Consider the following 72,089-nt stretch of genomic DNA (forward strand, 5'->3'; position numbering starts at 1 on the left):
GTGGGAAATTTCATTCATGCTACGCACATACGGCAAACCTTACCGTGGGCGCACGTCTCAAACTTCCTTTGAGCAGCATTATTACCGTCTTGCTGGTCGAGACGGCAACGCCAACTTCCGCTTCCCACGTTTCTACGGTGGACATAAATTGCGTTCCTTTTTCCTTTAACACGACTCTGGAGTTGCCCTCGACGAGCAGAAGCAGATCATCCGCGTATGCACTCAGCAGGTAATACGGCTCGAGGCGCTGTTGTTGTTAAATGCTCCTTTGAAGTCCACGAATGTGCCGGGCACGTATTGCGCCGGGCATCCTCCAAACATCGTCCTCGCCTTCCGGAAGAACTTTTCTCACACGATTCACCATATTGCCTCGAGCTCCTTGTCCTTCGCGGCACCATTGATGCCGTCCAAGCCGGGTGAGTTCCTGCTCGAGCGATTCGGCATAGACGCGCCCCAATGGGTCATCGGCGTTTTCTCCCACGAAGCGTTTCCAGTCATTCATCTTAGCCCTCCTTAGTCGACCACTAAGAGCTCTGCAGCGGCATCTTTATCATGACGCCGTGCATCCTGGAGTCGGCGACGAAGCCTCCGGACTTCGCGTCTCGCAGCGCAGAGGTCGGGAGTCCACCAACGTGCTCTTCTGCTGGGCGATCGAATGGACTTTCTTCCCAGCGCAATATCGCATGCTGATCCAACGGCGACTCGGAAAAGTTTTCCGGAAGTTCGGCTGCTGTACTCACCATTTCCTCTTTGAACAATCGCCAACGAGCATTGGAGAAGTTCCAGGACGGCACAGGAGCTATGTTCTCAACTGCGCTCGTGGTACTTGGTTCGGCCACAACAGTAATGATATGTGGCCTCGTTGACAATTGTCACGTCGATATCACTACGAGCCAGAGCTCGAACGTGTACACCTGTGTTGGCTGGCTTAGGGCGGCGGCTCTTGCCTCCAGCAGCTCACCCCGACTGTAGTTAGCTTGCCCCTCGGCATGTCGAGAGAGTTTGCTGGCCTGCAGCAGGACCGCATCCATGTACCGAAGGTACGGTTCCAAAGGTGCATCCTTTAACGACCAGACATACGCCATAATCCGTGGTGAGGGTCTCCTCTGGCATACAGATGGCATCCTGAAGATCCACTAGGATGGCTGCCTTCCCTCGCCGGTCGGTGAAGATCCTCATTCCTTCAGGCAGCACATCCATCCCATCGCCGCCGAGATACGGAATACAATGTTTTCAAGTGCTTTTTGTTTAGTTTTCATCTCCTTTTGACTTTAAGATTTGATTGTTTGTTTAATTTTTGTGTGGTCATCAGCGATTGATGCCCGCTTAAATATGTTTTGCCTGGTATAATTCGTTTCAATTGTAATATTTGGGGTTTATTTCCCTTACTTTTTGTTGCACTGTATATATTTAAATGCGCGATGCATTCGAGCGGCAATCAGCAATCGCTGAAGCCGTTTAATATGTTTCGTTTTGTGGTGCACAATTTTGGTTGGCATATTTGGGTTTAATTCCACTAAATGCGCGATGCATTTAAGCATTTTTTTTTTTTTATGCCTTGGTGTCGGGTTGTCTTATGCGCATGGAATTGTTAATTTTGATAGTTGCACTGTTACATCTCATTTTAGATTTCTTTAGTCTAGGCTTTTACCCGTGGGTGTTTCGGGGGAGGGAAGTAGTTGCGTAGATAATCTTGTCTTTCCTCCAGATCCATGCGGCGATTGCTAGTACGATAGAGCTTGCGAGGTGCAGTTGTTGAAGGTTGATGGGTTCTATGGCTGGCATGGTTTTAACGTCGTTGCCATCTATCGGTCATTGTGACGGTGGCGTCGGCATATTTCGTACCGTTGATGGTGATGGTATACAATCGGAGGTCTTATTAACGTCTCTTGCGTTGAGGATAACCAGGAGTCCTTCTATGGGGCTGTAGATCCGTGTCTGGATTATGGTTTCCACTACGGTAGATGTCGCTGTCTTGTTGGCTAGCAGGTTATGGATGCATTCCATAATACAATTTGTGTTTAGTGTTTTGAGTTTTGGTAGGTTTACAATTTCCGTCCCGTTACAATTTGGTATTTTAATTTCAAAAACAATTGTGTTCTTTTCTGTGCTAGTTTCGTAGTCTGCCTTTATCTTAACATTTTGATCTGTTTGGGAACAATATTGAGTTTTGCGAAATGTGTGTAGAGAAGTTAATATTGATTCTAGACAAAAATATATTCAATTCTGCATTTTGGAGTCCTGTATCTATTTCCTTATTCTGATTAAAATTGATGAAATTATTAATGACCTCCTGCTCCTTGTTTATGTGGTCTGTGATTTCCATGTTTCGTTCTGAAATTGCGCGGTATTTTCCGCGTTCCTCCCCAATTGTTTTAATTCGGAATTAATTTTTTCCTCGTCAGTGGCATCCATGTTGCCGCTGATCGTTTTGATTATTGTCCCTAGTCCGTTAATGAGTCCTCTCCTAGGTCTGCTATTACTTTCGCTAGGTAATTTCTGATTAAGTTTCCTAAGTAATAGTGTTCTTATTTCGACGACGTTCGGCAGGTCCGGCAGGTTCGTAATTAATTCGTGTAGTAGTAACTTCGTATTCTTGACTAACGTCAGCCTGTAAAGAGGAGAATTCCGAGGTAACGAGATTTTCCTAATTTTCTGTTTATGTATTTTCTGCTTTTTAATTGTTCGCACGGTGACCCCATTATCTCGAGAAATTTTATGTTTGCTAAACCTGGGAGTAATTTTGTTTCTTCTGTTTTCCTTACGGAAGACCGAGCTTCCGACAGGCAGAGTAAGGGGGTCTTCCCTAGCTTCATTTAGTTTGTTTATCCGTTTACCGGCTGTTTCTTCTAGGTGTGTTTTGACGACTGGGTAGAGCTTACTCTGATACTCGTGAAGCCTGCTTAAGAAGTCATGTTCGTTGTTGAACATGGGTGCGGAAACTAAAGAGTTCGAACGGTGTTAGGTTCGTGCTCGAGTGTATATATTATTGCCTCCGACATAATTTCCTCGTGATCTAGATCTAGGTTCATTTCCCTCCTCTTCGTGAGGATGATTCGATAGATTTCTGTTAAGGTCGAATGGAGCCTTTCAACTATCGAGTTACTACTAGACTGCTGGAAGGAAGTCACATGCACTTCAATGTCATATTGTCCCAGGAAGTCGGTAAAAACGGTACCCGCAAATTCGGATCCATGGTCAAAGATTACCTTTTTAGGTACGCCGAATTGGCAGAAGAAATTTTTGAATGCCTTGGTGACACTTGTGGAGTTCCTATTAGGTAATGGAAACGCCTGTGCGAATCTGGAAAATTTGTCTATGATTGTCAGGTTGTAGGTCTTGTTGATAGTATAGATGTCTCTATGTAGGATGTCTAGTGGTCTGCTTGGGATTTCGGGCAATTGGTAAGGCGGTTTCTGCGGGTGCCTATCATATTTGAGGGTGAGGCAGATCTCGCAATTCCGAATTGCTTGTGTGATGAGGCTTTTCAGATGGGGCGCGTAAATTTCCCTTTTTAGGTGGGTGTACATCTCGTGTGGCCTGTCTTGATAATCGATTCTATTTCGTTGCTTGAGGGTTCCTTAAGGAACGTTAAGCACCTGAGGATTTTATAAAGGTTGGTTCCCGCAAAATATTTGGAATAAGATTCTTGTATTACTCCGAAAATTTCGTCGGTTGCGAACACGGCTACGGTTTTATTGGGTTTTAGCAAAGTTTTTAAGATATCCGTAACAATCTCTAAGTTAAAGAGAGGTTCGGATATCTGTCTCCTAATTTTGTTTCTGCATGGGGCACAGGTTGTGCCTGTAATCTAAAGACGTTAAGTGGACTCGGGGATATCGGGATTGCTGCCGGGTCGTTTGGTACCGAGACATTCACATGGGTATTCGGTTCTACCCTGCTCAGTGCATCTGCGACGACGTTTTGGGAACCCTTTTCGTGTTCCAATTCGTAATCGTATTCGCTTAAGGCATCCCTCCATTAAAATTTTTGAGGCCTAATAAGGGTTTGTGGTCAGTAACTAGTTTGAATTTCCGGCCGTAGAAGTCTGGGTGCTTCAAAATGGGGAGAGAGAGTTTTGCAAAATTCGAAGGCTTCGCGGAATTCGTTGTCGAATTTGTCTTTTACAAATTTCCTGTAATAGCCTATAAGTCCCAGGAAAGACTTAATTTGCCAACGGGTCTTGGGACAGGGAAATCCTTTTATAGCTATTATTTTATTAGGGTTTGGTTTGATACCCTCCTGGGTGACCACGTGACCCAGGAAGTCCATTTCTTTTCGTAGGAAGTTCGACTTGGTGATTTGAATTTTTAGATTGGCCGTACGGAGTTTTGTGAAGACTAATTCGATATCCCCCAAATGTTTTTGTAATGAAGTGGAGAATGACTAGGCATATATTTCCGATTAGTGAACCTAGGACATTGTCCATAACACGCTGAAATGTGGCGGGGGCGTTCTTTAGACCGAAGGGCATTCTAGTAAATTCGTAATGGCCGTTTTCGGCCGAGAATGCTGTTTTAGCCCTGTCTTCGGGGTTCATCTGGATTTGGTGGAACCCACTTGCCAGGTCCAAGTTAGTGAAATACGTGGCACGGCCTAAACTATCGAGAATTTCGTTGATGTTGGGAATGGTTTTTTCATTCAGTTTCCTGAAATCTATGACCAGTCGCCATTTCTTATTGCCATCCGAGTCGGTTTTCTTGGGTGAGTGGCTATTTCGGATTATATCCTGTTCTAGCATCTTTTTTATTTGAAGGCATTCGAAAAGGTGAGAGTCTCCTTCTCATCGTAGAACAGCTCCCTTTTTCTCTTCCGAGTTTAGGTGTTCCGTCCGGATGTGGTCGATTGGTTGTTTGTATTTTTCATTGGGGTTGGGCCCCAGTGTTATGCTGTAGATTTTTTTCGTCTTCATTATACGGTGTAACTTCTATTGGTTGGTCTAAGCAGAGTGTCCGTTCGTCGTGAGAGTTGTTAGTTACCTCAAAGTAACTGTGTCCGTCGATAGCTGTGTAGAGGCCCCCCGCATTGACGGAAAATTGTCCCTTGTTAATGTCTACAGGCAGTCTGACGCGAGATCTGCTGTGGGGTGGAATGTGCAATTCCTGTGTACCCCTGTTAGTTCGTGTTATTATTGGAATTGAGGCAGATTGTGTCTTGAGGGTTAAATTCTCAATATCAATCTTTGCCTTATTTTGAGTTAGGAAGTCTATAACAAGGAGCCCGTTGAAAAAGGGGTGGAATTTGAAGAGCAGGAGGTTCATGACTCCTTGCTCCTCGAACTCCCTCGGTATAGGTAGTGTCGTTGCTTTTCTTAGTGTATAACTGTCCAAGACAGTGGTTATTTTTACGTCCTGGTCAAGTGTCCGCGTCAATTCTTGGGGAATAATGTCCGGGTCGATAAATGAGTAAGATGACCCGGTGTCAATTAGGAGTTTGGGGGGGTCAAAAAGAGTTTGTGTTACATAGGGAAGGAGCCGGGAGTTTTGTTACTTAAGTAACCGACTTGTCGGTCGAGGCGCCTTGTTGAAAATTTACGCTGTCATCAATATTATTGAAGTTGGCGGGGGCCCTTTGGGGGGATCTGTTACGCCGACCCGAGTTATTTGATTGCGGGTCGCGTGATCCATCCCTGGAGTTGTTACGCCCCCTATTACTGTAGTTCCGGGACTCCTCTTGTCGGAAAGGGTTATTACTCCTATAGTCCTGCCTATAATTGTTCGAGGGGTAAGCGTCCGCCGAAGCTGTTGCTATAGTTGTTATCCCTATTTTGTCTTTGATACATGAAACTTTGTTCCACCTGGCACCATTCGTGGGCTTGCTCAATGGTCGACGGCCCTTTAGCCCGAATGACTGTCCTGAGCGGGCCGCGGAGCCCGACTAAAAAGGCATTTAGGCAAATGGCATCATAGAGGGCTCTTTTTGATTCCGCACTGACCCCCTGTTCTGAATTAGTTGGCTCCTGAGCCTGGGGTAATTTCGTAAAAAAGCTTCCCGAGGTTGGTTGGTTCTGTATTTCAGATATGCGTACATGCGTTTTAGGTTGTCGCGAATACTATCCCATTCCAGCTTAGTATCCAGCATATTTAAAGTTTCGTCCGCTTTCCCTATTATCTTGTTGTTTAACAAATGCTAAAATATCTTTCGGGTTCAATGTAGTGGATCGGGGATCGGGCTGGTGGTTCTAGAACCCCCGGTGGCGTGTCCCGAATTAATTAATTAATTAATTCTTCCTCCCTAATCTCTGGTAGACTACCGCTACTCCTGAGACCTAGCCTGGACCTCGTTTTGTCCACTATTGTCCTCTTTGACATTTAGGTTACGAAACCCCTTTTATTCGCAAGTGAAAATTCGCGTAAGTATTTTCTTTTTTTTATTTTCCCTTTTTCATTTTTCCTATATATATTTGACGATATTTGGTTATCTGTATAAAAAATGTGTATGAGAAAAAAAAAAAATATATATATATATATTACGATGTTTTATTTAAGTTTTTCTTTGTTAGTTTGTACTTATCATTCGTAAACAATTTTTTATTGTGTTGATCCGTTGGGATCTGCAAGTGGATGTCATTAATCGTTGTTTACTCAATCGATAAAAAGTAATCTAATAAAGCCGCCGAGCCAAGTGCTTCAAATACAATGTTTTCAAGTGCTTTTTGTTTAGTTTTCATCTCCTTTTGACTTTAAGATTTGATTGTTTGTTTAATTTTTGTGTGGTCCGATGCGCAAAAGAATTCAACTCCAGCATAATTCAAGGGGTCGGCCGTCAATTGTGGTTGTTAAGGCCCAGGAGGGGAATGGGGGGTGCCCCCATCAGTCGCCGTCGGTTTCCGCACTCGGGTTTCAGATTTCTCGGGAGTCAAGAACCGCGGCTGGCTTGAGCGGCACCACTTCCCCCCTCCTTGGCTGGCACAAAACGGAATGATCGGCCGTGATTATAAACACACATACACATTAATTCGGTGGCGGGGCATTTGCATTTGCCTATCCGCAGTATGACAATTTAGATTGTTTGTTTAATTTTTGCCTGGTATATATTCGTTTCAATTGGGGTTTATTTCCCTTACTTTTTGTTGCGCGATGCATTCGAGCGGCAATCAGCAATCGCTGAAGCCGTTTAATATGTTTCGTTTTGTGGTGCACAATTTTGGTTGGCATATTTGGGTTTAATTCCCCTAATTTTTGCACGTTTACATATCTAAATGCGCGATGCATTTAAGCATTTTTTTTTTTTTATGCCTTGGTGTCGGGTTGTCTTATGCGCATGGAATTGTTAATTTTGATAGTTGCACTGTTACATCTCATTTTAGATTTCTTTAAATATTTCGCACTCATTTATTCGGCCGCTTACTAATATGGTTAGTATTCCTATGATCTCCATTCCTTGTTTCCTTGTTTTCCGCTATGCTTCCTTGTGGTTCTTCTTTTTCGGCTGCGCCAGTTAAGTGGTGGTCCGGTTTAAGTTGTGATATATTCCTGAAGTTTAAGCTTCTCGATCAAGAGTGATTTTGTATTTCATTTCAGTTTTATATGTTGGCTACAATTCGAGTGCTGTTTTGTTTACGCTGCATTCTTGGGCGGATGCCCCGACTCCAGTCCGCGGGTTCGGCGGAATCCTCTGTTGGCGATCTGCTGCTGCCCCGGTGCTGACGCTGCTGGTTCTGTTCCGGGTTGAGTGCCTTTAGTTTAGGCTTTTACCCGTGGGGGTTTCGGGGAAGGTGAGGGCAAGCTTATGCCGTCACCGATAACTCGCTCGCATTGCATTTCTGCGTGAGAACGTTTACGTTGCACGAACTCGCCGTCGATGTGCCGGCGTGAAAACGCTTACGCAGCATATGATCGCTGGCACTGCGCTCCCGTTGCCGCTTCCGTTGTTTGTGCTGCGGTTGCGATCATGTTAATCGCAAGGGTGAGGGGCGTCTGCGGTGCTCGGCTAAGGCAGGTTGTTTACTTAAGCGAGAACGGGCCATTGGCTCCGGGCGAGAGCAAGAGTCGTTAACTTATGTATTATAATTAAGATTTCATAAGTGGAGAACTTTGAAAACAATTCGAACATAGCGCAAATATGATGTAGAAGCGATTTTCACGAGTTCACGAAAAAAACACACGGCAGGTCACTTTTCGGCGTTTAAATCTTTCTTGTAACAGCAGCAGCTCGTTGGAAGCGCTACAAAGAGTAAAACTAAGAAAAAGAAAACTTAAAACATCTAAATATTCGGTTTAGAGTACAAAAATGCAAACGACCAGCCTTCAAATTGTTTTCAAAAAGAAATGACGTTAGATTTGGATTTGAAAATTAATATTCATTTAATTTTATTTTTTTAGAGAATTAATTATAATGCATTCTGAATAGATTTCTTTTAGTTAATGCAGTTCCGGTAAAATGGACAAAGGGGTCGTTAGAAAAGCCGGGAAGGGCAGCAGCCCACTAACGTTGTTCGTTACACACTACAGACAATAATGATACGAAAATATAGATATCGTTCCTTGTCAACTTGATGACTATAGATTTGCAATATATGCATTGACTTCTATAAAAGCATTTCGTAACTGTTTTGTTTGCAAATCAATAGAAAAGAGGATGTAGCTGAGGAATTAGGAATTAGGAATTAGGAATTAGCACCCCAGTTGCAACAGTATGAGGATGGTGCCTACTTCTGTTTGGAGGCCAACATGGCGTTTGAACGACCAAGTACGTGGCAGGTGAAAATTAAAATTAAATTTTAAAAAAGAAATAATTTTAAAATTTTATGAATATGTAAATATGTTATCTAAATCGCTAAAAATTAATATTTAAGAATTTTGTAAAATGTCAATTTAAATTGAAACAAGCGAGAACGATATAGTCAAGTTCCTCGACTGTCAGACCAACAAAAGAGTTTTCAATCAAAAATCACACAGACACTAACTTCGCGCCCAAATTTAAGCACAGTGTAGCCCTGGGATTCCCACGCAGTTGGCCACACTAAGCATACCAATTGATCCGTGCAGCCCTGGAATATCGATAACACGTTATCATCACTCTAGTCATATTATCCCGTAGCGAATTGTTGCTCTCGTTCCGAATTTTTAGTTGGCCATCTCGCTGGATATCGGAACTGCTTTGCGGAAAATGTAAACCATTTTCAGGCATCTGGGTTGATCGCGAGGCTTTTTGCTTCCTTACGCACTTGGCAGCTAGAGCTCTTGACTTAGTTTTCTTGACTGTGGTTTTCTCTTGGGGTTTTCTGAAAATTAAAATTAAATTTTTAAAAATCGACTGTGTTTAATGAAAATATGCGACCGAAATATTTGCAATATATGCATTGACTTTTATAAAAGCCAGCCTGCATTTCGTAACTGTTTTATTTGCAAATCAATAGAAAAGAGGATGTAACACAAATGGCTGAGGAATTGGGAATTAGGAATTAGTACCCCAGTTTGGAGGCCAGCATGGCGTTTGAAATTTAAAAAAGGAATAATTAGAAAATTTTATGAATATGTAAATATGTTGTCATCTAAATCGCAACAAAACAATATTGACAACCAAACCTCATTTAAGAATGAGGTAAAATGTCAATCAAATTTAAATTGAAGCAAGGGAGATCGATATAGTCGAGTTTTTCGACTTTCAGACCCCTTACAAAGCTAAAGCGACAAAAGAGTTTTCAATGAAGAATCACTCAGACACTAACTTCGCGCCCAAACTTAAGCACAGTGTAACCCTGGGATTCCCACGCAGTTGGCAACACTAAGCATACTAATTGATTCGTGCAGCCCCGGAATATCGATAACACGTTATCGGCCACACTAAACATACCAGCTGACCAAGGCAACTGGACGTTCTCGACAGCGCGTTGTCGGAAGGTGCCCACAATCCAATAGAACGACCTGGGCACACTAGCTGTGGGCTATATAATAAGCGCAAATATCCAAGCTAAGCTTAGTCACGTTTGTACGGCAATCGAGTAACATCAGAAGTAGCAGTTGTGAAGATATGTAATCGTATCGATCCAGTCCACATGCTCCAGCAGTGGTATCGCTGAGGGCTCTCCCGTGCAAAAATGCATTGAACGACCAGTGCCCAGTAAGCAAGAAAGACGCCTTCATTGAGAAACCAAACTTTTGATCCCGAAAACGAGAGTGACATCTGGGATAACCATGTGCGTCACCCGTCCTGGTTCGCTGTCGTCGTCTCATCTGTTATGCCAACTCAGCAGCAAGCACTCCTCCAGCGGGTATTCAAGCTTTAGCTTGTATTTGACCGCTAATTGCTTAGCAGCCAAGTCAAGCGGGGCGGCTCCACCAAGAAGAACCTGCAGTGCCACGGTGGACACTGTTCGGCAAACCGGAAGGCATCCTAGCAGGATCAGCCTCTCGCAGCTACTTGCCCGGCGGTGTCATACCATACCGGGGCACCAGTCGGCTCGAAGCACACGCGCCAATGCTCCGCTGGCGCAGCGAAGCTATGTGCGTGGGAAATTTCATTCATGCACATACGGCAGGTTCGCTCCAGCAAACCTTACCGTGGGCGCACGTCTCAAACTTCCTTTGAGCAGCATTATTACCGTCTTGCTGGTCGAGACGGCAACGCCAACTTCCGCTTCCCACGTTTCTACGGTGGACATAAATTGCGCTCCTTTTTCCTTTAACACGACTCTGGAGTTGCCCTCGACGAGCAGAAGCAGATCATCCGCGTATGCACTCAGCAGGTAATACGGCTCGAGGCGCTCGAAGTCCACGAATGTGCCGGGCACGTATTGCGCCGGGCTGGCATCTCCAGGCATCCTCCAAACATCGTCCTTGGCATCTGCAGCCTTCCGGAAGAACTTTTCTCACACGATTCACCATGATTGCCTCGAACACCTTACCAAAAACTGGCTCACACTTGTCCTTCGCGGCACCATTGATGCCGTCCAAGCCGGGCGAGTGCCTGCTCGAGCGATTCGGTGATCAACTCGCCATTTACGCGGAGGCACCCAATATCGGCATAGACGCGCCCCCATGGGTCATCAGCGTTTTCTCCCACGAAGCGTTTCCAGTCATTCATCTTAGTAGTCGACCACTAAGAGCTCTGCAGCGGCATCTTGGAGTCGGCGACGAAGTCTCCGGACTTCGCGTCTCGTGCTCTTCTGCTGGGCGATCGAATGGACTTTCTTCCCATTATGTACTATACTGCGTAGGGTCGAAACCTGCTGATCCAACGGCGACTCGGAGAAGTTTTCCGGAAGTTCGGCTGCTGTACTCACCATTCATTTCCTCTTTGAACAATCGCCAACGAGCATTGGAAAAGTTCCAGGACGGCACAGGAGCGCTCGTGGTACTTGGTTCGGCCACAACAGTAATGATGTTGTGATCGCTCATCATCATCATCCACTCATATGTGACAATTGTCACGTCGATATCACTACGAGCCAGAGCTCGAACGTGTGTGTACACCTGTGTTGGCTGGCTTAGGGCGGCGGCTCTTGCCTCCAGCAGCTCACCCCGACTGTAGTTAGCTTGCCCCTCGGCATGTCGAGAGAGTTTGCTGGCCTGCAGCAGGACCGCATCCATGTACCGAAGGTACGGTTCCAAAGGTGCATCCTTTAACGACCAGACATACGCCATAATCCGTGGTGAGGGTCTCCTCTGGCATACAGATGGCATCCTGAAGATCCACTAGGATGGCTGCCTTCCCTCGCCGGTCGGTGAAGATCCTCATTCCTTCAGGCAGCACATCCATCCCATCGCCGCCGAGATACGGCTCCTGCACCAGTGCGAACATTGAGCCCGATCTCCTGAGTCGGACTCCGAGCTCGATGGTCGCAGCTCGGCCTCGGCCACAGCTCGCACCGCGCCGTATATCGCGCATACATCCGAGAGCATGTAATGCCCCGAGGGTTGCCCTCTGTGACGGCAGTTCCGGCAGTCCACCGGGTTCTGGCACTTTGCCGCGGTGTGGCCTTGTTGGCGGCATACATTCGACTTCTGGTGGCATTCGCTGACCTTGTGGTCGAAACCCAACCTACATTAAGTTTCGCCATCGCCTTGTCGCTGACCTCTAGCGTCACATTAACGGTGGCGCCGTCAATCACCGACCACGCCTTCGTGACCTCTTGTACTCCGAGGCCGTCATCTTATTTTATTTTCGTGGAGCTCCTGCATAAACTCCTCGGGGCCGATTGCTGTGTCGACGTCGGCTTCTCGGCCGCCCTACTTCGGCGAATTTTTTAGAAGTCACAACCTTCTGCAGCTCTCCGACTGAAGGAGTCCGGAGCTCACGTACTTTATGCACCCTGACTCCGAGGGGGGGTGCAACCATCGTGCGCACCTTTTCGGCTATCGCCTTCCCCGATAGCGCTGGGTCGTCGCACTTCACCACTGCTGACCACGTCTCGCGAACCTTCGTGGTCCGCGGGGCAGCAAAGGGTGCAGCCTGAGGCGTCTGGGGAAGACGCGAAATTGCGGAAGTCAGCATACACGGCGTCGGTGGGGGCGGCATAGCCAACCGCGTCTCCAGTTCTCAACGCCATCACCAAATGGTGCTCGCCCAGCACGGGCGGCGGTGGAGGCCGCAGTGTCAGCTGCAGGGGCAGAAGCGGGGGCAACGTGGTTGACGGCGATGGGGGCAGTGTTGGCAACAGAGACAGCTCGGGGGTCCTCCCACAGGCTCGGGAACACCACGCGAGGCCACAGCAACGAGCTTAGGCTGCGTCGGTGCCGAGCTCTTTGAAGCCTGATGGCTTCTACGCCTGCCTCGCCCCGTCTTCCGCGACGCACTGCTGGCGCTCATGGCACTCGCGCTACGTCCGCTTTCCATCGCACTTACCACGATTGTGGCTCCTCCTTTTGGCGACTCCAGTGACCGTGCGCTCACTGACATAAATTAGCTGCTGTGGTGCTCGAGCTTTGTGGGCGTAGCAACATGAATCGACATGTATTCTTAATCTCAACTTTCTAGCTTTTTCCTGAGATATTGACGCTCATACGGCGGGGTTGAAGTCCAGAGTCCTAGTCTGACGATATCAGAAGATATCGTCATCCAGGAAAGGTCTTGGCGTTAGTACTTGTTTACGCCGTGTTGCCAGACTGGGTTTTAGTCTGGGCGCCACAGACCCCGTCGTTCAGCGTCTTGACTGGGCATCTTGAACACCCTTGCGCCTTCCTGATCGCAGCCTCTACGTCTCAGCCTGTTCGAGCATCTCCACGTGGCATCTTGATCCTCACCGTTCCTTACTCCTCACGTCGACCGGCGCCTCAGCCTCAGCCTGTCGTTCGACATCTTGACTCGGCATCTTGATCCTCGCGCCCTTCTCCAGCTTCCTGTATTTGTTGCCGTCTGCCTCTGGTCGCCAGCTCCGCATTTAAATTTCCCGCCGATGAGCGCTTTCCATCTCTGGCAACTCCACCGATACTCACCATGATCAATTTATCGATGTTGGCGACCGGCGTTGCCACTTCCGATTCCTACCGATGTTGTCCCATCGCTGAGTGCGCGATCGAGTTATCGATATTGCCGATTGCTGTCAATAGTGTGACAGCGTGTTGATCGACCGCTATTATCGTAGCGCCCCCATCCCGATTTTCACCAGACACGTGGAGTTGCAGCTCAATGGAAGTTACGGAATTTAGTGAAAAAACCGCCATATTTACTCATCCTCTCTCTCCTCGGACATGCCATGAAGCCCCTTGATGCTCCGGGCGGCTGGTCTTCAAGCGCCCTGGAGGCCTAATCTTCCGTCTCCGCAGCCTCGCGTCGATTTGCCGGCCCGCGTGCCTGGCCCCGCGTCCGCTCGCTGGCCCGGGTGCCTGTTGGCTGCTGCAGATGACTCGCTTTTTCGTGTTTATTCAGCCGGAACCGCTGGCCGTCCAGCACGAACAGCTTGGCCCAGCGGTCCTTGTGGCTTCTGCTCGCCTGGGCCTCGGCCTCCTCGACCACTCCGCGCGCTCGAGTTCCTCCCATGCCGTGCGAGCTTCGGTGGTGGTGGTACGGGCCACACCCACGGACCCTTCTCCGGGTTCTCTCCCTCGAACTTGCGGCGTGTCCTACGGCGGTGCGGGTCATGTCCAGGTCACCGGCGGCCGCCCAGGCCGATTCTGGGGTGGCGGTGGTGCTGGCGGCGGTGTTGGCGTGCGTGGTGGCGGTGGTGGCTGCGGCTGCGGTTGCGGCATCTCCGGGTGCTGCGGCTCCGGCGTCGGCGGCTGCTCCTGCTGCTGCTGCGTTGGTGGTGGCGGTGGCGATGGCTGCGACGGCGGCGGTGGTGTCGGTGGCAACGGCGGCTGCCGTGGTGGCGGTGGCTGCGACGTCGCCGGTGGCAACGGTGGCTGCGACTGCGCCTCCTCCTCCTCCTGCCATTCCGCCAGGCGTTTTTGCCACGCGGCCTTGGCGGCGGCTGCCTTCCGCTCCACCACCATCAGCTCGAACCGTCGCAGCGTGGCGTTCCGCGCGTCCGCGAACTCGCGCATCTCCCGCAGGTCCTCCGACGTCATCGCGTCTCCCAGCCGGATCCGCCCGTGGCCCTGCGTCGCCCGCCGCACGCTGCGGTAGGCCATCCTCGCCTTCGCGCTCCGGCCTCCTTCGTCCTCCTCGCTCTCTGAAGAGAGGGACACATAACCCACGGGTTCTTCGTGGATCGCCTCCATCGCCTCGTGTCGGGCACCTCCTCCGTGTCCTCCTGGACCGGAGATGGGGATCGCGACACCAAGGGTGACGCCAGAAGCTGGAGGTAGGACTCGGAGTCCGCACTCCATATCGCTCCGGGCTGTTCCCCGGTGCCGGTCACCCTCACCTCCCGGTTGTTCTCCGCGTTGCCGCTCATCTCGTGCCGACTTGATTTTAAAAGAAAGCCTCTAGCTTTTCCCGCCGCGACGAAACCTTGGTTTTCGATTTACTCCTTTCCGCCGTTATTCCACGGGGCCTGTACCGGTAACGGGATTCTCCTCCGTGCACCTGCCTCCTACGGAATTCGCAATCGTGTGCGTTAGCCGTTAACGGTTTTCCGGCTGTGTACCCTCCCTGTCCCGCTCTCGCGCTCCAACGGGCCTTTTGTGTGTGTGTGTGTGAGTGATTAACTGCGACTTCCGACTTCTCGATACCCTGTATCGTCTTCCCCCCTTCTTCGCGAAAGGGTTTTATTGTGGTGTGTCGCTCTCGTTGTCCTCTGGCGCCCGCGCTTCCCGAAATACAAATCACCGGCGACGTGAATTTCTTTATTTTGAACGGCCCGTCGAACTTCGGTGCCCTCAGCTGCTTTTGATAGGTGGTGCTCCTTGGCCCACACAGTTTCGCCCACCTTGGGTTTCCACGGCATCCTCCGGAGATTATAGTGGCGCGCCTGATCCTGCGCTGCCTTCTCCATGTTCCTCCGCACCAGTTCGAAGATCTCCTTCAGTTTTCCCGCGTTTTCCACCGGCGTCTGTGGACATCTGCCCGTTCCGGCCGTCTGTTCGTCGAACAACGCATTCGGCAGCCTCGGTTCTCTTCCCTGCATTATAAATGCCGGCGAGTATCCAGTGGTTTCTGCCACGCTCGTGTTCACCGCCAACACCCACTTGTCGTCGGCTTTCGTCTAATGGGTTGAACTCTTTCTTCTGCGCGTGTGTAGTTGTGGTACTGTTGCGAGCTGCTCCTTTTCGCCTCCGCTCCCTGTTCGAACTCCTCCTTCTGAACCTCGGTTGGGCGTTACGATACCCTGTATCGTCTTCCCCTTTCCTCTTTTAGAGACTGTCCTTAAGTACTGCATCTAACCCGTGTCTTCGACCCGAGCTCCTCAAGCTCACCACTCACGTAGGTGACTCCGACTTCCACGACCGGTCTCCTTCCACGATTTCAATATCTTCCCCTCTGTTCTTTTGGGCGCCAGATGTAAGGAACTGTTTTCCTTGTTTCTGCTCGCTACGAAATGCAACGGCTAGCTCAGAGAGTTTGTTTGTTCGTCCCACCAAATTTTAGATTTAAACCACCTTTATTCAGTGACTTGATACAGAGAATCCTCGCCTTCGGACGCGCGTCGTCTCTCCTTCGTCGTCCTTCTTAGCTGATCCCGCGTCGCCCTCGACGGCGTATCCGTGCCGGCTCGACTGTGCACTCCGCGTACTTTTCCCGATCGACTGTGAGGCTGTATGGCTCTCCGCGCACTTCTCATTTACTGTCTACTGTATGGCACTTTCTTCCTTGAATGTCTACTGTATGGCACTTTCTTCATTGACTGTCTACTGTATGTCACTTTCTTTATTGACTGTCCCGGGCTGCGCCGGCGCCGTCCCTTATATCGGCTGCGGGAATCCCGTTATTTCCCCTTTTGCACACGGCTCGCCCGGGTCCAAGGTCCAAACATGTCCCGTTAGTTCACGGTGCGTCCTCTTTGTGCCTGTCCAAAGTCCGCACCGTTACCGTAAGACCTCGGTGCCCTTGGCGGGTTTGAGTCCAAGGTCCAGCGCGGTACCGTTAGTTCACGGTCTCTCCGCTTTGCCGGGGTCCAAGGTCCATTATTTACCGTTTGACCTGACCGCCCTTGACTCTTCTCGCATTTCAGCCGTCTTCGCTGTTGCTACGCCGATCTCCTGTACCCGGATTTGTGGGGAGTTTTAAGACTCCTCACATTGGTAACGGATTTTATCCGGGTTTGGTTTAATCCCGGATAAAGTTGTATCTTGTTTTAAGAACTCGCATTTATCTAGTTGTAATTTTAAGTTTGCCTGTGATAATTTTTCGAAAACAGCTTGTAAGGCTTAAAGATGTTCTTCTAAAGATGTGGAGAAAACTATGATGTCGTCTAGGTATACTAGACAGCATTTATTTCAAAGTGCATCTTTGAAATGTAGCGGGGGCATTTTTATGCCCAAATGGCATGTGTCTATATTAGAGAAGGCAGTTTTGGCTTTTGACTCTGAGTCCATTTCTATTTGATGAAAGCCCTTTGCAAGATCTATTGTTGTGAAATAATTTGACCTCCCTAGTTTCCCTAATATTTCATCTATGTTTGGTATGGGGTATCTGTCGTTTATTGTTATTTCGTTCAATTTCATATAATCTATTACGATACGAAGCTTCTGCTGTCCAGAAGCATCTAGTTTTTTAGGTACGACCCAAATGGGGCTACAGTATGGTGAATTACTTTCTCGGATAATGTCCTGTTCTAACATATCCTGGATCTGTTTTTCTGCTTCCTTTTCATATGTCTGTTGGAAACTATAATATTGTGTGCGGTGTTAATAATATGTTTTTCTTGGTTTGTGAACGTGAGCTTGTCACCTTCGCGCAATTGGATGTCTTGGTATTTTGTCAGTAGATTGGTTAGTTTCAGTTTTTCTTCTACGTTAAGGTGTTCTAATCGGAACAAGTTCTCCTGAAGTGTGGAGGTTTCTAAGTAAGTGGGGTCTTGTGGAAATGAAGTGTCCATTTGAATATGGTTCTGTTCTGTAATGTTGTTACCGTCTTTTATCTTGTATATTTTGTTAAATAGAGTGGCAGTTTTCTTTTTATAGTCGATTATTGCTTTGGCTTCAATGACAACAATTTGCGTCCAATCAGCATGTCATAATGATCTGAGAACTGGTGGATCAACAACTCTTGGGCAATAGGGAAGTAGTTGTTAGGTGGTATATTCGTAAGTTCATTAATTATTAACGGGATTAGGTAATTGGTTTCTTGTGTTGGTGTTTGAAAAATATTTCGTGTGAGCATATTTATCGTAGATCCTGTATCAATTAGACATTTCAATTCGGTATTATTATATTGGCTTGATCCGGGGCTACTAGCCGAAAATTTTATGCTTGTTCGGGGTCGTCTGGTTTGTTGTCATTTGTTGTCGGTGTCTCCTTTTCTGTTGTTTCTGAATTGTCATAGTTCTGTTCAGGGGGGCATTGAATTAATTCTGGGGTATAGTTCGATTGATAGGGATAAGGCTGAGGTTGAAAATATTCTGGATAGTAGGGATAATAGTAATTATAGTTATAAGGATATTCGGGTTGATTAGACGATACTTCTTGGTATCTTAGCTCTTCTGTGCTCATTTTAGACTGTCCGCTGTCTGATGGTCTCTGTCTTTTTATTGGGTTATTAGTCTGTACGTTTCCGGTTTGTGGATATGTTGTAGGCATGTGATTTGGTCAAAAATATTTTGTCGGTTAAAAGCTGTGTTTGGTCTGGGTGCTTGTGTCAGAGGTATGTTAGGTTGTGGGTAGATAGGTCTATTTTGATATTGAGGTATCGGATTTGTGTTAAACCTGGGTACATGAGAATATATGCTTGGTGATAGGGTTGATAGACGTTGTTATAGAATGGTTGGAAGGGTGCAAGGGGTCTGGTTTGATTGCTCATTTGTCTGTTTTGGGGAGTGTTTGTTACTTTGTTTGGAATTGAGGTTGGTGCCTCGTAAAGACCTTTTTCTTGTAATATGTTTATTAATGATCTCAGGTTTGGAGTTTTTGAATTAGATTTTCGATGCTGGTTTGTATTAATCTAGTATATAGAGTGGTTTCAGTAATATTGTTTTCTAGTTCTAATTTACTTATAAGTATCTGCCGTTTTCTTTCGGCTTCTTCAAGGAAATGACGAATGTTACCTCGATATTGTGTGTTCCTGAATTCCTTTAGAAGTTGGTGGTTCGGTGCTTGGGGCTTGTAGTTAAGTAAAGGTTGAGTCCTGAGTTCACTCCAGTTGCTGAGGTTGGTCACTCCGAGGGCGCGGATAACATCGCCACTGATGTTATGTGTGTTCCGATCTCCGTTGAAAACCTCGATTGCGTGTATTTGTCTTTCGACTTGAATCATATTCGAGTCAGACAGTTCTATTTGTGTTGGCGCTGCTACTGCCATTGTGGGTTGTTGGCTTTGAATTTTGATTAATGTTTGTGTATTTGCTGTTGGTTTATTTGTCGGTTCGTAACTTGGGTAGGGTTTCTTGTAGTTCGCTCACTTATTATTATAATATTTCACTGTTATCGTTATAATTCGTTTTTAGTTGTAATTGAGTTTATTTAGTCTTCATTTATTTTAGCTGTTCACTTAGTTGTAATTAAGTTTATTTAGTTTTCACTAAGTTACACTGTTATTATTATTTTTCGTTTATTTCTGGTTGAGTTTATTTAGTTTTCGCTTAGGTTAACTGTTGTTATTGTAGTTCACTTAGTTGTATTTACGTTTATTTGGTTTTCACTTAGTTTAGCTGTTATTATTTGTTGCACACTTTGCTATTTCGCTTTGTTTTGAGTAACCTTTTGTGGATTTACTACTCAGCGAATTCAAAGGCGTCTTCTTAAAATTTTTATAATTTTAAGTTGTTTCACGTTCACAATCACTTTCGCGATTTGCGAAAGTTCTTTAGCGGATGATGATTGAAGAATTGAATAGGGTTTCTATCAACAATTTTTCATCCTACCGACTGCGCCACTTACGTAGTTACTATTTTTGAGTCAAATAAATGATCCGTCTGTAACGAAGACAAAGATCAACGCTGAAGCCAAGTATAAATTGAAACACGAACGATTTTGGTGAGCGTCTTTATTTTAAAACTGTCAGCTTAAGACTAAATGTACAGAGTTTTGATCGGCTCGAAGTGAGTCGCGAGAAACGGAAATGTGTTTGTCAGCAGCTTTATTTATTTGTGTTTAAGTGCATGCAAAAAGAATGATGAAGTTATACAACAATCATGCACTTTTCTTTTTTGTGGATTCAAGTTTCGTTACGTTATGTTGTGTATTTATGCACGCGCAAGATTGTATGCGCGTTGTTTTTGTTAGGTTTAAGTTTATGTAAGCGTTATAATTATGTATACATTTTTTATAAATATATTTTTTACTCTATATTAAAATATCTTATAATTTTTAGATAACACTAATTAAGATTTCATAAGTGGAGAACTTTGAAAGCAATTCGAAAAAAATATTTTTGTGACACACACGGCAGGTCACTTTTCGGCGTTTAAATCTTTCTTGTAACAGCAGCAGCTCGTTGGAAGCGCTTTCACCGATGAATGCCGCAGCTACAAAGAGTAAAACAAAGAAAAAGAAAACTTAAAACATCTAAACATTTAGAGTACAAAAATGCAAACGACCAGCCTTCAAATTGTTTTCAAAAATAAATGACGTTAGATTTGAATTTGAAAATGCAATAGGGAACACCTGAGAAAATCTACGAACTTCAAAAAAGCAAGTTAATGGTTTCATTGTTTTTTTTTTGTCCAGCCAAAATTAATATTCATTTAATTTTATTTTTTTAGAGAATTAATTATAATGCATTCTGAATAGATTTCCTTTAATTGATGCAGTTCCGGTAAAATTGACAAAGGGGTCGTTAGAAAAGCCGGGAAGGAACGACCATAGGTAGGGTGGGCAGGTTATCACAACTCCAGCAGCCCACTAACGTTGTTAGTTAAACACTACAGACAATAATGATACGAAGATATAGATATCGTTCCTTGTCAACTTGATGACTATAGATTTGCAATATATGCATTGACTTCTATAAAAGCCAACCTGCATTTCGTAACTGTTTTGTTTGCAAATCAATAGAAAAGAGGATGTAGCCCAAATGGCTGAGGAATTAGGAATTAGGAATTAGCACCCCAGTTGCAACAGTATGAGGATGGTGCCTACTTCTGTTTGGAGGCCAACATGGCGTTTGAACGACCAAGTACGTGGCAGGTGAAAATTAACATTAAATTTTAAAAAAGATATAATTTTAAAATTTCATGAATTTGTAAATATGTTATCTAAATCGCTAAAAATTAATATTGAAAACGAAACCTCATTTAAGAATTTTGTAAAATGTCAATTTAAATTGAAACAAGCGAGAACGATATAGTCGAGTTCCTCGACTGTCAGACCCCTTACTCAGCTTAAGCGATCGAGAAAGTTAAACATTCTTTTAACATTCCAACAAAAGAGTTTTCAATGAAGCATCACTCAGACACTAACTTCGCGCCCAAACTTAAGCACAGTGTAACCCTGGGATTCCCACGCAGTTGGCCACACTAAGCATACCAATTGATTCGTGCAGCCCTGGAATATCGATAACACGTTATCGGCCACACTAAACATACCAGCTGGACGTTCTCGACAGCGCGTTGTCGGAAGGTGCCCACAATCCAATAAATAGAACGACCTGGGCACACTAGCTGTGGGCTATATAATAAGCTTAGTCACTTTTGTACGGCAATAGAGTAACATCAGAAGTAGCAGTTATGAAGATATGTAATCTTCTTCAAATTTCACCAGAACAGATAGGACTTACCTCATAATACTGTTCAAGTTTTAGATCTTAGGAAATGTAACGAACCGCTACACTGATACAAAATACAACAGGGCAGATTTTAACTCGAGATTTGAGCGCACGCAACATAATTGTCCGGCTTGGCTCGTCGACGACGGGTGTGATGATCTTGCTCAGATCTCGGAATGCCTATATATAATTTCAATAAAAGTTAGTTGCGTGCGACTTTGGGTCAAGTGGAATGGAACCGGATGCAGTGCAACGGTTTATGAAACTACAAAAAAAATTCAAAATGGATTTAATAAGGCCAGCAAGGTCAAGAGATTGTCTCCAAAGCTACTTAAGTCAACAAAGCGATTGACCCAAAGACCACGAGGTGTGGAGAGTGCCAGGAAATCAACAAAAAATACGGCCAAAAAGGAGGTGCCTCCAATGGTGTCGGTGCGTCTAACTAATAGTGCTTCGGCTTACAAAAACTTTCTTCGCAAAATCCGTCAAGCAAATCCTAGTCTGATGTTCGTAGAAAAGACCTCCCTGTGGCGCAAAATGACTCCTGCCGAAAAGGATCTCTATCGGGTAGTCAGAAAACCCAGCCAAGAGAAAACCAAAGTCAAGAAAACTAAGTCAAGAGCTCTAGCTGCCAAGTGCGTAAGGAAGCAAAAAGCCTCGCGATCAACCCAGATGCCTGAAAATGGTTTACATTTTCCGCAAAGCAGTTCCGATATCCAGCGAGATGGCCAACTAAAAATTCGGAACGAGAGCAACAATTCGCTACGGGATAATAGCCGCTCTTGGATCAGATTTGACTAGAGTGATGATGACGTTTCGGAAGGACCAGATACGTGCCAGAGTCATAGGCTTCCGATTCTAAGAGACGAGGCCTTCAATATTATATTAAATTAAATAGTTAGTAGTAAATAGTTGAAATAGTTTTTAAAAGCTGGTCCGAAGTGATCTCATTTAAAAATTTATTGTGTTTTTAAATGTTTTGTAAACACAATTTTAATCGAGGGATCGTATTTACAGTATACTCCTGAAAAGTAAAAGCTTCGGAAACGCTTCCTTCGATTCGTGTTGTGCCTTGCGACATCAAATTCAAACATACGCTGGAACTAATTTTTTCCTTTCTGTCGACTAACGTTTAATTTGTAATTTAAAATGATTTATTATATTCATCATTAGTTTTGGAAGATAAATCGGCGAACTCTGGCTTCCTTGAACGTAAAGCATCAGTCCTTATTATTTTATAACGATCACTAACTTCTTAATTTCTGTAGCGCTTGCTCGTTAGAAAAAAGATACTTTTTAGCGCCATCTGTTGGTCAGATTTAGTTTTAGGAACTATGTCGCTGCTAAGGTAAGATAGGGTAAGAATTGATGCGAGAGAGTAACAGTGTCACCTACTTTCTCGTAGAGGCATGCCGCCACTTTACCGGCGGCATGATCTTCCATTTCCTTTTTGGCAAGCCTGGTTGTGTAGTAAGTGATAAGGAGCGAACGCTCAGGTAGATGGGTACAGTTGTCGAATATTATAGGAGCAAGCTTGAGGGGACAGCGCCGATCTGCAAGTAGCAGCAAATATTTGGAAAGCGAGCTGGCTTCCGGCGCGATCGTCGCCACCACCCGCGGCAGTAGCAGGAAACACAATTAAAATCCCTAAAGAAAACCATTTCGGCCAAGAGAGTTAATGGCCACACTAAGCATACTAATTGATTCGTGCAGCCCTGGAATATCGATAACACGTTATCGGCCACACTAAACATACCAGCTGACCAAGGCAACTGGACGTTCTCGAGAGCGCGATGTCGGAAGGTGACCACAATCCAATAGAACGACCTGGGCACACTAGCTGTGGGCTATAAATTAAGCGCAAAAATCCAAGCTAAGCTTAGTCACTTTTGTACGGCAATAGAGTAACATCAGAAGTAGCAGTTGTGAAGATATGTAATCGTATCGATGATATATCAAATTTAAAAAATTGTTGAAAGGGGTAAAAGCCAATATATATCGCCACCATGTCTAATCTAATCCCTTTATCTTTAATAGTTTCCGAAATCTCCATTTTCATGCGGACATGCCGAGATCGACTTAACTATTGCTCCTGATTATGAATAAACAAAATAATTGAGTTTTATAAAAGGATTTAAATGCTATAATAACTAATATTAAAAGTCATTTGGAGTAAATTCTTCTTCAAATTTCACTAGAACAGATAGGACTTACCTCATAATACTGGTCAAGTTTTAGATCTTAGGAAATGTAACGAACCGCTACACTGATACAAAATACAACAGGCCAGATTTTAACTCGAGATTTGAGCGCACGCAACATAATTGTCCGGCTTGGCTCGTCGACGACGGGTGTGATGATCTTGCTCAGATCTCGGAATGCCTATATATAATTTCAATAAAAGTTAGTTGCGTGCGACAATAAGCTAAAACCGGGATAGAGATACCCACACACAAATAAATAACTGCTGAAAAAAAACCAATACTTTCACTTCGGACCCTCTCACCTCCTTTGATGCTATGGAGGCATTTTTCTTGCCCACCCTACCTACGGTCGCTCACACCCACAGCGCTGAACAGCCTGAGCGACCCCTTCTGCATGTGCTACCCTACATCACCAAGCAAAGCTAGCTGCGCCCACTTCAAAATTTCTTCAGAACATTATAAAATTTTTATTACAAGCTAAAAGGAAATTAACTCTCTTGGCCGAAATGGTTTTCTTTAGGGATTTTAATTGTGTTTCCTGCTACTGCCGCGGGTGGTGGCGACGATCGCGCCGGAAGCCAGCTCGCTTTCCAAATATTTGCTGCTACTTGCAGATCGGCGCTGTCCCCTCAAGCTTGCTCCTATAATATTCGACAACTGTACCCATCTACCTGAGCGTTCGCTCCTTATCACTTACTACACAACCACGCTTGCCAAAAAGGAAATGGAAGATCATGCCGCCGGTAAAGTGGCGGCATGCCTCTACGAGAAAGTAGGTGAAATGGACACCATTGACACTGTTACTCTCTCGCATCAATTCTTACCCTATCTTACCTTAGCAGCGACATAGTTCCTAAAACTAAAAAGTATTTTTTTTCTAACGAGCAAGCGCTACAGAAATTAAGAAGTTAGTGATCGTTATAAAATAATAAGGACTGATGCTTTACGTTCAAGGAAGCCAGAGTTCGCCGATTTATCTTCCAAAACTAATGATGAATATAATAAATCATTTTAAATTACAAATAAAACGTAAGTCGACAGAAAGGAAAAAATTAGTTCCAGCGTATGTTTGAATTTGATGTCGCAAGGCACAACACGAATCGAAGGAAGCGTTTTCGAAGCTTTTACTTTTCAGGAGTATACTGTAAATACGATCCCTCGATTAAAATGGTGTTTACAAAACATTCAAAAACACAATAAATTTTTAAATGAGATCACTTCGGACCAGCTTTTAAAAACTATTTCAACTATTTAATATTTTAACATAATATTGAAGACCTCGTCTCTTAGAATCGGAAGCCTCATCATCACTCTAGGGTCAAAGCTTGTAGTGGAATCCATACTTAGAGTGGATCAGTTTCTTATCTTCCAAATCCTCCATTGTGCTCTTCAAATATTTAAGCTTCGTCACGCGCTCCCCAAATTACATCTCTTCGAACTGCATCAAGAAGAGGACATTTTCTTTCGAGTCCATTTTCCCATTTATATGGGAAAATTTTATATACTTATTATTTATTTACTGATAAAAATTCAATTCGCACATACCTATTTCTGTTTTTAATATAGGCAAATTAAAAACCTAGATCAAATAAAAAGTCTAGTAATGAATGGTCATCTCGTCATTCATTATTCGTAAATAAATGTTGGGTTGACTTGGCCCGATGAACTGATCAAAGATATGATCATAATCAGAAAACTCATAGATTATAGGATCTGTGTGCAGTATTTCCAACTCGAATTGCTGTGCACATTGCATTTCTTGGTCGTCTCCATTGCCTCGTATAAGATCATTTAAAACTTCCTGGGTTGCCGCTCCAAAAGGATCGCTCCACTCAAGAGACGCAAATTTACTTGCAATTAATTTTTGTAGTGAGAATAGAAGACATAGAAGGGTCCTCTTAAAAATCGATCTACTGAATCCTCTAAGTCGGTAGCTTCCACATAATCTTTAATCACTACGAGTCTTGGATTAACCCATTAACGTAACATTTATTTCATTTACTGAGTCGCCCAACCGACGGAGGGGCGCTGCTGTGTATCGCACGGCTCGAATCGCGGGAAGATAGACGGGATATAAAAAACAGTAAAGGACAAGGAAATATTTGTAAGATCTAAGAATTTGTTAAATACTTTGGTATTGATCGCTTTAAGAACGGCAGAGAGTCAGAACATAATAAATTAACGGTACGTAATTTCTAGTAAGTCTGCTTGGAACAGTGAAGTTTATCCGACTAACCAAGTCGAGACTATCAACTTTACCACGAATAAGATTGAAAATAAAGACTGTTCCAAGCATCGTTCTACGGTTAGCTAGGGAATGCAAGGCAATTAACATTAGTCAATTAAGGCGCCGTAATGCAAAAAGTAATAAGTTGTTTTGAACCAATTCAATGCGGTCCGAGTAAACTTCATATTGTGGACTCCAAACAGGTGATCCATACTCGAGGATCGAACGGATTTTGGTCATGTAAGGATCATCAAATTCCTTTGACCATAATGTTATAAAACCAAAACCACCCCTGGTGCATTTAGTTGGCACGACAAAAAGTCATAAGTGTAAAGTTATCACGGCACCAGGTTTAAAAAGCTATCTAGATCGGATTGTAAGTCCAAATGGCGAGAAATGTCCTTATACTGCTGGTATAATTTTACATCGTCAGCGTACATAAGTACAATAGAATAATGAATAAGTACAAAAGGAGACACTGGATGTGACTCTGAGAATACAAGAAAGGAAATTTTAAAAGAGGACCCGTTGCGTCCTGTCATTTAGGAGATCAACAGGAAAACCTAATAAATCAAGTTCTTTTAATAAAAGTGAATTATAAACAAGATTAGATTGAAGAAGATTTTTTTTGAAGCCCTGAACTAGGAAGGAGGTTAGCTCCAGAAGGTTAGTAGTTGTTGATCTGCGTTTCATGAACCCATGATAAAATAGTCCTACAAAGGTGCTGCAAATGAGGAGTGATAACGTTTTCAAAAAGCTTAGGGATAGCAGACAATTTGGAGATTCCTCTGTAATTGCTTGCATCCGATTTGCTACCTTTTTTATTGAGAGGGATCACAAAGGACTCCTTCCATATATGGGGGATCTTTGAAGATTCCAGTAGAGGCTTGCACAAGGCTTCCGCACAGAATCTAAGCACACAGCCAGGAATTCCGTCGCTGAAGATCATTAAACAGTGAGCTTACGTTTAGAGTGGGAAATTTAGAAAAAAATTGGCAAATAGATTGGCTATTGCCAAAAAAAAAATTTTACAACACTGAGCATTAAGCACGGTAAAATTCAACCGAGCACTTACATTTTAGAAAGTATAGACTGAGAACCGATATTTTAAAATTTTGTATAAAGTCTGGATGTGTTAACTCTTTATTAAACCAAGGAGGTTTGTTAGAGATGGACGGATAGTACATCGGAACACAATAGTTAAAGAATTATTTAAATGCAGTATAAAAAATAATTATGGCCATATTTTTGATGGCCATTATGTTGCAAGAATAAAGATCGGACCAATTAAAGCTAAATAAAAAATTATTTAGCGTCAGAAAGTTTGCCTTACGAAAACGATTGGTCGTTTGGTTGACTTACTGTCCTCATTCCCCAGCTCGAAAGTGTATTGTGATTTAAATTCATTTAAATTATTAATTAATTATTTCATCGTGCAGGACTGAATTGGAAATGCAGTTTGTCTCAATTCTGTCGAGTACATCGTTAATGTTGGGCATGGGGTACCTATCCCTAATCGTCTTTTCGTTCAGTTTCCTGAAATCCACTACCATTCTCCATTTCTTTGTATTTGAAACGTCCATCTTCTTAGAAACAAGATTCCGTTGGACTGAACCTAAATGGTCTACAAAATATTTCCTCCCGAAATACTAAGTTTGTAAATCTTCTGCATAATCGATAAAGTTGTTGTTTTTCTTCATCATTCAGATGCTCCACACGAATGGCGTCATTCCTGTACTCGATGTTAATGCAGGCGAAATCGTCTTCATTAAATTCCTTTACCTCTAAACTCGAATCCAAAACGAACTTCTTCTGTTCCACAGAAAAATTATTAACTTCGATCAGTCCGGTGTTGTTGTGCGCCCTTGATGAAAAAATCGTCCCCGAGACGAATGTGTTCACACAAAAATGGCCCCTCCTTGACACTAACTGGAACCTTGATTAAGGATTTAGATTCCTCCTTAATTTCTCCCTCAAAGGCAGAATTGTATTGGGCAACGTGAAAGTCAATTGTGCGATGTCGATTATAGCTGGCAACTGGGTTAGAATATTCATGCCTATTAATCCATCAAAAATTGGTGAAAGTCAAACATTAGAAAATGGGTAATATTGCCATATGTGAAATTGGGTGTTCTTGTAAAAGTGTACTAATAGAATGCGATCTTTGCATTATCTGGTACAAATTTAGGGGTGATAAAAGAGCCTTGAGCTCCCGTATCTACCAGGAATTTTAAGTTTCTATTGTTTTGAAATGATAGAATTATATACGGCAACTAAAATTTACTCAAGAATCCTGTTTGTTTTTTGAGGCTCCTCTCGTTTGTCTTGGTATTTGTCTCAATATTAAACAGTTTTTGTCCGTTTGTACTTAGCGTTCTTCTTTGCCGCAGCGTTTGATGTACTAGGCGTATCATCGCTTGGCATTACGATTGTAGCGATTATTGTCCCTGTTCTGGTATTGGTAACGATCCCTTTCTTTCTTTATTACTTCATCAATAAAACGTACATTTTACACCGCACACACATTTTACACACGATGTGGCTATTCCTATTCCTATTCGCACTCTGCAGAACCGCGATGGTACTGAAGAAGCACTTCCAATTAATTTTCCCGATCAGTGCAAATCCAAAAAAAACAAGAGAGAACGCTATAGTCGAGTTCCCCGTTACTCAGCTAGTGGAAGTGCGAAGGAGAGTCTTCAACACTGTCAGTTTTTGGCGGTTTGTGGGCGTTTTAGTGGGCGTGGCAAAAAGTTTTTGTTGCAAATCGATAGAAATTTACAAGACCAATTCAAAAATGAAAAAAATATTAAATTATTTTTCAAAAGTGTAGGCGTGGCAGTTTTGGGCGGTTTGTGGGCGTTAGAGTGGGCGTGGCAACATGAATCGACAAACTTGCGCTGCGTCTATGTCCCTGGAGTCTGTATACTTAATCTCAACTTTCTAGCTTTTGTAGTTCCTGAGATCTCGACGTTCATACGGACAGACGGACAGACAGACGGACGGACAGACGGACATGGCCAGATCGACTCGGAAACGCTTCCTTCTGCCCTTACATACTTTTCAACAAATCTAGTATACCCTTTTACTCTACGAGTAACGGGTATAAAAATTGTTTTCTGACTCAAGCTTAGTGTCACATGCACTGTGGATATCAAAAATCATTTGGCCAATATTAAATTATTTCGTATTCTTTACAACCTCTATTATTTATCATTATTTATTCTTTTTCTTTTATTGTTCGATTATATTATCACAAAATTCTTTCTTTCTCTAGCCAAAAAATTGTTTACGACTGCACACTTATCACTTTTATCACAACACCAAAACGACACTTTACTTGCTCTCTTTCTTTTTTTGCTTCCCATATCGCACCTTATTTTCTTTAGTATTACTTTATACTCAGATATTTAAATTAAAACAAAATTTTACTACTCACAGATAACCATCAATTAGTGTATGTGTAAGCTTACAATAACATCATTATGAAGCGACCCATCCCGGTTCGTAATCGTCGGATGTTTATTCGTCCGGATTGCTTGCTGGTGAGTGTCGTTTTGAAATTTTATATAATATTACTTATAGTTATTTCCTTGTTTACAGGTTGTCAAGAGGGAGATTTGGCGAATTTCTGCCACTAGGACATAGTTGCTGCTTAGCTTTTCGTCTGAAAACGCCTCGGAGTCTTTTTTTTTCAGTCCTTTAACAGTCTTGTTTTAATTAAAGTTAAATCGACGTTTCCATATCTGGGTCATTTTGTCTACCTTGTATAATTAAAGCCATTAAAATATCAATCACCTTTTCCAAATTGTCAACTCTATTTGCTAGTCGTCGGGGTGACTATTTTTCGGAAGAGTGTTGGTATTTTGGGGTGAGGGCGTTGTCTCCTTCACAATCCTTGGCTTCAGATTTGCCAAAGCAGCTCTACTCGTTGTCGGGGGGCTGTCGTCATTTCCCTGTTTGCGCTCCATAGCTTTTTCTACATTTTTTTGTTCCTTATGCACATTTTGGTCATTTCGAAGCCTGTTCTGGAATTTTTCCAGATGTCTTTGCGCTGGGATTGATCCTGCCATTTGTGGAGGCCTTGTTTGCATTCCGGCGCCATTTATTTAGGCGTTTTTGTATGGCAGCTTCATGTGAAGAAAAGCGTTGTTGATTTGGTCTACTATCTTTTTGTTGTTTCTGGTGAAAGTACGGAGACAGAATGATTTTTCTGCCCCGCATCCACGCATTTATTTGCCTGTGATTTGTGAATTTGAATTTGTACATTGGTGAGATGAGTGTGAGGGTTGGACAGGTGTGGTAAGTATAAATATTGGTATTTTCTTACTTTTAAACATATAACATATGGTTTTGCTTTGTTTACATTTTAGAATTGCAGGAAATTTAAGTCAATTTAATTGAGTTTAAAATTAATTTTGTTTCTATTTTCAGGTACCCCCGCCAGAAGGACGGAGGAGTCATTGCCGGTGGGGAATGGGAGTTGATTGTCCCAGTTCCTTGCAGCCGCAGGCTGTCAAATGTGGTACTTTTTACCACCACAGCGGCCGTTGTTTTGCGTTTGATTTTTCGTTTTGATTTCAGCAGTTTCACCAGTCGTCAGTGTTTCAGCTTCGTGTGTAGATCCCGCGCTGCCGTCAATTTTGATTTCCTTGGAGCCGCTGGCAACATTTGGCGATGGAGTCTGCTTATTTTGGGCGGAGAAAACATCGCTTTTGGGGGAGTCTGTTGTTGCCAGCAGCGCCGCGTCTGCCAGATTGTTCGCAGGAGGCTGCCAACCCGCTCAAAAGGTCCAAAGCGCAGTAGATTCCCGCGCCGCCGTCTTGTTCCAAGGTCCAGGGAGTTGCTGCACTTCAGCTGGAGTTCGTCAGGGTATCGGCGAGAGAGTCATCATTGGTTTGGAGTCATCAGGGTCGTCGCCAGGGAAAAGGAAGCATCTTATGGACGCCGGGCCAAGATGCTTTGCTTTGGGCCGTCGCTCGTAAAAGTCCATGGAATTGGATGCAGAAAATTGGATTAGTTTTGTGTTTAGTTTTGTTTTGTCTGATTTTAGTTTTTGTCTTTTCTTTTGCAGGTGGAGATTGTCCAGGATTTTTCAAATTTGTCCGGTGGGATTTGGAAAGGAAAACATTGCCATGGAAGGTTCGTATATGTCAGTAGGTTTGTATATACATTTAGTTTTCTGTTGTTGTTAATTTATTTTGTTCTTTTTCAGGGATATTGTCAGTATACCGTTGCTACCAGGAAAAAGTCGAATTTAAGGGTCACGATTTTGACCTTTTGCCGGGTCGGCAGCGCCGCACCCAGAATTCAGGAGGACGAGGGGGCATTCCAACATGGAAACGGCATCAAAACATTATACGTTTTTAATGTTTTAGGTGCCAAAATCATCGTTTTCCTTGCAGCGGCGGTCAAAATGAGACCTCCGCTGAGAAAAGTACATAGGAAATACATTGGGCCTTAATACTACATGTGTAAGTGTTATAGTTAAATGCTGCGTCGCACACTCTTAAGTGGGTGAGTCGGGTTGCCGAAAATGTGGAGTGCTGTGTGGTCTATTCTTGAGTGGGTCACTTCTTGCTGATGTTGTGCTCCTATTACTCAGTCCGGAGAAGTGGGGGTTTCCTGTCGAAATGTCATGTAAACATTTCCCCGCTGTTGACAACGGCCAATTCCAGGGTAAGCCGGGGAGGGTCTGTGTGCCGGTTGGAACCGGTAACTCGTGAAACGATATGAGCCATTGTTGGTTGAGAAAGATGTTACATCTCTTGAGCCTTCATCCAGCTCGATTTGATGAAAACCTGACATTAAGTCAAGGCAAGAAAAATATTTTGCTCGACCAAGTTGGTCCAAAATATCATCTATTCTTGGTAGTGAAAATTTGTCAGATAAAAGTTTCTTATTAATTTGGCGATATTCTATTACTAATCTCCATTTCTTTTTATCTGAACCTGGGCTTGACATTTTAGGTACTAACAGCAAAGGGCTATTGTACTCTGAAATTGATGGTTCCACTATTTTATCTTTTATTAATTTCTGTACCTGGGCTTGTATTTCTTCTACTTGACTATGAGGACTTCTATAATTTTTTGTGTATACGGGCTCATCAACTGTTGTTTATAAAAATTATTAACCGTTATTGGTTCTGATTCTAATGCAAATATAAATGTATATTTGCTGCATAAAGTTTCTAATTGTAATTTAAACAATTTTGGGAAATTTTTCTTTAATTGAGATAAAACAGTTTTATTTCTGTTTTCGCTATTTCCTGAACTACATTGTAGTTCGAAAGTGGCTCATATTTTAAAGTGTCTATATTGACCAATTGATCAGAACCTGTTGTATTCAAAATTCGGACAGATGTATTACTAGATGTTGCAATTGTATTTGCAACATAAATAACAGTTTGTATTTCCTGGTTTGGAATAAAAATGTTATCATCTTTTATTGATACTATTAATCTTCGGACAACTTAGGATCTTGCTGGTAATAGAGTTTTATTATTACCAGAGCTGTATGTTATTGGAACATAAATGGGGAATTTTAAATTGTTGAGTCTAAGTATAAACCAATCTTCTGCTGGTTTGAAATCAATTTGGCAATTATATTCTTTAATGAAATCTATTCCTATTATTCCATCACACGGTATGGAAAAATTTTTATCTACTAAATGAAAGTCGTGTGGAATAATGTATTTACCTGTAATATCTCAATAAAAGGCTGTCAACTGATTCAAAATTGTGCCAACTATTTTTGACTTAATGACCTCAACTGCAATGTCTTCAAATGATCCCTTAGCTAAGTCTACCAGTTTGATTGCCTTAATGAATCGTTGTAAATGGATCTTTTGTCCATCAAATTCTGGCACTGCGCAGCGACATCCTTAATATAAGACCTAATGGCTGCTGCTTGTTCAGCCATGGTTAAGGTATTTTCTAAGTCAGCTGCTGGTAGTATTTACTTTTTTGAGCACTAATGTTGCTGGTATAGTTAGATCGTGAAGATCTTCCTCTTTAATGTCTTTCTCGACTACACTTGTATATTCTTCGTCTGAGTCAGTGCTTTCTTTATTAACATTTATTGTTACTATAGTCGGAATTTCTATCTGGAGGCTGAATTTATTTTGTATTAATATTAATTTTTCCCTTAATGCCACCAGTAGTTTCGAAACTTTAGCACACTGTTTACTGTCTAAATCCTTTCTATTCTGTTGTATCAGTTCTCTTACTTTATTGTAACTATTTACCAATGTTTGGGCATTCTTATTTATTGTTACAGCTTGTATTGGTCTATTTTGCGTTAAGCATTTATAAGATTTTTTTACAATTTTCCAGTCCATGCTATGTGGAATGGAGTGGGCGGAATTTGTCCAAGATAATTATTGACTTCTGGGGGATCGTGATGTGGTCGTCTCTCAGTGTATGTGTCGTTGATCGTCGTTGTTGTTGTTGCGGCCGCTGCTGCTAATTCCTCCAGAAATTAAATGCACGGGATCGACTTCACTTTTGAACTTTATTAGAACATTAATAAACACTAACATTGGAAATACCGCGGGACCGCGGAGTGGTGAATACCTTGCTGGAAGGGGGGAGAGCGAGAGGAGAGAATGAGAGCGTGCAGCGGTGCTTGCGAGCCGTGGAGGAGCTTTGAGTACAAGCATTGGCCGCTTACACTGCCGCTCAACTGTTTGCGCCCTTCTGGCGTGAAGGTCGAAGGTCGAAGGTCTTCGAGCACGTGTCCAGCACGACGATTGCTGTAGGCAGGATGGGGACAGCCTTCTGCTGCCCCGTTGCCACCGACGGAGACGCGACGGAGACCTTCGGACGACTGGACGAGGTGCAGCGGGATGGCGCTCTCTGCGCGTCGGAGCTGGTAGCGCTGCCGGGGTCGGAGAGGGGAGGTGTGTGGTCTCCTACACACTTCTTGCATTTCTCTTGGCTGCGGCAGTCTCCTCCTGAGTGCTGATGGGCGAGGCAGTTCGAGCAGTACTTATTAATAAGTACAGCCCGAAGGCGCTTTTCAGCGCTCAGTTTGTGGAACCTCTTGCACTTCCGAAGAGGATGGATTCCAGAGCAGACTCGGCAGCGGTGGGATTTAATACCTCGAGTACGTCTGCTCTCCAACGACTGGGTGGCACGAGGACGGGGAGCCATTATTGTAGGAAGTGAGTAAGTCTGCCAATAAAATAAATAAAAAAGCTTAGTATGAGCCGACTACTATTTGGGCCCCGGAATGGGGGAAGTGCCCTAATCCCTAGGAACGGAGGACTCATTGTCCTCCATCGGTAGAAGAATAACTTTGTGGACAGGGCGTTTTATGGTGCCGCGAGACGTACGGATCTCCACGACTCGAATGCGGTCGTCGGCTCCTGGAAAGGCAGAAACGATTCTGCCGAGCCGCCATTCGTTCGGTGGTAGATTGTCCTCCTTGGCTTGGAGGTTCCTGGTCGGAAATTGCCATTTGTTGTGATGTTGTGCCTTGAGGTGTTGCCATCAATTTATTATCGACTTGGCTTCGCCCTTTATCTCGGGTTCCGCCGTGGAAAGCAACGGCCCTCCAATAAGGAAATGGCCTGGTGTGAGGGCCAGCAAATCTGAGGGATCTTCGGACTTAGGGGAGAGGGGTCTAGAGTTGAGGCAAGCCTCAATCTTAGCGAGAAGCGTCGCCAGCTCCTCAAATGTATATTTGCGGGCTGACGTCGATTTAAGGAACAGGGTTTTGAAGCTTTTCACCCCTGCTTCCCACAAACCCCCCCATATGTCGAGCCCCTGGTGGGATGAACCGCCATACGAGTCCCTGATGGCTATATGCATCAGTCACGGACTCTTTGATAGCTTGGAGAAAGTCCCTGGAAATCAAAGTTGCCGCCCCCACAAAGGTCTTACCATTATCCGAATGGACCCGCTGAGGACAACCGCGCCTCACTACGAAACGAGCAAAGGCCGCTAGAAATTTCTCGGTTGTTAGATCGGAAGTGGGTTCCAAATGGATAGCCTTCGTGGAAAAGCACACAAACATATCCCTTCGTTATGGGATACGCTCACCCTGTATAATTTTTTATTTCGAAAGGGCCGGCATAGTCGATACCCGTGTAGGTGAACGCCCTCGAGAAGGAGGAGGAAATCGCCCATCAGCTGTGTTTGGAGTCTCTTCTTGTAAATCGTGCAAATCTTACACGGATTGACCACAGCCTTCACCAGATTCTTGATTTTAGGAATCCAATACTTCGATCGGATCAGGCGTACGATCAATTGACTACCGCCATGAAGAGTAATCTGGTGAGTAAATTGGACGATGAGGCGCGACAGTCTACAGTCATAGGGGAGAATAATCGGATGACGTTCATCATATTGCAGGGTTTTGGAGGCAGTGAGACGGCCGCACGCCGTTCGAGAAAGTCGATGGACGGGGCCTTGACAAAATGCACTTTGACCGCGCGCTGCTCTAGCTCTGTCACTGGAAGAGTGTCGCTTTGTGCTGGCCATAGCTCTCGTGGCCCTTGCAGCCACTCTGGTCCGTGCCACCAGAGATGGTTTTCTGCCAATTCATGTAGGGATACGCCTCGACTGGCTAGATCGGCGGAGTTTTGTTCTGAGCGAACGTGTGCCCAACAGTCGACTGGCGTCGCCTGCGTAATCTTGGCAACTCTGTTGGCCACAAATGTGGTCCAGTTGCACGCAGGCTTTCGTAGCCAGGCTAAGACGATTGTGGAATCTGTCCAGCAGCGGATATCTGAACTGGCGGAGGGCATGTGCGGAAGGATTGCTGTCACCATTTCGATTAACAGCACGGCACCACAGAGCTCTAGCCGAGGAAGGGAGACGGTTTTTACCGGGGCCACTCGTGTTTTGGCTGTAAGCAGGCGAGTCAGGATCTTTTGCCCCATCTCGACGCGGATGTATATAGCCGCTCCATAGGCTCTCTGAGACGCGTCACAGAAACCGTGGTGCTCTATGATTACCTCAGGCTGGTACCAGATCCACCTCCACCGAATACCGAGCGTCTTGGCCGTGCTTTCGGCATCGATGTCGAGGAACTCGCTATGAAGGAGGTGTTCGGCCGGGACGTCTTTAGGGACGCTTTTGTTGTTCGAGGTCCACTTTCTTAGCGGAAACCCGGAGGCACTTAGGGCTGCTTGCAACTCTCGAATCGAACTTTGGGCTTCGTTTACGGAATTCGCCCCTGCCAGAACGTCGTCGACGTACATGTGCTGCTGGATGATGCGGCTGGCAATTGGAAATGACACTTGGATCCGATTGTAGGACTGGACCATTTAAGCTGGTCCCATTTGCCGACGGGCTTGAAGCGTTGAATACAACGCGAAGCTTTGTAGTGGTGCTTTCGGGCTTAACTACCGCTTTCGTTTCGTACTCTCTTTCCACTTTGTCCCATAAGGCTCGCACCTGTTGCAGACGGACTTGTAACGTGTGTAGGGACGGAGAGGCTTGATCAGGAGTGTTGATCTTCGCTTCGAAAAGGCTTACGCGATCGCTGACGGCGATGAATTTATGCAACGCTGCGTTTGCGGGCGTTGGCTGCTCAGAGGATGCCATTTTCTTTGTGGTAGAGAGTGTGACGCGGAGGAAATCAGTCCCGACAGCGGATGGACTCTCGGATTTTCTCGATAGAGAAGACTCACTAGACGCTCGCGTCACTGGTCGGGAAATGACAATCCTAGGAGTTGTCTTCGAACCGGTCGATGGCAAACCCTTTGCTTTCGGAGTGGGAGTCTCGGTTTTGACCCTGGGACTAACGCACTTGGGTGCTGGCTTACCGCGAGTGGATAGCGGAGATTGCGGGTTGAACTTTTGTTCTTTTCCAGGTGCGGGTGTCTTTTTCTTGTCTCCCTCTAGGGGCATGCTCAGCTATGCCCTAGGAGAAGGAAGTCAAGAAGGCCTGCACGCCGCAAAAAATGTATAATTGAAAAAGAACCAGACACAGAGGGCACCCAAATCTGGATGGACAAAGAATCCCGTCGGAATTCGGGAGAATGTTGCAATTGGGATCTGGAAACAATAGCTCAAATTTATAAAAAAAGCTATGAATTGCAATTTCTAGAAAAATAGCTAAAAAATAGCTACCAGCTGGAGTCAGGATAATAGCCAATGATTTATAAAAAATCGCTACCGATTGGAAATCCCGAAAAAAATATATGAAAAATAACTATAAATTGGGATTTATAGAAAAAATAGCTAATAATTTATAAAAAAAAATAGCTACCGGACCACAACGAAAAATCGGGACAAACGGATGCGAAACATAAACACCAAAAAAAAACCAACAAACACGCCAAAAAGCCAAGTTGGGAGGCTGATAAATTTGGGTGGAACTGATAAATATTTATTTTAATTTAGGAACCTGAAATAGGAGCCAGAAATAGCTTGTAAAAAATTATTATTTGTCTTAAATAATTATTAAATAATCGGGTCAGTTTTTTCTTAAATTTTGTCGTCGGACTTATTTATTTTATTTTATGTTTCGATTCTAGGGTATTCTCTCGTCGCTATGCGCCGGTTTTTTGTCAGGGCAATAAAGAACAAAGAGGAGACGAAAGAACTTGCACTTGGCAAGCCTATGTAAGTCGCGACTGTGTGTATGTATGTATGTATTATTTGGAGTTTAATAGGGGACTTGCAATATGTATTTATGTATGGAGAAACATATATATGTAATGTAATATCGGAAGAAAAATGTCAGGTTTTATTTTATTCTGTATGTCGAGATTTGTGTTTTATTTTGAGCCAAGAGATTAAATTTGTTCTCAGTTCGGGTTCGATATTATTTATTATTTTTGGTAATATATTTTATTTGTGTATTAAATTGGTTAAATCTATGGAGTGATGTAAATTTTACTTAATGTATGGATATGTATATTTATGGGTATGTATAATTTTATGTGTATGTAAAATTTTGTAAGTTAATATATTTCTTTGTGGAAATTAAAACGAGTCCAATCTGCGGAGTTGACCTTTTATTTCGGATTCAAATTAAGAACTAAACATTGAGAATTAGAGTAAGCTGTGGGTGTCTGGCAGAGGCGTCGGCAGAACGTTGGCGTCGTCGCTGATGGCGTGATCGGTAGCTAGGCGGAGCATTGAAGTGGTTTGAACTTGATTGAGCTGGATCGAATTGCAATCTCTGCAATTTCGGTGTTGCGTGGGTTCGTCGCGGCGGATGTTTATAATATTGTTGATTTAGGATTTTTGAACTCTTGTTTTTCTTAGAATACTTTGTTACACAATTCTTGCAGGCAAAGTACTAAGGGTTCATTGTATCGGCCGTCGAGAGGAGTAACAAAAGTTTCTGTTGTTAACTTGTATATTTGATTTAATTTAGTTGAATTTGTGGTTTGTATTTTTTATTGAGGCAAAAAACAGCAGCAGAGCAGCGGACGATAATAGTGAATTTTGGAGTGTTTTTAAAAAATGTATATATATATATGTATATGCGCTTGAATACCAGCGGATCACCGTGAGACGAATTAGGGGGCCGGTATTGGCAAAGTGCTTGGAGGGTGGAAGGAGGGAGAGCGAGCAGCGGTGCTTGCGAGCCGTGGAGGAGCTTTGAGTACAAGCATTGGCCGCTTACACTGCCGCTCAACTGTTTTTTAATTTTTTTCAACTTCTATATTTCCCTCATAATTGAGTTCGATGTAAGAGGGAACTTTCCTTAAATATTATCTAAACTAACGGTTTACGGTATTGTTTTCTGAGGCACTTGTTATGTAGTTTGTATATTTATACCCGTTACTCGTAGAGTAAAAGGGTATACTAGATTCGTTGAAAAGTATGTAACAGGCAGAAGGAAGCGTTTCCGACCATATAAAGTATATATATTCTTGATCAGGATCAGTAGCCGAGTCGATCTGGCCATGTCCGTCTGTCCGTCCGTCTGTCCGTCTGTCCGTCCGTCTGTCCGTCTGTCCGTCTGTCCGTCCGTATGAACGTCGAGATCTCAGGAACTACAAAAGCTAGAAAGTTGAGATTAAGTATACAGACTCCAGGGACATAGACGCAGCGCAAGTTTGTCGATTCAGGTTGCCACGCCCACTCTAACGCCCACAAACCGCCCAAAACTGCCACGCCCACATTTTTGAAAAATGTTTTAATATTTTTCCATTTTTGCATTGGCCTTGTAAATTTCTATCGATTTGCAAAACTTTTTGCCACGCCCACTCTAACGCCCACAAACCGCCAAAAGCTGCCACGCCCACTCTTTTAAAAAATGTTTTGATATTTTTTCATTTTTGTATTAGTCTTGTAAATTTCTATCTATTTGCCAAAAAACTTTTGGCCACGCCCACTCAAACGCCCACAAACCGCCAAAAACTGTCCTTCGCACTTACACTAGCTGAGTAACGGGTATCAGATAGTCGGGGAACTCGACTATAGCGTTCTCTCTTGTTTTATTAATGCATTGGATACCATAATTAGAGCAATTACAATTAGTATTATGGTTATCCAGAACAACTCTGCATTTTGCTGCGGAGTCAACAGTTTTAGTGTATCAAACCCATTTTAGGTATACTAATTTCAAAGTTTTGTAAAAAATGTTCTTTACTTTTATACCCGTTACTCGTAGAGTAAAGAGTATTCCGTTTTCAAGTAAATCGAACTATCCGTTCTGTTGGTTAGTTCTATTTAATGTAATATTAAGATTCTTAATTTGAGAGTGTAGAATGTTTCTTGATGAACAAGGCTCCCGTTCCAGACTAGACTCTTGGCACTCTGCGTCCAGCGACGCCCGTGGAAAATTCTGCATCAGCAATGGCCAGTGGCCCGATACCACTTTAAATAGACGGGTTCGTCCGATTTTGTCGGAAATGTTAAACAAATTAGCTTTTATATGGTGGGTTATTATAATGCTACCATTGCTTCGAATGGGTTTTCATTGGGTATTGGGGCTGAATATCATTATAGCCGTTACTCGTGGAGTAAAAGGGTATACTAGATTCGTTGAAAAGTATGTAACAGGCAGAAGGAAGCGTTTCCGACCATATATATTCTCGATCTGACCATGTCCGTCTGTCCGTCCGTATGAACGCTAAGGTCTCAGGAACTACAAAAGCTAGAAAGTTGAGATTAAGCATACAGACTCCAGGGACATAGACGCAGCGCAAGTTTGTCGAATCATGCTGCCTCGCCCACTCTAACGCAAACAAACCGCCCAAAACTGCCACGCCCACACTTTTGAAAAATGTTTTAATATTTTTTCATTTTTGTATTGGTCTTATAAATTTATATCGATTTGTCAAAAAACTTTTTGCCACGCCCACTCTAACGCCCACAAACCGCCAAAGCTGCCACTCCAACACTTTTGAAAAATGTTTTAATATTTTTGTATTAGTCTTGTAAATTTCTATAGATTTGCCAACATACTATTTGCCACGCCCACTCTAACGCCCACAAACCGCCAAAAACTCTGAGTGTTGAAGACTCTCCTTCGCACTTCCACTAGCTGAGTAACGGGTATCATATAGTCGGGGAACTCGACTATAGCGTTCTCTCTTGTTATATATGATTTCAGTTTGGCTTATTCTATTTGTCTCTATGGACATTTATATTGGAATTATTTCCTCCCCAAATTTTAGCGTGTTAGTTAGGATATGCAAAATTGATTATGTTTTTTCATTATTGCCTGCCTGATTGTAGCTATGCCTTCACGGTCCATATTGGGTTATCAGGGCATAATTTTACAATGTGTCTTACAAAATTTTTTTTTATATATATAATTAATATATGTTAGTTTTTTACTGCTGCTGATGTTGTTGATCTGCTGGTGTCAGCTGGCCGTCGCCGGGGGTGGCACGCTGACACTCCCTCTGGGCTGCTGATGTTATTGATGGCTGCTCACAAGTCCCCAGGCAGTGAGGTCTCCAGACTCCCTCGCAGTCCGGTGGGCAGGTCTTCTTAGGCTTTGTTAGTGCCGGTGGTGCTGGTGCTGGACATGCTGTCGGTTTTGAAACTTCATTAATGATTGTTATATTTTTGGTATTTTCTGAGTGAGTTTTCTCGAGTTTTTGGGTTTTCAATTCTTGCTGGTATTGCAGCAAGTGGTCTAGCTCTGCATGTAGCTTTAGATTTTTCGACCAAACCGGTGGCGTTTGTTGACCGTATATTAGCCACCTTACGTGGGCTTTACATTTGTTCAACTTGGTCTTTAGACCGCCACGGTGTTTTCCCACATCTCAATACAACTCTACTCGCTTAGATTCGTTCTCAGTTGAATTGCGGTTGTAGGTATTTTCCGAAGCCTGCCAGTCCAGTTATATGTCATAGGTTTTGCCGCCAGTCCAGCTTATTGTTGCGGTTCCATAGCATGATTTGCCAATCTGTTCCCGTAAGACGTCGTCGATCGCTGTTTGGAAGATGCTTCCCGCATTTTTCAACCCAAACGGTAATCGACAAAATTCGTACTTTCCGCCGTTCACCGAAAAGGAGGTCTTTTCACGGTCATGTTCGGCCAAGTATAGGTGGTAGCCGGACTTCAAATCTAAGTTTCTTAAAGTCTATAACCAATCGCCTATTTTTGTTCCCCATTTCATCATGACCTTTTTTGTCAACAACCCTTGAGGTTCTAATAATGCCTTTCTGCAGTAAGTCTGCGATTTTTATTCAACGCTTGTGCGAATTGTGGCAACAACAGAAGTATTAAAAGCTGTTTTCCCGAAAACGTTCATTAAACATTTCTGTTTAACTCTGTTAGACCCGTGGATGGAACTAACCTTGAAAAGGGATTTGACCGGCATCACATTTTTTAGTTCCTTTACGGGCTTGATGTAGTTTTTCGCCGCCCCTGTGTCTATTAAAATTTGTAATATCCTCCCATGCAACTGGCGTTCAATGAACGGCAGTCGGGAGCGTTCCCTAAAAAATTTACTTGGTCACAACCGTCGGATTCGTCATCTACTTCCGCGACAGCCGCTGCTGCCGATTTATCATATTCACTATTCTGCACTCTTTAACGTCTTTGATCCGTCGCTCGTGTAGATCCATGTCTTTTCTGGCCTCGAATATTCTCTCCCCTAGCATTGGCAGACTGACCGCTTCCGAAGGCGATAGCCTGCCTGTGCTGTGTCATAGTGGAGCCTAACTCCATGGGTTCTGGTGACTGGTTAGGGCCATCGTTATTGTTATGGACCCCATTATTTTGTGGGAACTTACTTTGCTTTTTATAATAATGGGCGTTTCTTCCTTGCCCATCCTCTGTCCTGCTATTTTTTCCCTGACCTTCGTGTGAACGGTTTTGGTTTTTTCGCTGTCCATAAGTGTATGTCTTTTCTTTCACAGGCCTTGCAGCCGCGAAGACCGCGAGGGCGGTGCGCTTCATGCTTGCTTCGGATTCCCTGGCCAAAGCCAAGGCTGAGGGTAAATCTTTGGGCTGAGCTGGCAGCACTATGGCCCGAAACGAACGCGTGGAGGGCAACATTTCTAACCTCATTATTGAACAGTGTGGCGCTATCTGGTTCATGTGTCATAACGATTTTGTTCGTCACCAGTGTTAGTCGCTTTTCTACCTCGTCGTAATATTGCATCAAGGTAAGCTCACCGTTTCAAGACCCTGTCTAAGGACACGCAGCGACGTTTTGTCAGCGTATGTGCAGTCCAGTCGAGCAATAATGGCATCGAAATTTAGTACCGTGTTATGGGACACCAGTAACGCTCTCGCTACCCCCCTGATTTTGTTTCTTATAATTGTGACAGCCTGGTAGTGTGTCTCGCTCTCATCGTATGACCTGAAAATTTCATAGGCGCCACGCCACATAATCGTCTTGGTTCCCCTCAAACTCGGGAATGGACACTATGTCGAGTTTTAAGTCACATTTAACGTTTGGCTTAGTCATTTCTCTTATATGCTTCTACCTGCGGCGTTTCCACGCGTAAGTTCTGCATTTGTTCTCTAACCTGATCTAGTTGGGACTGAAATGACTCTATCAGCCTAGTCTCCTGCTGAGCTAGGGCCTGGTTAACGGCTCCTTGTATGATCGCCTGCAACTGAGCAGCGTCCATGTCTGTATTATTGTTAGTTGTGGAGCGAAAACCTTGTTCTTCAAAATCCCACCCGTCGTCACTATCCTATTCTACCTTCACTTCTCTGTATTCGCCCGCCCAACTCATTTACCGATGGTTGGCACTTCGCACATGTATTTTCTCCGAGCACGGTTTTGTTTTCCTAGAGGCGGCGCTATTTACGTGCGCGAAGAATAGAAATAATAATTTTATTTATTATGTAGAATTACTTTCAGTAAAGTAAAGTATAGTAAAATATCTCAATTGTAACTTGGGGTATGCAACGGTCCCGGTAGATAGGTTTTACGAAGATGATCCCCTGGTCCCGTGCTCGGATCCACGAAGATGGTTGATCCCCTGGTCCTGGTGTTACACAATATGAATTTACCCTAGCTCCAATGCATCACGCCATAAGCTTATGGTCGGCAAGCCGACTCAGCATTTATGCAGCACAGTACGGTACCCCGGATACTGGGTGTCCGATTGCCGCTGCTGACCGTTTTAGCGCGGAGCGCTGAACTCAGTTAGGGCGCATCAGCATTGTTTATCTGAAGCTACTTAGTTGCTAGGGTATTTATAAATGTAAACTATAGCTGCTGACATAAATAGTTGTTAACTTGCGTCAGCATTCTTTACATAGAGCTAATTAGTTGCTATGAATTATTATGTTATGAGTTGTTAACTTGTATGCACCTATGGCAGCATCCATAGTTGTGCATGTACCTGCTTCTAGTACAGTTTTCACACTTTCGTGTTCGGTCTTTATACCCGTTACTCGTAGAGTAAAAGGGTATACTAGATTCGTTGAAAAGTATGTAACAGGCAGAAGAAAGCGTTTCCGACCATATAAAGTATATATATTCTTGATCAGGATCAGTAGCCGAGTCGATCTGGCCATGTCCGTCTGTCCGTCCGTCTGTCCGTCTGTCCGTCCGTCTGTCCGTCTGTCCGTCCGTCTGTCCGTCTGTCCGTCCGTATGAACGTCGAGATCTCAGGAACTACAAAAGCTAGAAAGTTGAGATTAAGTATACAGACTCCAGGGACATAGACGCAGCGCAAGTTTGTCGATTCAGGTTGCCACGCCCACTCTAACGCCCACAAACCGCCCAAAACTGCCACGCCCACATTTTTGAAAAATGTTTTAATATTTTTTCATTTTTGCATTGGTCTTGTAAATTTCTATCGATTTGCAAAAAAACTTTTTGCCACGCCCACTCTAACGCCCACAAACCGCCCAAAGCTGCCACGCCCACACTTTTGAAAAATGTTTTGATATTTTTTCATTTTTATATTGGTCTTGTAAATTTCTATCGATATCCCAAAAAACTTTTTGCCACGCCCACTACAACGCCCACAAACCGCCAAAAACTGTCCTTCGCACTTACACTAGCTGAGTAACGGGTATCAGATAGTCGGGGAACTCGACTATAGCGTTCTCTCTTGTTTTAATCATAACATCTATCTATTTTTTTTATTATTGCTTAAATTGTAGTTTCGCTCAGTACCAGGTTCAGAGTAATGACTATCAATTTTGATTTTATAACTTGGACTGCAATGTCCTCAAATGATCCTTTTGCAAGGTCTACTAACTTGATGGCCATAATGAACCGCTGAAGATGGATCTTTTGTCCATCAAACTCTACTACTGCGCTCGACACTTCCCTTATGTAGGCCCTGATGGCGGCTGAATTGTCCGTCATTTTGCCTAATTCTATAATCTCTGAATCTTCCGGCAATTGCAATATTGCTGGTATTGTCAGATCGTTCAAGTCTTCTTCTGTAGCATATAACGAAGATTAGTTATATTGCGAGCAGATGTAATTGTCGTAGTGCTAACAGTGGCACGCGCTGGTTCCGGCTCTATGTTGTCGGCAATGGGCTGGGTTAGAATTTAAATACTGTAATACTACGTGCTCTTGAAAGTTAAAACAAATAAACTAAAATCGCGTGCGAATAGCCAACAAATAATCTTGAGGGAAAAGAGAAAGCTAGATCGGAAGGAAAAAAAATATAGTTAAAAAGAAAGGAAATCTCAAACAAAATATTCTAGTGGATCTTTTAGGCGCACCCCAGAATCTGGAGTGGCCGCTGCCCCACCCTTCCATGATCGCCACGAGCAAAACCATGTTTATTGGCGATCCCATTGGTCCACTAAGAATTCAGGTCACTGCATCAAATCCGCTGTTCATAATCCCAGATAAATAACTTCTATTCGGACTTCATTATAAATTTATTCATTAAAATTAATTAAACCAAAACCTTTCATTTGTTGTTCCTGCTTAACTTAATTTTTAACCTAAAATCCTAATTAGATAACATGTAAAATAGATTTATATATTGATAGAAAGAAAAAGTAAACAAAAATTTTAAAACCCCAAGAAATTACCTAACCTTATTTTGGTTCTTTTACTTGTTATCATGGGCGATTATTATTTTATCATTATTATATTATATATATATAGTTTTATCCTATTTTAATTATTAATGCAAAAGAAATTATTCCTAAATTATTTATTCATTTTAATAGTCGTTGTATATATGTAAGTATGAGTGAAAATACAGTGGCTGAAAAGAAAATATGTTTCAAAACCACCTATACCATTCGCATAGGTATTAATATAATATAAATGTAATATAATTCGATAAGAAGAAAAAGAAATTAAAATATTTTCAATTTACTACCGGCGTACCCAATATTTCGGTCCTCGACTGTACCTATACACGAGAGAGGCTCGGTGTACACAATATTTCGATCCTCGACTGTACCTATACACGAGAGAGGCTCGGTGTACACAATATTTCGATCCTCGACTGTACCATGCAATAACATGTTGTCGTAGGTCAAGCTTGGGTTTTGGGTTTCGCGACGAATTAGGCGATCAAAAGAAAGAATAGATTTAATATATAAAACTGTAAAATTTAAAGACTGAAAGAGCCATCCCCCAAAAATGCAATGCCTTTTTTAAATAATATATCGTTGCAAGTAATAGAGACAAATTTTGAGATATAACTTACATGTTATTTTCTCCCACGGCGAAAGTACTTTCTCCGGCGAATTTCTTCTTATTGTTTCATGTTTTGGTCTTGATAAATGTTTGCGGAAAAAGTTGGGTATGGATATATATATATTATTGAGGTATTGCGTTGGATGAATGGCTGGAGTATGATTAACCCATTATGTTTTTCATTTTAATTATTTTCCTATATTACTATTTATTTAAAAAGTTTTTTTTTTATTTTATTTTTTTTTTCTAGCTGGCATGGCCAACTCTTTCCACCACTGACTTTCACTTTTTACCTTTTTTTATTTATTTAATTTAATTTAATCTATTTATAATTTAATTTATTCTATATTTAAAATATATATAATTTCCTTTTTTTTCTCGGGTATAGTAAACTCGTAGTTTTCGTAACGTTTTAAATTGAATTCATTCTTTTTGTTTTGGCGATCGTTGGTGTCCAATTATTTTATTAGTGTATTAGCACATGTTTTGTAATGCGTGCGGTAAAACCATTAGTTTGTCACAGTGTAGCCACCTCGTGGTATAACCAAAAAAAATTGAACCGCTTAATGTGAGGGGCTTTTGTTTTCCCTTTTTTTTTCGTTTTTCGCTACAGGTTTTGTTTTTCACTGAACTTTTGCGGGGGGTAGATTAATTCACACTAATAACACTTGAACACCGATGGCTTCGGCCAAACGAGATGTTCTGATGATCGATGTGCATCGGCTACTCTGCTGGACGTGCTGCTCTGGTGGTACGGCTTGGAGCCGGCGGTTGCTTGTGGGTAGCACAAGGTGCCAGAACCTTGTGAAATTATTAAATTTTCAGTTAGATTCTGAAGTAAAAAAAAAAAACTCGAATAAATAGTTACCTTTGATCTGGCACCGAAATAACCCCAAATTTAAATACAGTTGGTGGGATTTCTAATCTGGGCTTGGGTACTAAAGACGAAAATAATTAGCAAAAGCGAATTTCACTTTAGAAACTAACTCACCGAAGAATATCGAAATACAAAAAAAATTAGAAAGAAAACGTGGGTGTGTTTTTTTTTTTTTTTTTGGTTGGTCGCACCTGTACGTCTGATCACCTCCAAGGTTAAAACGGAAAGAGAACGACCGGCATGGCGTTCACTAGTATGCCCAGGTTGCGTTTTCTTATCTATTACAGTGTAAGCTTGCAATTTCGATAGAACCCAAACTGCATTGATAGGTTAATGGGTAGGTGGCCCTACTTAAAGCAAGTTCCTAACCCCGATAATGCTACTTTCGGACTAACCCAAAACTGTGACAAGCGACACTTCAAATCCCCCCCACTAAAATCACGCTTGATTAGACAATCAAGGGTGATCCACGCTTGGAGCGGAAACTATTGTTTAAGATCCTTCGCATGAAATTTTCCAACAATTCGTCCTTGTAAATCCTCAAGCTCATAATATGCCGAGCCTAGTTTTCTTCTCACTCGAGCTTTTAAGAAGGCTGGAGCTAACTTGGCATTGAAACCTTTTGCAAAATTGCTCTGTTGGAAGTTTCTACGGTAAATTTCTTGACCTACCGCATACGATACTTCTCGACTACGCATGTTGTACGTCTTTTCGTTGCGCGCATGTTGCTTTACCACCTTTTCTTTAGCTTGCTCTCTCATGATATCGAACGAATCGTCCCTATTAAATACAATGGATCTATCTTCTAACAGATTCAATCGTCGTAACAATTCGTATGTAGAACCATTAGTTATCATGTGTTGTCCGAAAACAAGGCGATACGGCGTTTGCTGTACGGCAGTGTGAAGACTTGAGCGAAGTGCACAGCTAATCTTACTGAGGTTCTCGTCCCAGTTGGTCTGATTTGGATGGACATCGGCTTTAATGGCAGCCAGAACGGATCGATTTACTCGCTCAGATGCGTTTCCTTGTGGTGCATATGAAGCAGTGTAGGCGTGGTTAATTCCATAGCTAGTTAACAGATTGTTAAAAGCGTGCGACTTAAATTGCACACCGTTATCGGATACGATAGTTTCAGGTACGCCAAAGCAATGGAATAACTCTTCCATATACGGCACGATTGCATCCACAGTAAATTTTTTTACTGCTTTTAGAAAAGGAAATTTGCTAAAATGATCAAGGACTATGAATATGCCAATGTGGCCAGACTTCGTCCGAGGGTAAGGACCCAAATAATCCACGTATAGTCTTTGAAATAGTCGCATACTGGTCGTTACTTTGGCTAACGGTGGTCTAAGCACTTGGTTAGGGTGCTTAGTGCTTTTGCAGACCTCGCATTGGTTAATATAATTGCGAACATCGGTTACCAGATTAGGCCAAAAATAATATCGACGAATTCGCTCTAAAGTTTTATTTATTCCGCCATGAGAAGCTAAAGGATCGTCATGGGCAGCCTTAATAGCCACTGACACTAATTCCGAAGGTAGCCAAAGTTTCCAAACTGATTCATCAGCAACGTGCTCAGCCGAAGCATGCTCGGTACGACGATAAACATAACCGTTTACAACTTTTACGTCGGGACTTAGAAGACTTCCTTGCTCAATTTTTTTCTTCAACTCCTGATAGCTCGGTACTTCAAAAGCTGCTGATTTTAAATCAACCTCAATCGCCGAGAGATCGTTAGCGTGCGTCCGTGACAGCGCATCAGGAACGATGTTTCGACTACCCTTGCGATGCTGTATCGTGAAGTCATAACCCTGGAGCTTTAAAGCCCAACGGGCTAGTCTACTGCCTAGGTCAGATTGATTCATCAACCATTTCAACGACGCATGGTCGGTAATGACGGTGAACGCATGTCCTTCAACATACGCACGAAATTTTTTTATGCTTAATATAGCCGCTAAACATTCTTTTTCGGTGACCGAGTAATTTCTCTGACATTGATTAAGTTTCTTGGACATGTAAGAGATAGGAACTTCGTCACCTTCGTCATTTATCTGCATAAGCACGCCACCAACGCCGGTGTGGCTGGCGTCACAGTGGATATAAAACGGCCGTTGAAAATCTGGGGTATGTAACACTGGGGCATTACAAAGCTGCTTTTTTAAATTCTCAAAAGCTTCATTAGCTGCCTCGGACCAATTAAAACGTAGTTTTCCTTTCAACGCATCCGTTAAAGGTGCAGAGACAGAAGCATAATTTCGAATAAATTTCTGGTACCACCCAGTCATACCCAGGAATCGTCGCAATTGCTTAATACATTTAGGAACAGGATAATCTACGATAGCGCTAATTTTACCCATATCCATTGTGATTGCGCCATTGTCTGCAATATGGCCTAAGTAGCTGACCTCCTTTCTACAAAATTTGCTTTTCTGAACATTGATGGTTAATCCCGCTTTTCTTAAACAAGATGCTAATTCTTTCAGAACTAAGACATGTCGTTCAAAAGTATCGGATACAATCAAAAGGTCATCTAGATATATAAATACTTCGTTTTTTAAAGTGCATGGAATTATTCGATCCATTAATTTGGACATGGTTGAAGGCGCGTTGGTAAGACCATATGGCATTACAGTGAATTGGTAGAGAGGTCTACCTGGTACCGTAAATGCTGTTTTATCACGCGAACTTGGCTCTAGTGGGATTTGCCAATAGGCATCTTTAAGATCCAGGCTCGTTAGATATTCCGCTTTAGGCAACCGGCTTAGGATGCCATCAATGATGGGCATTGGATAAGCATCCTTACGTGTCGCTTGGTTCACCTTTCGGCAATCTATGCATAATCGCACTTTTCCGGGTTTGCGGACCAATACAACAGGGGAAGACCACGCACTGGTCGATTCTTCAATAACCCCTAACGCAAGCATGCGATCCAGTTCATCATACATAAGTTTTTCGATAGCTGGGGACACAGGATAATGTCGCTGCTTGATAGGTACGGAATCGCCAACGTCAATGGAGTGGGAAAGCATGGTCGTTTTCCCTAGACCCTTTTCGGCAAAAGAAGGAAAGCATGTGACTACGGCGTTCAATTGCTGTTTTTGTTCTTCCGTCAGAAAACGAACATCGTCTAGGTCTACTGCTGAGAGATTACTTTCTGGACTAGGTTTCATGATAGTATATGGCAATAGCTGATATTTTGTCCAAAAGTCGATCCCTAAATACAGTGATTGTTTTAACGAAGGTACGATGTACAAAGTAATATCTTTGGTCATATTGTTATACTGAACTTCTGTGCGAATCTTGCCCACGATGTTTTGGGATTTTCCATCGGCAGTATGAACAATACTTTGAACAGGCTTATGAGGACACTTTTCTATCAGTATTTCTTCGGCTAGTTTTCCACCTATACAACTAATAGAGGCACCAGTATCCATTAATCCAGATACTGATCGGCCAAGAAGTTTTACGTCTGCGTATGGTCGTACATCCGAGGCAATAATTGCTGATAATAAAAACCGTTTTTCGATTTTTATCTGGTCATAAAAATCTCTAATACGCTGTGCAGATCGCGAAGGCTGTCTCTGGTGTTTATTGAAAGATTCGCCGGGTGGACATAATTCGGTAAAAGGATAGTCTGGTTGTTGAGACAAATCAGGGAGAGAGGGTACAGAGCAGCTATTGGTTACTCCGTATTGGTGGCTTTCGTCACCACTTGTTTGTGTGCCCCTTTCAAAGGTGCACGGCCTCGGTAGTTTTTTGAGCGACAATGAGGACATGAAGGAAGGTAGGTGTCTGGTTTGCCACACCCATAGCAGAACACACGACGTTCGGCTAAGCACTCCTGATATCTGTGTCCGATTTTGCTACAATTCCAACAGGATAAATTAATTGCGGAAATTTCAGCTGTCTCTGAATCCGACTCCACTTCGGACTCAAGACTTACCTCCTGCACAAACCTACGAGGAGCAGGAAGAGGTTTTCGAAATCCTGGCTTGACAGTCAGCATGAACGTTTCCCTTTTGCGAATAATACTCCTTAGCTGAGAAATGCTACTGATCTCCTTATATAAAAGCTCATGTTGAATTTCTGGCAATAAGTTTGACCTAATGGATTCTAACACTGATAATTCTGACAATGGTTCAGATAACTTATCAGTTAATAGGATGATACTTTCGTAAAAGTCATCAAAGGACTCCCCTTCCTTTTGTTTACGACGATAAATTTCTGCTTTAATGCTAACATCTGGACGTTCTTCCTTAAATTGATGCCGTAAGGCTTTGCATAAGGCCTTCCATTCAACTTGGGGTACACTTTGGTGGTAACGCCAATACCAATCACTAGCAACCCCTTCAAATAAAATGTTGACATGGCTAGTTAGAAGCATAAAATTACCTTCTAGTGTCTGTTTGGTAAGAGCTTCGACCCTATAGATAAACATATCAATGCTCATGCCTGTTCGTCCAGCGAATCTAATTTTCCAGTTTGCAATTATTTGGCTTACGCGATCAAATCGCAACCCTGACCCTATAGTTGAGAAACTAGATTGATTTGGGACATTACTCTGCACTTGCTGTTGTCGATCTATTAACTCGGCTACTGGAGGTCTTGGCTGTTCGGGTCCAGTAGAAAGTGTCGATAAAATGTTCTGCAGCCCGGTGTGTAAAACCTGCGCTAAACGTTCGGTCTGTTTTGCCGTTGCTACGGCCATCGCCTCGGTTATCTGCTGCATATCATTTAGACCTGGAGACATATTCCTATTGTTTGCATCCTCTGAGGTAGGTATTTCGTTAGATTGGTCCATATTTAACGTTCCTGGACTAGAGTCTATCCGTACTTGTTCTTCAACACGAGTATTTATGCGCGAGGTCCCTGGAAGACTTTGTGTTGACTGACTTAATTCGGTGTTTACAGTTAAATTAAGTAAAGAAGCTTGTAAGGACGCTTTACAAACTGGACAACGGTCGCGATTGGTAACTTTTGTATTGAAGCAAACCCAATGGAAGGTATGATTGCAGCTTGTAGACAAAAACTGGGCAGTGTATTCGATAGGTTTCAAACAAATATAGCAATGAGTTTCTTGTTGAAGGTGTTCATAACTACGAGACAACGGCATTTTGTTTTCTTTAAAGAAAAGTTTTTTTTTTTTTTTTTCGATAGTTATGATATAATTATTTTAGGTGTTTATAATTTTATTTTTCAATATAAATGCATAAAAATATCTAGGGATTATGAATCACTTCAATGAGCAGTTTCGACTATTAACTTTGTTTAGATTGCCATTAGGATTAGATAGAAAATAAAAGGGAAGAAAATAGTATGAAAATAGATAAGAATAAGTTTTATCAGGGGTAGAGTGTAGTTTATTCACCCACAACTCTAGGTCTAAACTGAAAAGGAAACAGGAAATACAAAAATGTTAACCTGTTCAATCGGTAGGGTATGGTTTAATCACCCATATCCCTAAATCCATACTAAACAGGAACGAAGCTAAGTTTACTTTACTGGACACGAAGCACAGCCGAAGATGAAAAGGCAAACGGCATCAACTTCACTTCTTGTCACTCACGATCCAAGTCAAATAAACTAAGACATCGATACACTTTAGCGGTAGATTGTAGATTCTTTCCACCATATCAAAATCCAGCTAAAATGCAAAAGCCATCATGTGAACTATGGCAAGCGCGGTGAGTAAAGTTTATTACCTAATCCAGCGTCTAGCTCATAATTACATGCGAGTGTTACTTGGTAATAGCACCGTCATACAAGGTACTAGAAAATCCATTGTAACTGAGTCACCAAAAGAAATAAGAACATCAAGATTATTTGGACGCGGTCGAAAGATGTAAGTGACCGATTAAAATTTTATTATTCATTTGGAGCCTGCCGGATCTGGCCCCACGTTGGGCGCCATTATTTATTTGTAGCATATAACGAAGATTAGTTATATTGCGAGCAGATGTAATTGTCGTAGTGCTAACAGTGGCACGCGCTGGTTCCGGCTCTATGTTGTCGGCAATGGGCTGGGTTAGAATTTAAATACTGTAATACTACGTGCTCTTGAAAGTTAAAACAAATAAACTAAAATCGCGTGCGAATAGCCAACAAATAATCTTGAGGGAAAAGAGAAAGCTAGATCGGAAGGAAAAAAAATATAGTTAAAAAGAAAGGAAATCTCAAACAAAATATTCTAGTGGATCTTTTAGGCGCACCCCAGAATCTGGAGTGGCCGCTGCCCCACCCTTCCATGATCGCCACGAGCAAAACCATGTTTATTGGCGATCCCATTGGTCCACTAAGAATTCAGGTCACTGCATCAAATCCGCTGTTCATAATCCCAGATAAATAACTTCTATTCGGACTTCATTATAAATTTATTCATTAAAATTAATTAAACCAAAACCTTTCATTTGTTGTTCCTGCTTAACTTAATTTTTAACCTAAAATCCTAATTAGATAACATGTAAAATAGATTTATATATTGATAGAAAGAAAAAGTAAACAAAAATTTTAAAACCCCAAGAAATTACCTAACCTTATTTTGGTTCTTTTACTTGTTATCATGGGCGATTATTATTTTATCATTATTATATTATATATATATAGTTTTATCCTATTTTAATTATTAATGCAAAAGAAATTATTCCTAAATTATTTATTCATTTTAATAGTCGTTGTATATATGTAAGTATGAGTGAAAATACAGTGGCTGAAAAGAAAATATGTTTCAAAACCACCTATACCATTCGCATAGGTATTAATATAATATAAATGTAATATAATTCGATAAGAAGAAAAAGAAATTAAAATATTTTCAATTTACTACCGGCGTACCCAATATTTCGGTCCTCGACTGTACCTATACACGAGAGAGGCTCGGTGTACACAATATTTCGATCCTCGACTGTACCTATACACGAGAGAGGCTCGGTGTACACAATATTTCGATCCTCGACTGTACCATGCAATAACATGTTGTCGTAGGTCAAGCTTGGGTTTTGGGTTTCGCGACGAATTAGGCGATCAAAAGAAAGAATAGATTTAATATATAAAACTGTAAAATTTAAAGACTGAAAGAGCCATCCCCCAAAAATGCAATGCCTTTTTTAAATAATATATCGTTGCAAGTAATAGAGACAAATTTTGAGATATAACTTACATGTTATTTTCTCCCACGGCGAAAGTACTTTCTCCGGCGAATTTCTTCTTATTGTTTCATGTTTTGGTCTTGATAAATGTTTGCGGAAAAAGTTGGGTATGGATATATATATATTATTGAGGTATTGCGTTGGATGAATGGCTGGAGTATGATTAACCCATTATGTTTTTCATTTTAATTATTTTCCTATATTACTATTTATTTAAAAAGTTTTTTTTTTATTTTATTTTTTTTTTCTAGCTGGCATGGCCAACTCTTTCCACCACTGACTTTCACTTTTTACCTTTTTTTTATTTATTTAATTTAATTTAATCTATTTATAATTTAATTTATTCTATATTTAAAATATATATAATTTCCTTTTTTTTCTCGGGTATAGTAAACTCGTAGTTTTCGTAACGTTTTAAATTGAATTCATTCTTTTTGTTTTGGCGATCGTTGGTGTCCAATTATTTTATTAGTGTATTAGCACATGTTTTGTAATGCGTGCGGTAAAACCATTAGTTTGTCACAGTGTAGCCACCTCGTGGTATAACCAAAAAAAATTGAACCGCTTAATGTGAGGGGCTTTTGTTTTCCCTTTTTTTTTCGTTTTTCGCTACAGGTTTTGTTTTTCACTGAACTTTTGCGGGGGGTAGATTAATTCACACTAATAACACTTGAACACCGATGGCTTCGGCCAAACGAGATGTTCTGATGATCGATGTGCATCGGCTACTCTGCTGGACGTGCTGCTCTGGTGGTACGGCTTGGAGCCGGCGGTTGCTTGTGGGTAGCACAAGGTGCCAGAACCTTGTGAAATTATTAAATTTTCAGTTAGATTCTGAAGTAAAAAAAAAAAAACTCGAATAAATAGTTACCTTTGATCTGGCACCGAAATAACCCCAAATTTAAATACAGTTGGTGGGATTTCTAATCTGGGCTTGGCTACTAAAGACGAAAATAATTAGCAAAAGCGAATTTCACTTTAGAAACTAACTCACCGAAGAATATCGAAATACAAAAAAAATTAGAAAGAAAACGTGGGTGTGTTTTTTTTTTTTTTTTGGTTGGTCGCACCTGTACGTCTGATCACCTCCAAGGTTAAAACGGAAAGAGAACGACCGGCATGGCGTTCACTAGTATGCCCAGGTTGCGTTTTCTTATCTATTACAGTGTAAGCTTGCAATTTCGATAGAACCCAAACTGCATTGATAGGTTAATGGGTAGGTGGCCCTACTTAAAGCAAGTTCCTAACCCCGATAATGCTACTTTCGGACTAACCCAAAACTGTGACAAGCGACACTTCACTTCTTTGATTTCTAGTTCGGAGTCAGAATCGTTCAGCGAATCTGTTGCTTCCTTATTTAGTGTCAAAGGGAAATTTAGAATAGTTGGTATCGATATGTTTAAGTCGTACCTTACTTTGATATTTATAAGGTTATTCCTTAGTCTAATCAAAAATTTTGACATTGTTGTCCACTGCTTTTTGTCTAGTTTCCCTCTTTGGTTATGTATATGGGATCTTGCCTGATTAAAGGATTCTACCGGAATGGTTGTATGCTTATTGGCAGTTTGTTTTTGAAACATTTTTAAGCATTAAAAAGAACTTTGATTTCTTTATTATTTTTCGTTCATTAATGACATCATTACTTAAGAATTAAATTATTTCTAGGCCATCGGCCCTGCTATTATATCGTTTCTTTAAGCATTTATTGTGGAGTTTATACACTTTTATAAGTGCTTGTATTATCATTAGTATAAAAATTGCTAACAGAATTATTGTTATATAGCTTAAATTGTTTGACTCGATCTCCACTTTGTTTATAACGTTGGAATCCACTGTTTTTGAATCAATTAAGCCCATATTGGGTTTTAAGATCTCTAAATTATTTTCATAAATTTCTTTTTTATATATATTCCGTTTGTCACTATTGACATTGACGTTGGTGTCCTTACAATGTTTGCAAGTGTATTTGCAATAAGGGCTCCATGGTCCTTCGCAGTCCAACTGGCGCTTTTGTTAATTCTTGTTGTCAAAAAGGTCAAGCTGTGCTTGTAATTTGCGAGAAGTTGACCAGGCTGGTGGCGTTTGGAATATAATTGCCACCTTAGGCTATGAAGTGCGCCTTCGCTGCCTGGTGAAGCCGGCAGAGAAGCGGCTGCACTATGTATTGCTTATGTTAAGAGAGTTGGAAAAGAATGCAAAGTGCGCACATTATGTATACATCGGCTTTCGGTTAGTGTGGGAATGCTGACCATGCACTTATGCAGTGTGCTCCATAAGTCGGCGATCATATAACACTTCCACTTGAACATTATTGTTTATGCTAGCACTGCCAATGTATGTAAATTATGAAGTTGGGTGTTTCCGCGTTGATCCAGAGACTTCTCTCACGGTCGGTAGCGGTGGTTAAACGTTCGCGTCTGTAGAGTCTTCTTCTGAAGATTACGTTGGAGGGCTTGACTTCGCCCCCTTAGGTTTATTGGCTAGCCTTGTGGCGTAAGGCGGAGCACGTTCTGATTTATTTGGACACAAAACTGAGACTAAAGAGTTGACAAAACATAGAGCTAAGTTTACCGTAACAGCAATGCATCGCGCCACCAACACGAAGCGGCAAAGCCGACTCAGCATTCCTTGCAGCGTGAATAAGAAGTGTCAGCTTTCCGTTGCCGGACGTTCTTTGCGCAGAGCGCTGAACTCAATTTTGGCGCGTCAGCATTCTTACATACATTACATTACATTACATTACATTACATAGAGCTACTTAGTTGCTATGAATTATTATGTTATGAGTTGTGCAAGTATTCTGAGTACAGTGTATTCTCGATATGTACGCATACCACCCCATAATAGTTAGAAATGGACTTTCTGTATAGATCGGGGTATTCCAACATAAGCTTTCAAAACCTATATAGTTTATAAGCATAGATCAAAATGAGCTGAAAAGCAATGGCGTGGATATCACTGTTCTGTACGCAATTACGATCTTCCCATCACTCACAGTCTGTCCCTTTCTAACGCATTGATAAAAAAAGAGCTGAAAAGCAATGGCGTAGAGATCCCTGGTCTTTACGCCATTACGAACTTCCCAGCACTCACAATCTGTCCCTTTCTTACGCATTCATAACAAAACACACACACACATACATACAGAAAACCTGCAATGGCGCAGTGTGCATACTGGGGCGGCCATATCTTTTATTGTGTGTTGCAGCCCTCTCTATTGCCATCTCGCTTGTACACATTACTGACAGATTACTATTTTATTTTAAGACTGGATATATACATATACACACACTAAACCAAAATTAAACCGAATCAAATCATAACAAGAGCTTCGCCAATTTTCTGCGTGAACTGAAATGGTATTTCTGTATAGGATTGGGGTATTCCAAAAAGTGCTGAAAAGCAATGTACGCCATTTCGATCTTCCCATCACTCACAATCTGTCCCTCTCTAACGCATTGATAAAAAAAGAGCTGAAAAGCAATGGCGTAGAGATCCCTGCTCTTTACGCCATTACGAACTTCCCAGCACTCACAATCTGTCCCTTTCTTACGCATTCATAACAAAACACACACACACATGCATACAGAAAACCTGCAATGGCGCAGTGTGCATACTGGGGCGGCCATCTCTTTTATTGTGTGATGCAATATTGCCATCTCGTTTGTTGACATTACTGACAGATTACTTTTGACCACCATTTTTTTTTAACTGGATACAACATATACACACACTAAACCAAAATTAAACCGAATCAAATCATAACAAGAGCTTCGCTAATTTGAAGCTTAAATAATTAATTAAATAATTATTAAAAGTAAAGCTTAAAAAAAATGATTCTTTCTAATTCGTGCTTATATCGACCCAACTAGCATGTGTTTATGCCTGGGTGCTCAACCACTACCAACCATACATAGCCATTTTTCCAGATTAATTCGCTGTACACAGATTTTGCTCAAGGCATATACCCCACCCTTTTTAAATTGGATTACATCATATAAGTTAGCGCGACCTTGTAAAACTCAAATAGCAATACTTGCACAACTCCCTCTAGTTTTTCGTACATCTCATCAAAAGTTTGGCTGCCAATGAGGATATCGTCATGTCGCCTTTTATCACATGTTCTGTAACTCTGCCATGAGTCTGTTGAATGCATCTGGTTCCATTTCGATCTGATATATCCGCTATTCAGGTCTAGTGACGAAAAATATGCAAAATGCTTTGCTTCCTGCAACCTTTCCTCAATATTCGGTACGGGAAAATTTTCATATCTGATCAACTTGTTCAGGCGGCGGTAATCGATGCAAAGTCGATCACTACCACCGGGCTGGCGTACTCTGACATTGATGAAGTAATAATATCTCGCTCTAGTAGTTCGTCGACTATCTTGGCAATCACTTTCTTCTTCGGCTCGGAGACTCGGTATGACGCTTGAGAGACTACTTGGCAACCCTCAACATCAATTTTTGCCTGGACGACGTTTGTCTTGCCTATGTCTTCCAAACCTATGGAAAAATGTTTGCAAACCTCTCAAGCAAGATGAGAAAATTACCAAGAAGGTTTTTAAAAATATTCTCGGTTGATGAACCGCTCCCTTGAGTTTTATCTCGCTTGGCTCGAATTTATTCAAAAATGTGGTGACATCTTGTCCCAACAACAAGTCTTCCTGCAAAATATTGTCGTGGGCGATGTAAAATTTAGCTGTCACCATTTTTCCAGCAATTTCGATACCAAAGCTTCGGTAAGGATACGTGAACCTCCACATATGCCCACAATTTTCATGAAGCACTTGTAATGTGGAGACATTACAGTAATAATTGATAACACACGTTTTGTAGCCGTCAGGCTGTTAGGTTTTTATATAGTTCAATTCAACTCTTGTTTGGCAGAAATGGTTCTGCCAGTTCAACTCCCCAAAAGTGCCTGCCTTCGTGATTCTTAAATACATTTTGTCTCAGGCTAAGCCGCGTAGCTGGGCTGTCGGATACGCCAGCAGCGTAGCGGGTCTCTTATGTATATCTTTTATATCTATGCTTATCGAGAGAGCGAGTTATGCACTTATGTATTATGCATTTGGTCGGCGTGGACTATCATGTGACATCCGCCTTGGCCTTATGGGTTGCATAAACATAGCAACAAAGTGCTGCTATATGTTTGTATGCTGTAAGTACTATTGTACTTAAATGTTCTTAATATTACATAGGCGCATATTACACAGTTGCTTTTAATAACTGTGTTGAAATTCTTCGTATTCTTGTGCGTCTTAAAACATAAATTTGTCAAAAGTCATTTTGGTTTGCTCACTGTCCGATGCTCCGTAGTGTGTAACGCGTAAGTGCGCCTGCTTTGGGAGGATCTGAGCGTGCTGCGACAAAATTAGAAGCTATAACTAAATCAGAAGATATAATAAACAAAATTTACTGAAGGAGAAAAGTGGTGGTTTGCAGAAAGGACAGATTGTCGGAGAGAATTTTTTTTTTTTTTTGCGGAGACACTGCTGTTCGTTCTCGCGTACCCTCGCCCACCCTACCTATGATCACCCGCCGCAAGAGCATGGCTCTGTTGATCCCTTTTGATCCTTACGACCGTGAAGTTATCATTGGGGTCGGTAAAAACACTGGGATTTAAGATTTCATGATTTCATTAGACAATAAGGTTTAATATAAATGTACTGATTAAGGAAAACACTACGTGTGAATTTATTGGCCTTGAGATAGATAGGGAAAAAAATATATGTATACCATCTAAATAATAATTATAAAACTAGTTAGTCAAATTAGAAATTAATATGTTTAATTGTGGAGGTTTACTTTAGTTTGCTTTAACCTTTTACCGCTTTTTAAATTTAATTTATTCTTGCTTGGTTCTGTTCTTTGACTTCATGTCGTTCTAATTCATAAATTCCGATAAATTAAGTTTTATTTTGGGCAGCGATAATTCATTAATTTAATTTCTTGCTATATTTAATTCGTTTGTTTATTCCAAATACAAACAAAAAAAGATGGTTTATTATCAACACACACATTATGTCCGTTGGCGAAAGATCGAACTCCCTCGAAGGTGGCTGAAAATTGAGTGCAGTTCTTGGGCTAAACAAAAGCGATAAAGATTCATTTTCTTTTACCCTACTCTTCACATTGAGCAAGAAAAACTTTAAAATTACTTAAATAGTTAGAAAGTATAATTAGGATTTCCAAGACAGCCGTGTAGGTTAATGCCGTTCACTCTTGGATATTGGCCGACACCAGACGGTCACCTTGCTACCTTTGTTGATAATTGTTTCCCTGACCGGGGCAACAAAAGGGTTACGCACTGGCTAAACCTTTTCCGAACACCACTTCGTAACTCGTCTGCGTGGACTTAGCACATTTTTTTTAAATTCGACCGCATGAAGCAACTGATATTCTTTTGCACTCCAACAGATCTCGATCAGAAAAGAAATTTAGTACCGAAACGGATAGAGCGACTTAGATTCAATCTCAGCAGCAGCAGAAAATTTCCTAATTAGAACACGAGTTTTTCCTGATCTTTCCTGGCGCCGCTATGAGCTAAATATTTGCCATAAATTCTATTCTGGCAAAAAATTTGATTAAAAAAATGCAGCTCACGAATTTTTTGCACATGCATTAAAAGCTCGTGCAAGTCCTCCCGCGATAAGTGTGAGGTTTGGTTATATTATTTATATGTTTAATTGCAATGTTATGGTACTCGTCCTGCATTTACGGATTCGTCGCTTCAATAAATCTAAATTAAAAAAAAAAAAATTAAAAGCTCGGCTTAAAATGTTGCTGCTTGATCCGTAGCATGCTTCTTGGCCAAGCATCGATTTTGCTGTAATGTTATGCGAAAGCACTTTTGGGAATACTTGGTTGTATGCTCATATATGGGTTGGGTCTAAAATAATTTTGGCTGTTAGGCATCTGCAGTGTATAGGTGGGTCTAAAAGGTTGTATGTATTGATTAAAATTAGGTTGGAAGGGTTGAGGATATTGTGGATAACTTGGTGGATATTGAGTTTGGGTATTTGTATTGAATTTTTGTGGTTTTAGATTCAGATGAGAACTTGAGTTTTTATTACGGATTTCCGAAATTTTATTCAATTTAAAATGAATATGCTCTTCAGGTGTAATTTCGAAATCAAGATTTGACGTCGTCTTTCCGCCTCTTCACAGAATGCCCTCATATTTAATGCCCTATCTCCCTGAAGTTCTCCAGTAGCTTGTAGTTCTGTGTTTGGGGTTTGAATTCTGCTATTAGTCTCGCTTTGAAGGTAGGCCAATCTTCGACGCTCGGAAGTCCCAAAAATCGTGTTACGTGTCCATCCAAGTTTCTTTCGATGGCTCCAAGTACAATACTCTGTTCTCGCATTTTGTTAGTTTGGTTAGTCAAATCACGTAGTAGACCCTGCATATAAAGGTGTAGAGGGTTTCTGGACTACCCTTAAACGGCATTATGTTTTTTATCTGCAGACGGGCTTTGGCAAGGATGTTATCGTTCACCGCCACGATTTGGGGGGTGGTCTTTTTTTTTTCTGTATAGGATTGGGGTATTCCAAAAAGTGCTGAAAAGCAATGTACGCCATTTCGATCTTCCCATCACTCACAATCTGTCCCTCTCTAACGCATTGATAAAAAAAGAGCTGAAAAGCAATGGCGTAGAGATCCCTGGTCTTTACGCCATTACGAACTTCCCAGCACTCACAATCTGCCCCTTTCTTACGCATTCATAACAAAACACACACACACATGCATACAGAAAACCTGCAATGGCGCAGTGTGCATACTGGGGCGGCCATCTCTTTTATTGTGTGATGCAATATTGCCATCTCGTTTGTTGACATTACTGACAGATTACTTTTGACCACCTTTTTTTTTTTAAAAAACACACACACTAAACCAAAATTAAACCGAATCAAATCATAACAAGAGCTTCGCTAATTTGAAGCTTAAATAATTAATTAAATATTTATTAAAAGTAAAGCTTCAAAAATATGATCCTTCCTAATTCATGCTTATATCGACCCAACCAAAAAAAATGATTCTTTCTAGCATGTGTTTATGCCTGGGTGCTCAACCACTACCAACCATACATAGCCATTTTTCCAGATTGATTCGCTGTACACAGATTTTGCTCTAGGATTGTCATCTCGCTTTGTAGGCCCAACATTCTACGTTTGGCATACACCCCACCCTTTTTAAATTGGATTACATCATATAAGTTAGCACGACCCGGTTGGTCACGCCTTAGTCGATCCATTTGCCTCGACACTTTACCTAGTCGCAAATTGCATGATGATTTGATATTCCGTTTTCAAGTAAATCGAACTATCCGTTCTGTTGGTTAGTTCTATTTAATGTAATATTAAGATTCTTAATTTGAGAGTGTAGAATGTTTCTTGATGAACAAGGCTCCCGTTCCAGACTAGACTCTTGGCACTCTGCGTCCAGCGACGCCCGTGGAAAATGCTGCATCAGCAATGGCCAGTGGCCCGATACCACTTTAAATAGACGGGTTCGTCCGATTTTGTCGGAAATGTTAAACAAATTAGCTTTTATATGGTGGGTTATTATAATGCTACCGCCTACTAAGATTGCTTCGAATGGGTTTTCATTGGGTATTGGGGCTGAATATCATTACTCGTGGAGTAAAAGGGTATACTAGATTCGTTGAAAAGTATGTAACAGCAGAAGGAAGCGTTTCCGACCATATAAAGAATATATGTTCTTGATCAGGACCAATATCCGAGTCGATCTGGCCATGTCCGTCTGTCCGTCCGTATAAACGCTTAGATCTTAGGAACAAAAGCTAAAAAGTTGAGATTAAGCATACTGACTCCAGACGCAGCGCAAGTTTGTCGATTCATGTTGCCACGCCCACTCTAACGTCCACAAACCGCCAAAAACTGTCAGTGTTCAAGAGCCTCCTCTGCACTTTCACTAGCTGAGTAACGGGTATCAGATGGTCGGGGAACTCGACTATAGCGTTCTCTCTTGTTTTGTTCTCTTTTTTTTATTCAAGATTTTCAATATTTTGTTTTAAAAATGTTCTATAAATTTTTTTCTTAATGTTGTCTCACATTAAAATGTTGATCTGCATCTTTCCCGGTGGTCCAGACTTACTCCTTTTTACTCTTTGGCTACTTAGGATCCGGTAGCACACACTTCAGTTGGAGGACGAGCTGCGGTCGTACCTTACAACCCAGAGCAGGATCAACTCCGGGGTGGAAGTTTTAACTTTTTATGTTTCGCGTCGACCGGCAATTTTTTTGTGTAGCCGGGAGTCTGTCTCGATCGCGAAAGGTTTTCATTTAATTTTTTTTTTCTGTAACCGTAACTTAACACGAACTTAGTTGTACGCACTAGGCGGTCCCTGTTCGTGCGCCAATAAAAAAAAACGGCTTACTTCTTTCTAATTAACCAAATGTTTTCTTTATTTGATTATGAAAATTATTATACCCTAATCTGGCCCTAAGAATACAGAGTCGCTGGCGTCGGTCGCCGCAGTGGCTGCTGAAGAAGAGATTGCTGAAGAATCGTGGAAGTGTCGCGGACGCTAGGTCTGCAATTTGGGCAAGTGCATTATTATTATTTGTAGATCGGATGCTTGTGTAGTCATGGATCAGCGTTTTGGTCAAGTACATTGCACTTCACTTCATGTCAAGTAACTTGAATTCATGTTTATTAACTTGTATCCTGTTAGCTGGTGCCTGAAAATTTAGGTTGATTGGTGAGTGTTGGGTAAGTTTTTCTTTTTCTATGTGTAACACATAATTTGGTGTTTTATTGTCTCTAAGCGGGTTATTAGCTTTGTTGCCAGTGTTGGCGTCAGCCCAATTGAAAATTGGGGTTTAAATAATGGGTGTATGATGAATTACGGTCGTTGTTGTCTCTGCTATTGTTACTGTTATTGTTATTGTAATTGTACTTCGTCGTTAGGTGTTGTTTTATGTTCAAAGTATGGGTTTCTGTTATGGTATCGAGCCCTTTCTATCTGACATAGCTCGTAGGCTGCTTCAATAGTCTTGGGTTTGGTCGGTTCCCCTAATAAGCATGATTATTTCCTCAACGCTAGTTATATACTTGTCGAGTTGGCTTGGAGTGTCATCGAATGCCGGAAGTTACAACACAAAAGATATTATACCCGTTACTCGTAGAGTAAAAGGGTATACTAGATTAGTTGAAAAGTATGTAACAGGCAGAAGGAAGAGTTCCCGACCATATAAAGTATATATTCTTGATCAGAATCAATGGCCGAGTCGATATGGCCATGTCCGTCTTTCCGTATAAAAGTTGAGATCTCAGGAACCACAAAAGCTAGAAAGTTGAGATAAAGCATACTGACTCCAGACGCAGCGCAAGTTTGTTGACTCATGTTGCCACGCCCACTTTAACGCCCACAAACCGCCCAAAACTGCCTCGCCCACATTTTTGGAAAATTTTTTGATATTTTTTCATTTTTGTATTAGTCTTGTAAATTTCTATCGATTTATCAAATAACAAAGACATTCGTACCGCAGTCAGAGACGATGTTTGTGTTTTCCAAATCCCAAATTATTTTCAGAATGTTGTAGGGTAAATATATATAATTTTTTACATACTAACTTGGGTATGGATTCTTAATTAGAAAATACAAAATGTCATTATATTGAAATGTTTTGGAAGAAGCTACATCAACAAAAGTTTTACGGCAAGGTTAAACTTCTGTAAGTGTGAGATAATCATTCTATTTTTTGCTGGAATTGTTTCATACAGGTGATTCGAGTCAATTTCATCTGTTTTGCTAATTGCGTTAACTATTTAAGTAAGTTCGTTGAGTCTTGTCTGAAATTTAGTATTTAATTCTATCGATTATTAATATTGCAAGACGGCGCGCATTTAGTGTTAAAAAGTTCTTGGAAGTATAAGTGCGTAAGTGAAAAATTGAAGAAGTGAAAATTGAAAGTCAAAATATGGAAACAGATTATGAGCTTACAACTGCATTAGAGGAAAACAGCATGTTGTGTGTGTTCGCTTTTTTGCAGGGTAAGTACAAATTTTTAAATAAAGTGACTATATATACATACATTTGCACATATGTATGCACACATAAATAAATCTATATATACATATATATTATATACATTTCATTAATATTATTTTATATTATATTATATACATTTCATTAATATTATTTTATATTATATTATATACATTTCATTAATATTATTTTATATACATTTCATTAATATTATTTTATATTATATTATATATATTATAACATATGTATTATAGTCCCTAATTCGTTGATAAACAGGGTTATTGAGGCTATGGAGGAGACAGAGCAAAAGATCCAGGTGTTGCCCGATGGCAGTCGGGATTGAAGGTGGTTGATGTTCTGCAGATTTTTAACGCTCATTCCGTGAACTGATGGCAGACTAAGGCGCTCTAGATGTCTCAGAACGTTTACTTGAGCCATGGCTGAAACTGCGGCTTTCTTCTTTGATGTTCCCATATTGTTGACGTAAAGGGTGCCGTTTATTTTAATTTTTTCGGTATATGAGGTAAGTTCCAGGTAAGTGTCTGATATATTTTTTTTTTTTAAATCTTCTTATTTATTGAATCTTCCCTTTTACTTAAGAGACCAACAAGAAGTTTTCAAATCTTATTCTAAGCTAGCTAATTATCATTTTATGAGATGATTTGTGCTATGTGGCCTAACAAATTTAACGCTGGGCTGGTTGATCGTTGCGGTGCAGTCGACTTTGGCTGCATACTCTCTGTTATTGTCTCAATGACAAGTTTTATTTCTAGGTCTTTGTTTATATTCTCGTTATGATTCACAGAATCCTAGACTGTGCTCGCTGTATGATGTCGATGTTGCTTCTCGATGCATTGCCCATAGCTCGGAGCCATAGGTCCATATGGGTTTAAGAACGGAGTTATACAAAAGGACTTTGTACTCCAGGCTTAGGGGAGACCGAACGTTTATAAGCCAGTGTACATCCAAAGACATTATTCTAATGTCTTTGGTACATCCTTGTAGATCTTGGCCTCTATGTGTTTCCGCCAGGTGAGCCGCTTGTCCAGATGAATACCTAAGTATGTTACGTCATCGGCTTGTGGGATGCGCGTGTGGTTCATAACCAAGGGTAAACGTAACTTGTTTGCATTTTTGTTCGTTTACTCGTATGCGCCAATTAGCAAGCCAATTCTCTAGTTGCATCGTAGCTTTTACTGGGCATCTGGATCGACTCAGTATTGCAGTGTCATCAGCGAATGTGGATATTGTTAACTGGTAGTCTGTTGGGGCACTCCAGCTTCTATAGTACAATCGCTTGAAGTGCTTGAACTACATCTAACCGCGAACACTCTTTTGTATAAGTATGACTTTAGAAGCTTATGTAAGTTTTGAGGCAGCAGTTTGGTTATTTTAAACATAAGTCCATCCAACCATACTCTATCGAATGCTTGTGCAACGTCTAAGAATAAAGCTGTACAATGTTCCCGATGCTCAAAAGCAGAGCGAATTTCCGTTGTGATGCGGTTAACCTGCTCAATAGTTCCATGTTTTGCCCGAAAACCAAATTGGTGCGATGGGAGTGTGTCGTGTGTTTTAAGGTGGGGACTGATTCGTAGCAGCAGTACTTTTTCAAATAACTTGGAGAGACAAGTAAGTAGGCTTATTGGCCTATATATTGTATGATGATGGCTGTGTTTTGGCTTTCCCAGGCTTAGGGATCATAACTATAACTGATTTCTTTCACTTTTGAGGAAAGTATCCAATTTTGGTAATAGCGTTGAAGAGTAGGCAGATTTGTAGAACTGCACACATTGGAAGCTCGATGATCATTTTCGGTGTTATTAAATCGAAGCCAGGCGATTTTCCAGTCTTCAGTTGCTCTCTAATGACTTTCGTTATTTCGCTTGGCCGGAATTCTATTAAGGGTGGGAGAGTAAATGAGTTAGTGGCTGGATTTGGTTGGAATACCTTTTTGAGATGATCAGCGAAGACTCTTGCTCTGTCTATGTCACTACGAGACCAGTTTCCGGTAGAGTTACGGAGGGGTACGAAAATTTCTGCTGGTGCCTGCAGATTCCTGTGGGCTTTCCACAATGAGTTTTTTGTGCTGGTGGGCGTGAGATTCTCGATGTAACGCAGTTGTGCGTCCGCTTCTTTTTTCTTAAGCGCTTTAGTAAGTCTGCGAGAGGCTGCTTTTAGTCTACTCTTTGCGCCAGGTGTGCTACTGCCACTCCCTTCGAAGTCGTCGTTTTTCAAGCACGAGAAGTTCGGTATCTCGACTTGTCATGTTGAACTTTTTACTGCATCCGTGGGTATCTTGTGGAGTTGACGCCACCAGCTGCAACAAACCGTTCACCGAGCAAGTCGAAGAGTGTTGTGAATTTGTCTCTGATATTGTGAAGCGGGGTGGGTAATAGACAGCAGCCAGAGTGAGAGCACCGTTATAGCATTGGAGGCTTATAGAGGTAGATTGTAGGCAGTCTTCTTGCCAATTACTAACAAAGTGGTGTTTGATACGCGATCGTATTAGTATGCCAGTGCCTCAATGGGCCTTGCCATCCGGGTAATTCGTAAAGTAAAATTTGTATCCTGGTATTTGAAAATTGTACTTTTCAGTTCTAGCTTGTGCCGCGAAACGCATAGTTGTTTGCATGAAGGCCATGAAGTCTTTCATGCTTTGCTGCATCGAAAGCATAATCGCTTCAACGCCAATTGGCTGCTGTTGCATGTTATCGTGAGTGTTTGTTTGATGAATGGGGGTGTCCGCTGCTGGTGTTTGAATACCTGATTTTAGTGCACTTGCAAAGGAAATATTTGGCGCTGTTCGGTAGCTGGTAGACAAAGGGATGTTAGTTGTACTCGGTTCCATTGCTGAACTGAAGTCACTCGTTTGTTTAGGCGTCCTTGTTCTTAGGACAGTTTGCGGTACTGTGAGCATCGCTGCAAACGACGCAGATAGATTTTAGGGTGCAGTACGCTTTGGTGTGGCCAGTTAGTGCACTGCACAGGCTGCATGCGCTTGTGTGGCCCTTCGACGGTTGTTCTCCGGTGCAGTAGAAACTGTAGTTTATAAATAGGATGTACTTCATTTTTGCTGATTTTTTGACTCGATGGCTCCACTTCGACTTTGAAGAGTGGCTGCGGCCTTTCTTCCTGTTAAGAATGTTGATCACCGTTTTTGCCTTAGAGTTTTTCTCCTTTAGTGCCTCGATAATTTCGGATGGGGTCACTGATGATTCAATTCCTTTAATGACAACCTGCAATCCTTTGGCACTTTTAAGCTGGTAGGTATAGTAACTCTTTCCAGCTTCATCCAGGTACTTGGTCACTGATCGATGCCGCTAGACTCATCCGGAGTCTGCACTTTCGTAAGAGGTATAACGTGGAACTTGTTTTCTCCGATGATCGTAGCTAGTTTGTTAACCAGTGCACTTGAGGTTTTCTCTCGTATAAATATTGGTGGCGGCTTAATCTTCTTCTGCTCCTGTTCTTTGATTGGATGCACTTCGCAGTCATCCAGTAGTGCAAACCTATTTGAAGTTGAGTTGTCAACGTTGGTGCGATTTATTTTCGGCTGATTGCCAGCCTGTTTGTGTTGTGGGCTTAGCTTTCGCTTTATTTGAATGTAGCGATCCAGCCCTGTTTGAAACAGTTTTGTGTTTTGTTTTGGTTCTTGTCCGCTTTTGTTTTCTAGAGTCGGAGAGAGTGCACTTGCTTTAGTTGTTGTTGATTCAGCAGAAATGTACACAGCTCTCGGTACTGAGCATAGTGTTGTTGTTGCAGTTGCAGTAGAAATCGAAGTTACTGTGCTGGTAGCTACAGAGCTTGACACCGTTTGCAATGAGGAGAGCGCGAGAGAGACGCTCTCAATGCGTTCGGGTTCACATCGTGCAGTCATAAGCATTGGTGAGTAAGACCGCGTTCTGTCTGATATTATCCGGCTTATTTCCTTTTCGTCGGTGATATTTATCGTTACATCATTGGTGATGAGCATTCCTTCGTCGATCATGGTGAGTGGGTCCACGTGTCCAGGCTGGGTGTTGCAATGGGCGACCAGAGATGAGTTGCTGGCGCAGGTTGGAGCTTTCGATCTCCTGCAGAAGGTGGTGCCCGCTGATACATTGCAGTCCTTGACGGCGAAGGTTTCCGTTCCGCAATCCGCGACCGTGCTACCGTCCTCGAAATCTAAGACTCTATTTTCATGCTGTACCGGGAATATTCTTATTTTTCTACAAGATAATAAAGGCTTCGGAAATTTTATAAAAGAGTATAATAGGTCTCGATTTTGAAAAGTTTTTATGCTAGCTACCTTCAATCTCTTTTACGTCAACGTCATTCAAGATTATTGAACTCTGTTTAATTTGAAAGGGTGATTGCTAGTATTAAATTTTCAAGTTCTTAAATTACATTTTTGCCAAAATCGTCTAAAGAGGACCTGTCAAAGGCGTTTGGTGGACCAGTTCCAAGTTGAGGCCAGCTCGATAAAGCTGAAAAGCCTCCGACCTTCCTTCAGGGACACCCAAACGACAGTAGTGGGCCTGCCGTGCAGCAAGGCACAAGCGGTCCTTGCCAAGGGAAAGCTGAAGGTGGGATGGACAGTCTGTAGAGTCAAGGAGAGCGACTCCAGACCCAGGTGCTTCAAGTGCCTTGAGCTCGGCCATATTGCAGCGCGTTGCAAGAGCCCTGCAAATCGCAGCGACTGCAGTCTCAAGTGCGGGCAAACCGGGCACAAGATCGGTAGCTGCACTCAAGAGGCCAAATGCTTCCTATGCACCAGTGCCAGGAGATATGCACTTCAACCAGCAGGAGATATCCTCAATCACTGCGAAGCGCGAAGTCCAAGCTGACGTAGCGCCAATAAGCGAGCCGTATAAAAAAACCCGCGGGGCAGACTTCATACTAGACGGTACAAGAAGCGTCGCGATCCTGAACAACGGGTCAAGCCGACCAAGAAACCTGCGCATTGGCTCATTCTTCGTAAGGGGGCTGGTTGGCAACCTGTACCTGCACAGCTGCTATCTACCACCACGCCTTTCCCTTCAGGAATTTTCGGCAGTTATAGACGAGCTGGCCAACGACGCAAGAGGCAGGCGGAACCTGGTGATCGCTGGGGACTTCAACGCCTGGGCAGAAAAGTGGGGCTCAGTCCACACGAATGAAATAGGGCGACCCTTCAGGAAGCCTTCGCGTCTATGGACGTAGCTCTCCTGAACACGGGGCACACCTTCAGTCGGTAGTAGAGCGCACCTTCTGCAGTGGCTCGCTTTTCCAGCGCGCACAATGGTCCGTCAGCGATGTATACACGGCAAGTGACCACAAGGCGATTATCTGCGACATCACAGAGGATCTTCCAGCGAAGAGGCACTTCAACCTAAGACGCTCCAGCGGGACGCGTTCCTAAGGGAATTTGGGAGCCCCGACATCGGTGAGAACGCAGCGGCAAGCGCAATCAGCCTGACTAGGCAGTCGAGAGGGCATGCATAGCAAGCATGAGGGTGTCCAGAAGTCGGACCAGACGGCGGCAGCAAAAGGAGCACGGCCACCCCAACAACGAGATTCTGAGGCAAGAATACGCTGACAATCGAAGGGCCTTAAAGATACTCATTAAGCAGTCGAAGAGGAGATGATTGCTGGAGCTATGCGATTCAGCCGAGCAGGACCCTTGGGGATCAGCTTATAAAATAGTGGTAAAAAACCACTGAAAACAGGCGACGCGGTCACGATGACAGCGATCGTGGAACATCTGTTTCCAATAGTGCCCTCGGATCCGTAACCTCCGCACGCGGCTCCAGAAGACTTGTCGCAGATAGCGTTCCGACCGGATGAAATCCGCAAGGACGCCAGGGCCGGACGGAATCCCAGACATCGTTGTCAAGCTTGAAATGAACGAGCACACGGAAGCATTCGCTGCCGTCTTCTTTCTAAAGCGCTGGAAGGGACAGAAGCTGGTACTGCTCCCCAAGCCTAACAAGCCTCCCGAGGACCCATCATCATACAGACCGATATGCCTGATCGACCACATGGGCAAGGGTTTCGAGCGCTGTATCAGCCTCAGACTGCACGAAGCAATTCGGCTTTAGGAAGGCGAGATCGACCGTGGATGCAATAGCAACTGTCAAGGAGATCGCCTCGAATGCACAAGATGGCACGGTAGTAACACTGGAGATTAGAAATGCGTTCAACTCAGCGAGATGGGGCGTCGCCATAAGAGCATTACAGCACCTAGGGGTACCGGACGCTCTGGTGAGCATAGTTAAGGCCTACTTCAGCGACTGTACGTGCTACTGTACGACACAGACAGAGGCACACTTGAGCACAGGGTGACCTGCGAGGTCCCCCAAGGCTCGGTACTCGGGCCGCTGCTGTGGAACGCAATGTACGATGGTGTTCTACGGCTGTCACTACCAGGGAGAACCAAGGTGATTGTCTTCGCTGACGATATAGCCGTGGTAATCGTAGCAAACCGTTAAAGAAGCCGAGTGCCTCGCGAATGCAGCAATCGGCATCATAGTGAAGTGGCTCTTAGCGGTCGGCCTGGACATTGCCGCAAGCAGGTATAGACATCCACCATCCGAGTCGGAGACACCACGGTCACGTCGGCGCGAGCGATTGGATACCTAGGGGTCTTGTTAGACACTAGGCTAACGTTCAAGGAGCATCTGGCGGAAGCGAACAGGAAGGCGTCGAGCGTCGTTAGGGCTCTAGCGTGAATAATGCTCAACAGGGGCCCAAGGCAGGGACGTAGACTACTCTTACAGTCCGTCTGCAGGGCAACAGCGCTGTACGCAGCCCCAATATGGGCGGAAGCTTCGGAAAAGAGGTCCTACATAAGGGGCCTGGAATCGACGCACAGGCTGTGTGCCTTAAGGGTGTGCTCCGGCTTTCGAACAATCTCCGACGACGCAGCCCAAGTCATAGCGGGAACTCTGCCTATAGACTTGCTGGCCTTGGAGGCGAATGAGATATACCACGAGGTGAAGAAGATTGTAGGACAGTGCAGCTCGGCCCAGAAGCGAGCCATAAAAGCCAACGCCAGAACCAAAGGCTTGGAAAGGTGGCAATGACGGTGGCAGCAGTCGACGAAGGAACGATGGACCTTTACGATCTTCCCGGATGTGATCACATGGACGCGAAAACGGCATAGCGAGGTAAATTTTTGGCTCACCCAAATGCTAGCGGGCATGGATGCTTTAGGAGCTATCTGGCTAGGTTTGGACGACGACAGCCACTGCCCAGAATGCGGCGTCGACGAGATGGCTGAGCACATAATTTTTAATTGCCAGCGATTTGACCGGTTATGTTTTGATGCACCGTACGATTTCCGCTAGGGTGCTATGAAATCTCTCAACTTGGCCATTAGATGTGCTGTGCAACAGGGGCGCATTTGAGACCTGTATACCATACCTATTTTCTAGAATGGTTCGTATGGTTTGTGA

General features: G+C 42.5%; 1 long non-coding RNA gene across 1 annotated transcript; it reads right to left on the reverse strand.

The window, feature by feature from the left end:
• Positions 1-53,183: 53,183 nt before the first annotated feature.
• On the reverse strand, positions 53,184-54,974 carry LOC120320468. The gene is made up of 3 exons (XR_005559969.1): positions 54,527-54,974; positions 53,469-54,458; positions 53,184-53,417 (listed from the first exon to the last, which is right to left on the reverse strand). It is a non-coding gene; the product is annotated as an uncharacterized LOC120320468 (long non-coding RNA).
• Between the last annotated feature and the right edge of the window lie 17,115 nt (positions 54,975-72,089).

Source organism: Drosophila yakuba, chromosome X, assembly GCF_016746365.2.
Source record: "Drosophila yakuba strain Tai18E2 chromosome X, Prin_Dyak_Tai18E2_2.1, whole genome shotgun sequence".
Lineage (NCBI taxonomy): Eukaryota > Metazoa > Arthropoda > Insecta > Diptera > Drosophilidae > Drosophila > Drosophila yakuba.